Source organism: Cupressus sempervirens, chromosome 3 (genome assembly GCF_028749045.1).
Source record: "Cupressus sempervirens isolate cs-2001-9-10 chromosome 3, ASM2874904v1, whole genome shotgun sequence".
NCBI lineage: Eukaryota > Viridiplantae > Streptophyta > Pinopsida > Cupressales > Cupressaceae > Cupressus > Cupressus sempervirens.
Window position 1 is genome coordinate 1,115,373,483 of NC_143120.1, and position 72,089 is coordinate 1,115,445,571.

The 72,089-nt window shown below is 35.9% G+C and overlaps 1 long non-coding RNA gene and 1 pseudogene across 1 annotated transcript; one reads left to right on the top strand and one right to left on the bottom strand.

Annotated features, from left to right (window-relative positions):
• Window positions 1–24,222: 24,222 nt before the first annotated feature.
• On the bottom strand, window positions 24,223–49,142 carry LOC149570697 (uncharacterized). The gene is made up of 3 exons (XR_016361816.1): window positions 47,646–49,142; window positions 24,400–24,496; window positions 24,223–24,295 (listed from the first exon to the last, which is right to left on the bottom strand). It is a non-coding gene; the product is annotated as an uncharacterized LOC149570697 (long non-coding RNA).
• A 3,039-nt stretch (window positions 49,143–52,181) lies between these two features.
• On the top strand, window positions 52,182–64,148 carry LOC149570698 (serine acetyltransferase 5-like; annotated as a pseudogene).
• Window positions 64,149–72,089: the final 7,941 nt, after the last annotated feature.

The following is a 72,089-nucleotide window of genomic DNA, read 5'->3' on the forward strand; positions in this document are numbered from 1 at the left end:
AAAAGATTCCCTTCTATTGTGATCTTTCTACATAATTAAAAAAGAATTTGATAAGTTCCTAATAGCTAGTCAAAAGAAGAATCTAAGATTGAGAGTAAAATTTCAGATTTTATAGCTCATAAACTGAAGATCCTCAATTTTGAAATAATTTTTGTTCATTTAGATTATTTTTAATTGATCCATCTTGAGAGAAATAGTTGAATATTATCTCTAACATGAGTGACACTCTTGATATAATTATAAATGGCATATCCTCTAATACAAAATAATAAATAATAATAATTGAACTACGTGTCTTGAAATATTTAAGAAACTCAAAATTTCTTCCCCAATTCAAAAAATATGAAAGATAGCTCTGAAACTATTTGTGAAATTCACCTATATGAGTATGTTTCCATTGTGATCATGTATCTCGAAAGTGACATTAACATGTAAGACATGAGTTTGTAGATGAGGTGCAAGCCTTGGCATAAGTATTTATTCCTTCAAATAGCTCTTAATAATACCATTTTAAAAGATAATTCTACTATATACTTATTTAGTGTATGAGATTTTTGTGCATAAGGAATTTTTTTTTTGTTGTAATATATTTTCCTAAAATGATTATTCCTTACAATATTGAGATTCTTATAATATATCTCAATGTTATTTTTCTAGAAAATTCTATTGTATGCCTATTATAATAAAATAATTATATTTAATACCTATTTAATGTATACAATTCTTTTATACCACAAATATTTTAGTGTAATGAATTTGCATTTCTATGTGAAACATTAGGGATTTTTTTTATTAAGTATAAGTCAAGTCACATTATCATAGTATCATGCAAATTGTATCATTATACTAGAAAAGGCATAACAACTAGCTACTAAGAACAATATTGTTCAGATTTTCATGCTTAAACATCAAGCCATCAAAGTATCAAAATGTTGATTCAAAAAGTAACAAGTTAAGAAACTATTCTACCATCTATGTTGTCCATGGCAAGTACCCATATTCCCATCTGAAGGACAGTCCCTTGTCTCTAATGATTTTCCTTTTCTTTCTCCAAACATATACGTTTGGCATCTCCCTCTGCAACTCTATTTTTGAGGGATTCCACTTCAGCCGAAAAATCACTAGGATCAATAGTAGTAGCCTCTACTTTTGTAGGATCACTTATATCAATAATATTTCTCTCAATGAAACGGATCTATTTAGGCTGAGATCTACTAGGATTAGTACTCTTTGATTTCCCACGTTATGTTGGAATTAAAATAGGAAAGGTGAACTTCTGGGGGGGGGGGGGGGAGGGCGAATCACTAGTTGAAACTTGGACCCCATACAACTTTCACCATATATCCATCTCATACATTCAATAGATAAACTGAAAGAACATGTAAAGCATATGCATCTAAATCATGTAAACATGCAAGCATTCACAAACATAACTCCAGATATGATTATCTAGAAACCCTCCAAGTGAGAAGGTAAAACTGGGGTGGTGATGACACCCACAATTCTTCATTACTGTTGCAATAAAGTGTATCCAATGAAGGTTACACTGTTTTAATCATGAAACATGATCTACCTTGTTAAAGGCTTACAAAGACTGTTAGGTCTCACCTTGTTAGAGGATTTCAACACCCTGTTAGAATTGTGCCTATTTAAAGGACTTCAACTTACAACTAAGTAAGCACCCTATTAAAGGATTTCATATAGTCTATTAGGACTACTCTGTAAAGAGATTTGACTGAAATCACCTGTCAAAATGTCTCAACATAGATCTTGTGGTTGGCACTTGCTTGCCTAATAAAAGGTCACCTCTAAATAATGTCTTCTTGATCCTTCCTTTTCTCTATCCTCTATTCTTCTCTAATTGATTATGCAATTCACTCTTTCTTCATAACATCTAAGTCACTATGAATGCTCTATTTGTGCATGCAAACTATCTTCTTTGCTCCTTCAATTCCTTACACTCTCATCATGAAAGTTTAGAGTTTCTTCCTTTTAAAGAAGACTTGGTGACTTAGGGTTAGGTATGAATCTATGACTGAGATTCATCCATTTTGTTGCTTAAACCTTCTCATTTTTTGATTGGCTACATGTAGTTGCATAGGGAATCCAAATATAGATTCGTTCTTATCTCCAAAATATCGGAATATAATCTTAAGTTGGCTAAAAAAATGGTTTATATAGTTGTTTGTGCCATTACAAACAACTATGTCAAAACTGTTTCACTCAACATATGAAGTCTTTGATGCTCGACATACACTAATCTTTATATAGTGACTTAGCACCTATATTGCTCAACATCCACTGTTTACTTTGCTCCCATGTCACTCAACATGTACTATCTACATGACATTTGAGTGACTCGACACATGAGTGGCTTGGCACTCACTATGACTCAACTTGGTCTAATATTTACATGTTGTGCTTGGCATGTACTACTAGTTTGGCATGAACTAAGTAAGTAGCTTAAGTGTGTTTACACTCACTTTTCAGAACCAATTTGAGATCAACAATCTCCCCCTTTGACATGAGTGTAAAAAACACTTGAGTATACATTAATATCCTTATTCTCTTGAGCATAACATATCCATAACTCGACTTATATACAAAACTTAAAAATTTCAAAATTTTGTAATAAATTAGATACCTCAAAATTTGATAACTCCCCTTGAGTTAGTGTGTCTATTCTGTAACCAAAATTTTGTACTTCTTTTGAGTAGATGTGTTTCTTCTGATACACTTTGACTTCATGCTTTATTTTGCGGATACTCTTTCATCTAATTTTGTTTGTTTCATTCTCCCCCTTTTTCTCTTATTGTTCTCAATCTCCCCCAAAAATGTATTATCTCTCCCTTTGTATTTATCTCCCAAAAATGTATTATCTCCCCCTTTTTTGACACTTCTGTCAATGGGCTATATACTTATTATGTGTTTGTCCAAAAAAGATTTATGGACATCCAATATTATTTTGAGGGCTTCATCCCAGTTATTACATGCAACATCCAATGACTTGATTTGGATGGCAAGCTCAGTAGCAAGGTGAACTCGACCATCTAAGGTACAAATATTGAGGTCTTTCTTCATTAAGGTCTCATCATAGCCTAGTTCCTTGTGCAATATTTCCATATGGGGGGTGAGGGTAGCTTGAATGCTAGTCATTTTGGCCCTTATGTTAGCCTCATCTACTGTCAATGAAGCTAACTAATTCTCTGTCTAAAGCAGCAACCTGAAATGCTTCTCACTTTGAGTTTGATTTATTAGTAGTCTCGCACATGATGTAGAAATTTAGCTCTCCAAACTCAGAATGTGACTTTTGGTCTCTTGGGTGAAGAGTGATGGGTTACAAAATTTAGTGTACAATGAGAATATGTTCTCAAGTACCTTCTTCACATCCTCAACCTTAGTTGCCAATGCAACTTGAGTTAGTGCTATGTCACCAGATATTTTCTCATTTACCTTTTTCTGGAATTTCTTTTCTAACCATTCAAGTAATTTTGCATTAGTATCAAGGTCTTCATTGCTGACCTTCTCCACTATATTTGTCAGTTGGTCTATTAGTGGCTTGGTCTCTTCAGGAGTTGGTAGACTAAATGCATTTAAAAAAATGTTTTTGATGTCTTGTAGTGCCTACTTCTGCCTGTGTTCTCTCCTAAGAATTTCTTGATGCTTTTTCCTTTCTAAGGCCCATTGTAATATGCCTATTTGTTCTAATGTCATTGTGTCATAATAATATTTTGGTATAATAATGTCTTCATCAAGGCTTACATCTCCATAATGTATTACATTTTCCACCTTTGATGAACTTGGGCTCAACACTAAGATTTGTAGTAGAATAGCATCTATGCCCAGTTTCTGAAGACTTTGTGTAGGAGTGCCAGATGTTGGTAAGGCTACTAGAGCTTGAATGGAAACTTGTTCCTTCACCTTAGGTGTTAGTTGTGTCTCTTTAGACTTTCCCTATTTTGCTATAATAACTTGACTCACACCTTGTCCTTGTGTTGTAGGTGCAGATAAATCTATCCGACCTGTTTCCTTTTGTCCTACAATGGTGTCTTTCTCTGCTGTTGTTTTCTTCTCAATTATATCAACCTTAGTAGATGTATCCTTTGGCATTTGAATCAAAGGTTGTATATTAATGACTAGAGGGATGATAGAAGGTGGTTCTTGTGGATTCACCTTCTCCCTTGTAACATCAGTCATTGTCTTTTGTAGCTCATCTACACTCACCAAAACTGGATTACCACAAAGTTTGGCCTATAATGTAGACTAATCTAAAATTTTCTTCAAGTCATCTTTAGTAAGCGGATTGATGTTATGAGTTGATGGATCAAAAACACCCTTGACAGTTATAGTCTTAGTAGTCACACTTGTGTCATGTGGAGGACTAACACTTGGTAATTGTGTGTCTTGCACACTCTATTCTTCTTGATGCTTAGGCTCAATTGTTGCCTTGCCATCTTCTTTCATTTCTATTTCTCCTCCAACTATATTATCTTTGTCATTATCTTCCTTGTCATCATCTGCTTAGTCATCATCTTCAACCTTTGGGGGTTTAGCTTCTCCTTTCTTTACTGTGGTTAACCCATAAATGAGTTTCCATATTTGTGTTGCTTCTTGACCACATCTTCAATATTATTTTGTAAAATGATAAAGGCTCTATATTTAGGTGTGAACCTAACTAGATCTTTCTTTATAGCCTTAGCAATTTGTCCCTTAGTTAACTCGGGCATTACTTGGGCTAGTGTGATCTCCCTGATTTGTCTTTCCAGATTTAGACAATAATGCCATTTTTGCTCAACTATGTCATATAGACTCTTAGGTACAAAGTTGGCAAATTCTAGTGGTGTTGCCTTAAACTTTGACATTGTGGCATATAGGGCCTCTTCCACTTGGTTTTTCTCCATTCTACGCAAATTATCAAAATCAACATGACTAGAACCTAAGAGATCTGCATTGTTCTTAACATTTTCACATAAATTCTCAAGATCTGAGAGAGGTTTGTGACTTAGCACCTTAAATTGGCTATTATCATTTGAATTTGTCTTCTCTTCATCAGAATATGGTTGTGCTACATATTTTCTTCTAGGCCTCTTCTTCTCTTGACCTCCTTGTTTTGTTTGCTTAACATTTTCTTTGGCCTTTTGTGTTGTAGCACATGTGTTGGCTCTTGTTGTATGTGTACATGGCTTTGGCTGACTTGGTTTGGCAATTTTCTTGGTCCTTTTCATAGGCTATGCCTTGACCTTCCTTTTCTTTTGCTCAACTAGAGCAGGTGCTTCCTCGAGTTCTTCTCCCTCGGCACCTTCAGTCTCCTCTTCTTCTTTATCTTCTCCCATGCCCTATGTTAATGCTAGAGGTTCTTGTGCTTGAGTCTCTTCTTCCTCTTCATCCTCTTCTTCTTCCTCTTCCTCCTCAATACCCTCTCCAAATTTGGCTTTCAGTTTCTTTACCAACTTGTCCTTCTTGATAATTGAACTAGTTTTCAATTCCATTGTGATTTTGGACTTTTCTACTTCATAATTTCCAAAAACTTTTGCATTTTTGTCTACCTATTTTGCAAGTAATGTTGTAATATCTACTGAGGCTTCATCTACACTTATCTCATAGCCTAAGGGTCTTAACCATCTTACCCTTGGTATGTTAGCTTGTACAAATGTATAATCAGCATTCACAAGAAAACAAATGTCATCATAGTGTTTCTCAACTAAGGATATTGGTATTCCTAGTATCTTTTTCATTAACTACTTGAAATCTTCAAAGTAGCTAGTCATGATTGATTCAAAATTTTCTTCTAGCTGCTCAATGTATTCACCAATTTGTACTACAACTGATATGTTGGTCTTCCATCCCATAGTACCAAATCAGGGGAATGTGTTTTGCAAATAAAAGAATATACAAATCAAAATTGAACCAAATTTTCACTGTGCACTCTTAGTTTTCCTGATTGCTCCAAGGTTCTCCATTAATTATTGTAGTTGTAGCTTTGCTAGATCATATGTATGGTCTTTCTTTACAATCTTATAACCAACATCCATAGCTATGTAGGGTATACTATTCAATCTACTAGATTGATAGAATTTATGTGATATTACCCTTACAGTAGAGTTAATAAGAGGATCAGTGATTGTGTCTATTGTCATAGCTCTGTTGTTCTAGATAGGTCCAATATTCTTTTCAATCATTTCCTTGGAATCACTTCCGATCTAGGGTTGGGTAGCTAGTAACCTTGTAGATTATTCTCTTAGTAATTTTGATAGGTCTATTATCTAGCCATAAGGAACCATCATGGATTTGGCTAAGCACAATTCTTATCCATTCTATTTTAAATACATTCAAAAAATCTAGGGCTCCTGTTAAACCCTTTTTCTCAACAATTTTATACTCTTCTTTCAAAACACCATTTTCACATAACTTGTTGTATGCACCTATGATTTCCATGTCACCAATGCTTCCCATCTTGTAGTTATAACATTTTCTTAATCCTATACCATTATTACATTTGACAGGATCATAGACAATGCACCAGAAGGGTCTTGCTTATATGTAATGTCAGGAATGGCTTCAAACACAGGCTGCTTAACTTCATTACTCACTAACTAAATGTTTAAAACTTCCTTTCGTTCAACATTTTTTGAACTCGATGCCATTATGTCAAGCTAGGGTTTATGAAAATTTAAACTGCATAGCTTGGCTCTTGATAAATACCTTGTGAAATCTGGTGAACTGGTGTGAGACCGCTGCTAAAATCTCTTGCAACTACTTTGGATGGATTTCTAGATCACCTTTTGTTTTGCTTACTCTTCTTCAAATTTGGAGTGATGAAAAATGAGCTAAAATCAATCGAATACCCTTTTTAAAACCTTGCAATAAATGTTGAGTGCTTACACAGCTGGAAGCTCGACATCAACCAATTTTAGAATCACTCGGCATCCATTGACATTTCCATTACTCAGCAACCATTGTGAGCTCAACATAAACTACCTAGCTTGATGGCTCGACATCTTCTAACATTGCACTCAACACATATAGGAAACTTTTTATTCTCGGCAACAACATTAAAAAAAACTTGAAGATTTGTCTTGAATTTCTATCAACTTCTTGCATCTTTATTCATGCTAATGTAATCTTTTTCAATACTAGAACCTTTTTGAATTGATGTATGATATAACTTTTAGATATTAGTCCTACATACCTTTTGATTTCCTAATTTGATAAGGTGTGATCACCTGACTCCTTGGGTGAAGTGATCCCTTCTCCATTTGATGTGTTGTAATCATTTTTTTTTTCTGTGTCCTATTCATCTCTTCTCTGATGTATTCAATATTCACCTTCCCTTTTCCTTTATCAAATTCACAACTTGGTGCCTTTGACTTTGTTGGACAATACCTACTGATATGACCAGTTTTTGAATAGCTGAAACATGTGGTTTGACTTAACCACCTTTGGTAGTTACCTTGAAAATGTGTCCTAATGCAATTTTTAGGAACATGTCCATATTCTTGACAATAATGACAAGTATATTTTGTATTATAATCCCAGTTATAAGAGTTGTCATTGTTCCTTACCTTTGCTTGCCTGCTTGATGACCACATGGATTTGGATCTGCATTCAAAAGCTCTGTCCATACTTCTGATAGTTGTAGCAATATCCTTCAAATCTTTGTGTATGTATGGTCTTGGTTCTACATTCATGTACTAGATGACCTTTCTTGTTGTGCTTATGATAATGAGTCATGTTCTTGGGCTTAAGATTTTGATTTGCAGTCTTTCTCCTACACACATTAGTAGTATGTCTTTTCTTACCACAATTATGACGAGTAGGTTTTTAGTTCTTACCTTTATTGTCCCTTTCTTCAGCATTTTTGGATGATTCTCCTTCTTCAATACTTGTATATCCCAGTCTAGATGTATCAATATTGGATCTAGGGGATCTCAATAAATGTTCAAAGTATTTGATGGCTTCATTTGGCTTGTTGAAACTTTTAGCAAATTCCTCTTCTCTCTTTAGATCACTATGTAGTTGTTCATTCTACAACTTCAATGTAGTTATCTCAATGTCTTTGACATTTAACTCATAGTTGGCATTCATCATTTGGCTTAGAGTATCCATTTGCAGATTGGAGATCTTGGTTAGCTCTATTGACTTTTTTTCCAATCTATTGTTCAAGATTATTTTGTCTTCTTCAATCATGGCTTTGGCTTTCATAGCTTTCTTCTTTTGTTCAATTACCTCACATAGTTGTATGGCTTGTGATTCTTACTCTAACTTGAGATTTCTAATTTCCTCAACTAGTACTCTATTCTTTTCCATTAGATCTGCAATTGTTGCATCAAATTCATTGGAGTCGGTGTTGGCAAATAGCTTGGTAGTGTTGATCTCTTTGTATTGTGTGTCATTTTCTCCAATAGCAATTTTTCCCTTCTCTTCAAGGACTTCTTTAGTTCTTCTCTTGCTTCATCCAATTGATGTAGAACGAGTTGTATTTCAATCCCTTGATTCTCAATAATATTTCCTAATTTGTAGACTTCCATTTCAAGATCTTTCCTCAAAGCTGCAAAGCGTCTCCTTCAGAGGACTTAGCTCTAATACCAATTGTTGGAATTACAATAGGAAAGGTGAACTTCTGGGGGGGTTGATTAGTAGTTCAAATTTGGACCCATATAACCTTCACCATATATCCATCTCATACATTCAATAGATAAACTAAAATAACATGTAAAGCATATGCATCTAAATCATGTAAACATGCAAGCATTCACACACATAACACTAGATATGATTACCCAGAAACCCTCCAAGTGAGAAGGTAAAACTGGGGTGGGGATGACACCCACAATTCCTCACTATTGTAGCAATAAAATATATCCAATGGAGGTTACAATGTTTGATCATGAAACATGATCTACCCTATGAAAGGTCTACCCTGTTAAAGGCTTACAAAGATTGTTAGGTCTCACCTTGTTAGAGTATTTCAACACCCTATTAGAAGTTTGCCTAGTTAAAGGACTTCAACTTACAACTAAGCAAGCACCTTGTTAAAAGATTTCATATAGTCTATTAGGACTACTTTGTAAAGAGATTTAATTGAAATCAGTTGGTAAAATGTCTCAGCATAAATCCTGTGGTTGACACTTGCTTGCCTGGTAACAGATCACCTCTAAACAATGTCTTCTTGATCCTTCTTGATTAGATGTCTCAATATTGTATCCTTTTCTCTATCCGCTATTCTTCTCTAACTAATTCTACAATTCACTCTCTCTTCATAACTTCTAAGTCACTATGAATGCTTTGTTTGCCCGTGCAAACTATCTTCTTTGCTCCTTCAATTCCTTATACTCTCATCATGAAAGTTTAGAATTTCATCCTCTTAAAGAAGACCTGGTGACTTAGGGTTAGGTTGTTGATATTAAGTCAAGTTTGTTATTAGTGATAACACTTATTCAGATTCTGTATGGCTATCGAGCCCATTGACCAGTCTACAGTGTTTGCCATGTAATTTAGTAGCCACTAAGCTTTATAATTCCTATCGAGCATCCCGGTGGTTACCAAGTGAAATCAGGCAATGTGAAGTCCACTAGTTGAACCCGAGTAGTTCAATGGTTACCAAGCTTTGCAGTTCAAACTGAGCCAGCAGTTCATGTGAAGTGAAGATAGTGTTAACTAAGCTATTTGATGATCAATGTTTACCAAGTGCAGTCATGGTAAACATGTAATTCATTTTCTACCAAGTTATATAGTATCTACCGAGTCACCAGTGTAGACCGAGTTTGAGACTACTCTGAGATGATTAGTATGGACCGAGCTTCTACTTCTACCGAATGCATGATGATGTCGAGTAATGACAGTGGACACCGTGTATCAGAACTTCACCAAGTCAATCTTCAGAACTTGAGTGTCTTCATTCGAACTGACTTTGTATATTGGTGTTAACTTGTATATTGGCCAACTTTGTAGTTTTGTAAATTGGATTGATATGTGTGTGTGTGTGTGTGTGTGTGTGTGTGTGTGTGTGTGTGTGTGTGTGTGTGTGTGTGTGTGTAATTTATTATATCATATCCAATATGAATATGAAGTAATGAATAAATGAATGTTTGTATGCATGAATGAAGAATATGTACGAAGCATGCAAATGTGAATCAACAACAAAGTATATTGTAAGGCCATATCAACAAAGGAGCAACAGAGTCATATCTATCACATAAAGGTGATCAGTACATCAAAGAATTTCTGTCAAAAAATTAGTTGTAAGTCAGAGATCTACTATTTCATTCTAACAGGTGAACCAGTTCAAATCCTCTAACAAGGTAGACTTAACAGTCTTTTGTCAAATCTCTTTACCGAGTGCAAACTTCATTGTATGCTTGTAAATCCTCTAATAAGGTGGACCTAGCAATCTTAATTGCTCCTAACAGGGCAGATCATTAGAAGTGATCATTGTAAGCCTTAACAGGCCAACTTTATGTTGCAGAATTGAAGTTTTGTGGGTATCATCCCCACCCCAGTTTTACTTTCTATTTGGAAGGTTTCTGGGTCACCAAATTATTGTGTTCATGTGCCATGAATGTTTATGTTTTTAGTTTCTCATGCATGTAGTTAGATTTGATTTAATGAATTAAATGATTATTGGATTATTGTAATTAAGATCTGAATTTGGTAAAGTTTTTGAGGTTACTGATTCACCCCTCCCCTCTTAGTAACCTAGCATAGTCTTGAATATTTCCAACATAGGTATGAATCTACGGTTGAGATTCATACATTTTGCCACTTAAACCTTCCCATTTTCTAATTGGTTGAATGTAATTGCATAGGGAATCCAAATATAGATCTCCAAAATATTGAAATCTAATCTTAAGTCGGCTAAAAAATGGCTTACATAGTTGTTTGTGCCATTACAAACAAATATGTCAAAATTGTTTCACTCGGCATCTGAAGTCTAATGCTTGTCATACACTAATATTTATACTATGACTTGACACCTATATTTTTCAACATCCACTATTTACTCGACTCTTGTGTCACTTGACATCTACTATCTATTTGGCATTTGAGTGACTCAACACATGAGTGGCTTGACACTCACTATGACTTGGCTTGGTCGAATATTTACATGTTGTGCTTGGCATGTGCTACTAGTTCAGCATGAACTAAGTAAGTAGCTTAAGTGTATTGACACTCACTTGTCAAAACCAATCTAAGATCAACAACGCTAATCTATTACTTTATAAACAATTTGTCTAGAAAAAATATGTCAAACATGGATGAGACTGTTATATCTTGGTATGCCAATTCATCTTGGAGATGGGTTGTAAAAATTTCACCCAAAAGCCTAGTATTTTCAGATTCAAAACATAAACATGAGAACTCCCTTTCTTCTATAGGATGATACAAAGGGTTATCTTCAATACTATACCCAGGTTTCCATGTATGATTGTCTCTCCCTTTTTCTTAATTGAGCTTCTTCTACAATCTCATGGTAACTCCATGTGTAGTAAGACCTCACAATGTACTTTTGTATAAACCCTTGTAATCTTTCTATTATCATCTATTTTATAATAATACCAATGTGGCACTAGTTAATAAAACCTTGACTATGTCACCACCCACTAAGGGAAAATGACTTTTCTGATGATGCACCTTAAGAATCTATGCAGAGGATAAACAACCCATAATAGGTGTGAATATCGAATCCCAGTACAATGTGACTACCTTCACTATCCCACTTATGCAATACAATACTCCACAACTACAATGAAATACAACCCAAATATCAATCTAACCTATACCCTATATGGTAGAGGAAAACAACTCTGTCACAATGAAAAGACATTGATCTGACACACATGTATAAAAATGTGGAACAATAACCATGTAGTGTGTTTCCTAGTAGAGTGACCATTTTGTTTTGAAGTATTAGATATCATCCAAAAAGACGGGGGGCTGATCCTAAGGTACGAAAAGGTTTTGGAAACAACTAGAGTTTACCTCCTCATCATCTAACTGATGCCAACTTTAAACTTCAAAAGCCAAGACATGTTCACAATAAAATTAACAGTACTATCATTTCTTACCCTAGTATGCATAAGAGACTATAAAATAGACCAACAACACTTTAAAAAATCATTTTTTAAAGTCCCATAAGATGACATAAGTCTAACAAGTAAAACCCTGTGGGGTACCAAGTTTGTAGGAAATAACATAGACATAACAAAAATAAACACTAGACCCAGTGCTAGCTGCCCTTTTCCTACCCATGGGTGTCTTCCTTCTTCTCCTCAAGAGCATCCTATTTCACATCCTCCCCCTCCACTTTGACCAGTTTGTCCATAATGATCTTCATCAAGTCTTCCATTAGAAACCCATAGATGGATTGAGTAGTCTCGGTAGCCTTACCCAAGTCCTTCTCCTCTTTTATCCCCTATAAGAAGTAAATGGTGGTGGCCATGAAATGCATGACCTTGGTGGAGAATTCAACCAAAATTTCAAATCTCTGGCAGATACCAATTAGATTGTCAGCCAGGTCCCTCATAGGCTTCTCAAGCCTTTCAAGTCTTGCCCTACTAGGGTATGTTTGCCTTTCTTCCCAACACTAGTGGGGGTTTATTTCCTTGGGGATGTGATATCTTTCCCCCCACTTTTGGTTGGGGCATCCTCATGGGTGTCAGAGATATGGGAGGGGCTAATAGGGCTGGGGGTCAGCTTGGTGTCCTAAGGAAAATGCTTCTTTTTTGCATGTTTTATATCACTTTCAGAAGAAGTGGATACATGCTTGGGGGGATTTAAATATTTCCATCTGGGGATTTAAATTTGAATTGTTTGCATAGTTGATAACAGAACATAGAGTGCCAACCTGGCAAGGCCCAGATGGACAGATCATCAGCCGGGAGATTTGGATAGGGACTTGTCGTGTGATGCAAGAACAAGCTGGCTGCAGCAAGGGACGATGACTTGGAGATGACCAGAACTAGTGAGCAGCTCGAAAGGATGATTGAGATGGAGATCAAGGCTCGAGATGTGATTGTCAATGCTGACTTGCTCGAGGATGATGCATATCAGAAGCACATTAAACAGTACGATGATTTTATTAAAGAATCAACATAATATTCATCTCAATGAATCTATTTTCTCTTGTAAATTTGTTTTGATTAATTGGCATATGATAGTTGGTTATTAGTTAGCCGGTTAAGATGAATTTTGTAAACATGCAGAAGAATGAAGGATTTGAATTTAATCACAAAAGTGCATGTATAGGGGCATGCTTGAGAGATTAAGATGCACCCATACAAAGAAAAACTCAATATCCATTCAAAGGTGTGAGCTAGAGGTAGTTGTGTACTTCATAAACGTAGATGATGCTTGAGATATGGGAAGGTGCAAGCTTCAGATTGGCATATGTAATTTTCAAAGGAAAAAGGAATATATATATAGGTGCCTGCTTCATTAAGAACATCTACTTTCAAAAAGAGTTTCAACCTAGTGTTAAGTGTATGCTTAAGGGCAGAGATACACCTCACAAGGTAAAAACTAATGTAGTAAAAGTACACCTAACAATGTAAAATTGATGATTTGATTCTTGTGCTCCAAGAGAAATTACTTACTATTTTGGTCTTTCTAGAAATTGGCCTGTGCTCTTTTTTCCATTCCCCTAGGATTACCTGTAATAGAGATTTGTCATTCATCAAGATCTAAATTGGTATAAACCAGGAGCCACAACTTCAATTTAAAATTTATAACAGAAGAAAATAGAAGGCCAACCACAAAACACTCATTATCAATGCAATTTCATAGTCAAGTAACAAAGAAAGGTACAAAAATGAAACAATCTAGCATTGTCAGGTTGAACCATGTATGTCTTTAAGACAATCTAGGTTGTCGTCCAAGGAAACTAGCAGAAAAAGTTTCTCAAAATATATTAAAGAAAGATATCAAAGAAGGGAGCTCATATTTTAATGATGTTGTAATAAGTATTGAACAATTAGCAGAGATTCCTGAAGAAAGAACAAACATTTCAAACATGATTCATACTATTGAGATTGACGAGGAGACAACAATACCACATGTAGGTCATGTACATGATTAGAAAAGAAAAATAATAGACTTGATTCAATATTGTGTTGTCTTGTGACAGGACATACCCTTGGGCATAGTCATCAAACGGAGAGAGAGTAGGAAAGAAATATCTGACAAAACTTCACTTTCTTCATAGAGGATGACATTTCGGAGAGAAAAAAAGTTCATAGACATAAATGAAAGCTATCGGACAGAGAGCTGTGTTTACATCACAACTAAAGTGACATGCAGAGTTCTGTTATTGCCTAAACATAGCCTGATTTGTTTCTATAGGTTGTTGACACATTGAGTAAACACACAAATTATGCATACAAAAGATGTAAGTTTATGAAAAGGAATCAGAAATAAACAGAATCTAGAGACAACTTTAAGGCCATCTTGGAGGCATATCAAGATGGGAAGGATCAATATTACTAGTTACTATTTTTTTTCCCTGAAATGTCCCTTTACTGATTTCCTATGATATTTCAAGCCTCAAATCAGAACTTTAAAATCAAACATCCAATATTACAAAGATCCACCCATTTCTCAATAAAACCCAAATCGGGTATGTCCAAAATAGTGTCAAAAACTTCACAACTTCCCAAATTATTAATAAGTCTGAAAATGGACATTTTTACAGAAATTTCAGCAGCATAACAACTTACAAAATGACATTTTCAGATCTATATAGCCTTTACACAACAGTTCACAAATGTAGGACAAAAACTATGCTCATCGGGCTCCCGAAATTAACACAAAATGCCCGGAAACACCACAACAACACTAATAATTTATCTCAGAAGTTAAATCACATCCCAATACATATATTCAGCTCTATTTTAACATCTTAAAATCTGAAATACAGCAACAACCCAAACTGATATGAAATACTCAACTGTACACACCAAACTCATACAAAAAACACACCCAAAAATCCACAAATCTGCACTGTTCAGCACAAAGGCAAACTCTGTATGAGCATGCACATGGAATGACTTCAAACTCCCATCCTTAGCCTTCCTGGAAACCTGCGAACTCCCATTCTTAAGTCTTCTTCTCCACAGGTTTGGCAGCCTCTGAAGAACAACAAAGAAATGAGCAAAAATCAAGTTCTGGAATGAGCCCAAAATGCCTCCAAACCCCTTAAAAGAGGGCATGACACTACCTCACGTCCAAGAGGGGTTAATAAAATATAATTTAATAATAATTTTTATTTATTAGTCCATTGGTTTCCAAAGATTAGCCCTTTTTGCCGAAACTTCACCTTTTTGGAGCCTGCCTGCCTTAGCAAAGTTTATTATTTTTTAATTATTTGAAAAGGGGACATGACAAGTCCTCCCATCCCAAATATTGCTTGTCCTCAAGCAATGAAGGTTGGAATTCTCAAGAATATGTGCTCCTTCCCAAGTTGCATCCTCTAGTGGTAATCCTTTCCATTTGACCAAATGCTCTATGACGCTCCTGTTTCTCAATCTTTTCTCTCTTGTATCCAAAATCTCTTCTGGTATCAAAACTAATTTCCCTTTATCATCAAGAGGTGGTAATTCTGTAGATACTATGGTTTGCTAGCCTAGAACCTTCTTTAGGCAAGATACATGGAAAATATTATGTATTTTGCTGTTTGGTGGGAGCTCCAATTCATAAGCTACCTCTCCTACCTTCTTGATGATTTTATAAGGCCCATAGAACCTTGGCTTGAGTTTCTCTGCCCCACTCCTCTTCAAGGTGCTTTGCTTATATGGCTGCAACCTAACAAATACCAAATCTCCCACCTCAAAAGATCTTTCAATCCTTTTCTTGTCAGCATATATCTTTTGTTGGTTTTGTGCATGTTGTAGGTTATCCTTGAGGGACCTTATTATGTCTTGGCTTTGCTTGACGAAATCACTTGCTGCGGGTACTCTGCTATCGGAAAGTATTAGATCAACAAAGGAAAGGGCATCATAACCATAAAGAACATGAAAAGGAGGCATACCAATAGACATGTGATGAGATGTATTGTAACAATACTCCCCTAGGTGTAACCATTTCACCCAAGCATGTTGTTGATTTGAAACATAGTTCCTCAAATATCCCTCTATCCATTTATTAACTATCTCTGTTTGTCCATCTGTTTGAGGGTGATAGCTAGTACTGGGAGTGAGTTCAGTTCCCACCAAATGAAAGAGCTCCTTCCAAAAAGAGCTGAGGAATCTACTGTCCCGGTCACTAACAATGTTTCTAGGTAAACCATGTAATCTAAAAATTTGTTTGAAGAACAATTCGGCCACTTGTGATGCCTTGAAATCAGATGTGATAGGAAAGAAATGTGCATACTTAGTCTATCTACCACCACATGTATGCAATCCTTACCTTGAACCTTGGGCAACCCAGTGATGAAGTCCATGGAAATACTTTCCCATTTTTGTTCGGGAATAGGAAGTGGCTGCAACAACCCTGCAGGAAAATTTTGCTCACTCTTGCTTTGTTGGCATACCATACATTCCTTAATGTGTTTAAGGACATCCTCCTTCATACCCTTCCATGAAAACCGCTCTCGAATTTGCCTGTATGTCTTGAAGTATCCCTGATGACCAGCCAAAGGTGTGTCATGAAAGACCCTCAATATCCTCTCCTTAGTTTTTGACCCTGGCACTAAGAAGATCCTGTTCTTGTAATAAATCAATTCATCAACAACCTTGTACCTGTTATCATCCACTAACTTATCCAAAATCTTGGTGGCAAAGGAATCTTTAGCATACTCTAAAATTATGGAGACTTTCCAATCAACAAAGATAGATGATAAGGAACACAAAGTGGGCTTTCTTGAGAGAGCATCAACAACCACATTATTCTTTTCTTTCATGTATTCAATATCAAAATCATAAGCTTGCAATTTGCTTACCCATTTTTGTTGACGCTCATTCAAATCCCTTTGGTTCAAGAAGAACTTGAGGCTATTATGGTCTGTCTTTACAATGAATCTCCCACATACCAAATATTGTCTAAACTTATGAAGTGCATGCATGATTGCCAACATTTCCTTATCATAGATGGAGTAACCTTTCTCTGATTGATTTAATTTTCTACTCTCAAATGCTATTGGATGTCCCCTTTGAGTTAGGACAGCCCCTATACTTTCTCCAGAAGCATCACATTCAACAACAAAAGGTAAAGAGAAATCTGGAATTGCAAGCACAGGGCACGAACTCATTACCTCCTTAAGCTTATCAAATTTTTTTGTGCCTCTTCTGTCCAAACAAAAGCTCCTTTCTTTGTCAAATCAGTCAAGGGGGCAGCAAGTTGAGAAAATCCCTTGGCAAATCTCCTATAGTAGCTACACAACCCGAAGAAACCTCTCAACTGTGTAAGATTAGTGGGTGGAGGCCAATCCAAAATTGCCTGGATTTTTTGTTGATCAACCTGTACTCCTTTAGAACTTATAATATGTCCCAAATATAAGATCTCTGTCAAACCAAACTCACATTTAGATAGCTTAGCATAGAAGGATTGCTGCTCCAAGATTCCCAAAACAATGTCTATGTGCTTTAGATGCTCTTCCCATGTTTTACTATATATTAAGATATCATCAAAAAATACCAAAACAAATTTTCGAAGATGCTGGCTGAATACCTTATTCATACAAGATTGGAACGTTGCAGGTGCATTAGTGAGTCCAAATGGCATAACAAGAAATTCAAAGTGCCCATAGTGACATCTGAAAGCAGTCTTTTCCACATCTTCACTCCTCATTCGGATTTGATGGTACCCTGATCTTAAGTCAATTTTTGAGAAGTATATAGCACCATGTAACTCATCAATGAGTTCATCTATGCGTGGTATAGGATACCTATTTTTTATGGTCTTCTTGTTTAGAGCCCTGTAGTCTATACACATTCTCATTGTACCATCCTTTTTCTTGACAAGTACCACAGATGATGCAAATGGACTAGAGCTAGGCCTTATGAATCCCATGTTCAGGAGTTCTTTAATAGTTTTTTCAATTTCTTCTTTATAACCTCTTGGATGGCGGTATGGGATTGTTATAACTGGTTTGGCACCCTGTTCTAACTCTATAACATGCTCAAAACCTCTATCTGGTGGTAATCCTGGAGGCAAATCATTGAAAACTATACTATGCTTATCAAAAATATTTTGAATTTCAAAATGGAAATTACCTTGATTCTTTGGAGAACTTGTTGGTTGGATTATGACTCCTGCTGCCCATGTTACTTGTCCTCTTCGAAAAGTCCTCTCCATCCTCTTTGCAGAGACCGCCTTAGGTGCTCCATTCAATAAACCTCTCAATATGACTTTTTTTCCATTGGAATGAAATTTAAACTCCATAGTTTGATGGTTCATGTAATAGCCTCCGATAGAGTGCAACCATTGAACACCCAATACAAGATCTGTCTCCATAATACCAACCACATAGAAGTCATCACATAACTCATGATCTCCTAAGGTCATCTTGAGTTGTTTCACCACCCGTGTGCAAGGCATAGTGAATCCATCAGCTACCGTAACATTGAATCCCTCAAAATCTTCTGCTTTAAGCCCTCTTTTCATGACAAATCCCTCATCGATAAAATTGTGAGTTGCCTCACTATCAAGAAGAACTGTCAACCTTTTCCCTGCTAGTACCCCTCGAATTCGAAAGGGATGGTATCTTGGGACTCCCAATAATGCTGCTAAAGTGCCATCCTTGCTGATTTCTTTTTCTTTCTCTTCTTCTACCTCCTCCTTAGTATCATGAAATTCCTCATGCCCATCTGAATCAGATTCTGAAGCAACTTCAATATAGTGCACTTGACCTTTCACCAAACATCCGTGTCTTGGAGCCCATGGTTCTCTACAAGTAAAACAAAGCTTTTTCCTTCGTAATTCACTCCTAGTCTCTTCATCTACCTTCTTTTTTGCCACATTTATCACATCTTTTGGTGGTAGTGTTGGGAAATATTTTTTTTGAAAATTTCCCTTATGTTGCCAAAGATTTAGGGGTTTTTGATTAGTGATTAATTTCATAGGCACGCAAGTTTCAAGTTGCAAGCTTCTTTTGATAGCTTCCTGTAAGTTTGAGGGTGAGAAAGCCTTAACCAAACCCTTAACAGAATGTTCTAAACCATCAAGAAAAAGATAAACAATCCTCTTTTCACTCATATCAGGTACCATAACGGCCACTTTTTGAAACTCTTCTATATACTCATTAACTGATTTGGTTTGCTTCAACTTTGACAATTCTTTAAAGTACTCTTCATCATCCTTGAGTTCAAATCTATCTATCACTCTTTGACTGAAATCATCAAATGTAGTTACCTGATCATGACCTTGAGTAGTCATTCCATGATACCACCAATCATAGGCTGCATCTTCCAAGTGTAGACTTGCAAATTGAACAGCATCACTCTCCTTCATGGGGTTAAGTGTGAAGAAAGTTTGTAATTTTTGTAGCCATGCTCTAGCTGAAATTTTATTTGTTCCATCAAAAGTAGGTGCTGTAAACTTGCTTATTTTATTTTTGAGCTCTCTTCCACTTATGTCATGCTCCCTCCTGTTCTCTTTCTTGGGCATCAAAGTGTTCATCATATCCACATATTCTCTAAAAGGAACCGAACTACGAAAGTCATCATCTAAGCCATTATAAGTAGCTCTTAATGCAATCAAGTTACCTGTAACCTCTTCCACGGGATTAATGGCTGGATTTGGTACTGGTGGCTCATCTGCAGGCAAGAAAATAGTTTTGGTTGATTTAGATGGTGTGGATTTCAGATTTCTTGGCTCCTTTGAAGTGCTCCCTTTCTCATTAATAGATGCAACTCCTTGTAGTTTTTCTGTCAATATTCGCAAAGCCTCTCTAGTTTCTGCAAAACTATCCACTGTTTACTTCTGAGTATTTTGGATCTCTTGGAAAAATTTCTTTGCCATCTCATCTGGATCAGCCATACTTTTCCCTTCCTTGGATTTTGTACTTTTACTTTCAACTAGAGGTTTGATCAAAATTTATTTATTCTTTTCTCGCTGCAAATATCTTTTTTCTCTTTCACTTAGTTGCATGTGACCATAAATTTTGACATGCAACTGATTAGAAGCAACATGCAACCATAAAATATGACATGCAAGATCTGGGTAGTTGTCAAAACTGACATGCAAGATCTCGGTAGTTGTCAAAATTGACATGCAAGATCTGGGTATTTGTTAAAACTGACATGCAAACTTCTACAAACCCTTAGGCTGGCAAGATCATGGCTCTGATACCACTGAAATGTCCCTTTACTGATTTTGTATGATATTTCAAGCCTCAAATTAGAACTTTAAAATCAAACATCCAATATTACAAAGATCCACCCATTTCTCAATAAAACCCAAATCGGATATGTCCAAAATAGTGCCAAAAACTTCACAACTTCACAAATTATTAATAAGTCTGAAAATGGACATTTTTATAGAAATTTCAGCAGCATAACAGCCTACAAAATGACATTTCCAGATCTGTATAGTCTTTACACAACAGTTCACAAATGTAGGACAAAAACTATGCTCATCGGGCTCCCGAAATTAACACAAAAATGCCCGGAAACACCACAAAAACACTAATAATTTATCTCAGAAGTTAAATCACATCCCAATACATATATTCAGCTCTATTTTAACATCTTAAAGTCTGAAATACAGCAGCAACCCAAACTGATATGAAATACTCAACTGTACACACCAAACTCAAACAAAAAACACACTCAAAAACTCACAAATCTGCACTGTTCAGCACAAAGGCAAACTCTGTATGAGCATGCACATGGAATGGCTTCAAACTCCCATCCTTAGCCTTCCTGGAAACCTGCAAACTCTCGTTCTTGGGTCTCCTTCTCCACAAGTTTGGCAACCTCTGAAGAACAACAAAGAAATGAGCAAAAATCAAGTTCTGGAATGAGCCCAAAATGCCTCCAAACCCCTTAAAAGAGGGAATAACCCTAACTCATGTCCAAGAGGGGTTAATAAAATATAATTTAATAATAATTTTTATTTATTAGTCCATTGGTTTCCAAAGATTAGCCCCTTTTGTCGAAACTTCACCTTTTTGGAGCCTGCCTGCCTTAGCAAAGTTTATTATTTTTTAATTATTTGAAAAGGGGACATGACATTTCCACTTAAATTCTGTATTTCAAAATGCTAGTTATTATCTCTATGAGTTAGCTAAACTAATTTTAAAGTTTTCAAGACAACACATTTTCTCCATTTATCCTCTAGGTACTTGTACTGAATGCTCTCCTTAGGTGGGAAAGAGAGGTACTATTCTAGTACCAAATTGATGGCCAATAAGTCATTGGAAGTGTAAGACCATACTTTTAATCCTAATTGGGCACCTATTGTTTTTTCCTTCTTTGAATGACAATTGGATAAGGGTGTTTGCTCGTGGTGAAGCTAAAATTCTAATTTCAATGTCATGTGTGCAAACACTAGAAGACTCTATCAAATAGCCTTAAGTTCTATCATGACAGAAAATGACCATAGCCACCAAGATGTGGCGGTAATTGGAGACGCTAGAGACTGGTAACGGTACTGGCACAGTAAAGATTCATAAAAAAAAAGGGGATTCTTAGAGACACTAGTAAAATTAAATATTTCTAGAAAATATCATGAGATAGAATTTTGAAAACAAGAATGGTAAATCAGTCAGATAAGAACAATGAATAATGAACGCAATTTTCCTCTAGACCATAACGACAAGAAGAAATCAAACATAGAGGATTTTTTTTGTCCCTCTCAAAAAGTCAAGACTTTCAGTAGTTCCAATCATTATAACTTTGGATGACTTTTCATATCATCTAATATATAGGTATGAAACATTATGAGGGCTTATTTTATTTTTTTGCCTCATTTTTTTTCCCTTTTTCCTTTTAAAGCAGTGTGGCCTAAATTTTCTGGTGGGAGACATCAATGTCTAGTTGGGAGACTTCAGTGATAGCAGGACACAACAGCCAGAAGAGCCTTATGCATCGAGAAGTTTCTAGACATCTCCAGTACTGGTGATGCATCCCAGGGGATGGAAGACATGTCTACGAGTAACCATGAAAATTACAAAGTATTTCTGAGTATTAGATATCCAAGGTAAAGGACATATTTTTCAGAGAGTTCTTAACAGGGGAGTGCCCATCCACTACAAAAACACTTGCAAATAAGAAATAAGCTTCAACCATTTGTCACAAGCATTTCATGAAATGAAGGTTGGTTTTTATCAGGAACAAGTATTAAAAACCAACTATTCTGATTGTGTTCATGTGCATTAAAGAAGAAATCATCTCAACAACTTTTACAAAATTTAGAGCTAGGGAGATGAAGATCTCCATGACTATGGACTTGTTGAGAATCATTTTATTGGGTGACACTTTACTTCTATTAATCATATATGCATCTATGCAAGATGAGTAGGGGCTCATATTATTCATGCAACAAAAGGGAATAACAAACTAGACAACATTCACTTCTCCCTCTGCATCTGATTTCCTACTGAAGTTTTCTATTTAGAATCTGAGGTAGCCAGAATTTAGATCGTGAAAGCCATATGTGTTGATTCTGTCATAGAAGAAAATACAAGTGGTGAATTCAGTGCAGTGCATCAACCACAACAGACAGATTGTTGTGAGCAGCAGAAAACACGGCTATGAGAGCATCTCCACCACATTCACCCTAATATGTGAAAAAGTGGGAGGCCCTCAATTGATAGATTAATGACTTGCGGCAGTGGAGATGATGTCTCTTTTGGAATTAAAGACTGAAGCCCTTCCAAAAATTTATAGAATTAGACAAACAGATGGTAACAAGACAAACCAGCCAGTATTAAATCAAATTAAAGATTTATCTTTATTGTATTTAGTAATTAGAACAAAGAACAACCAACAGATATTTTCCATACGTCACAATCATTTTCATGTTGCAAAGTGATAGGATTGTAGTTCACAATCATGTATTCATATCAACAGTCCTAATCTCCACCATCACTCTATTTACTTATTTCAGCTAGTGATCCTCAATAAAGGAACACGTATCAGCCTAACTTAAAATATAATGAAACAATTCAAACACAATAATAATCAGGCCAATATTGTTCACTACAAGGATGAAGGTTAAAAGCTACGCGGTCTTGTAGTTAGTAAGCATTCATATATATGAATAGTTACACATTTATACTTTGACTCTAAATCCAGTAAATGCGAAAGGAATGGGAGATTAGATTGTGAGGCTGGTAGAAGATATTGCAAGATTAGTATCTTCGATTCTCAGTGATGGAATCATACATCATAGAATACCTTCCAGATGTGCAAATTGATCTTGCCAAGAGAAAAAACAGATATTTTAGAACATAGTTGAAAAAATGGAACTTGGCAACAACTCAGCATACCCAATTTTAAGGATTTGGGCAAACACATTAAAATACATAAAAATTTAAAATCTGTAAAATTATTCTTCAAATTCACATATATTAGTAAACTTGTAAAGCATATTAATACCATAGAGGTCCAAAAAATGAGTTCATAATGTCAATGTTGCCTCATCTAAAGAGATTTTGGAAAATTATAATGCCTAAGTTAGCACAGTCAAAATTTATATCCCAATCAAGTTCATTATTTGATAAGTGATCCCAATAACTAATGGCAATTTGGTAGTGGAGACCTTGATGGAATTGAAGGGCAGTGCCCCTCAGAGGGTTTTAGGGGTAAAGTCCTTGGCAAGGTCAAGGGGCAACACTTCTCATTTTCATCCGTGGGATCAAGGGCCAAGTACCCTTGTCATGATACCAGGTGGGGTCGAGGGGTAAAAACCCCACGACAAAGCCCAAATTCAGGCCTTTCAAACAACAAAAATTTTCATCACCAATTGCCATGTCACTATTGAGGAATTTAAACATTTTTTAAGTTTGTTGAGCCAATCAAGACTTTCAAATCTAACTATAGGTCCGAATTTAGTTTCAATAAATTTAACAATTTCTGCATGTTAGAAATCCACTGACAGCTATCAGCATTGCATGCATCAACATAAAAACTTTCTGGAGATTATTAACTATATTACAGAAATGAGAAAATAACTTTCATGATCAACCATGTTCAAGAAATGAGGAAACAGTATCTCTAGTAAAATGAAATATGTAGTGCCATATATCAACAATTCAAAGAACTGAGAAAATGAGAAATGCCACCTTACCTTGTAGGACTCTTAAGTAGAACATGCTTGAGAAAATGAAGGAAATGTTGGTAAATAAGATGGTGAATTAGGGCTGTCAAAAAGAACTTTAAAGATCAATAAAGATAAAATAAATCATGTACAAATCACATTGTCATGACAGAGCAGCACACATCAGCATTGTATTGCCAATTTTACCTGTAATTTGGTGATGCTGGACTGTATGGACTTGATGGGGAATATCTTGGACTGCTTTGAGAATATGCTGGTGAAGTCGGATTGTACTTTTTAGAGGCTGGATTATAACTTCAAAATATGAGAAAAATAGATGTACACCTACCATTTCAAATAAAATGAAATTGCCATCAATAAGGTCAATGATAGAAGAATCTCAAACAAGAGAATTGTATTTTGCTTGAAGGTTTACATTTCAAATATTCTCCAATAATTTTGTATTGCAGTAGATAAAACTATGAGCCAGGACAAAAGGTATTTCTAATATACTAATTTTGTGAGAACCTCATTGCAAGAATAAAATAGGCACCAATATCAACCTTACAATTCCTCTGCGCCAAAATAATTGGTAACATCAATTTCACCTGGTGTCAAAGTCAAATATTTCTGCCAGAAAGTATTACGCTATTTAACTTTAAATATGGTTGTAATTACCAACTAAAGTGTAAAATAGAAAGGTCTAATTGAGGTTGGACACTGCAAAAAGAATATGTTCAGAATTTTATGAATGCTTAGGAAGCTTAATTTATTATAATGCATACGTTCAAATGAATCTAAAGGTGAAGAAAATAATCAAACTGAATTACACCTAATGAAAATCATTGAACTAAAGTTTACCTAATTGAAAAATAAGAATACAGATCTAGGTTTCTATATATAATGTGCATTTCTCCCATATATGAATACTATCATGAGCCATTCCAATTACTGATATTGAAGGATAGTAAACCAATTAACATTTATTCATGTTGAAGGATAGGAAAAAGTAAATTATACAAAGAAAGAAACTCTTTTGACCCTTCTCTCCTCCATTTATTACAGTTGCACCATCCTTCCTCATTCAAAAGATATTCCATTTATCCAGTGAGAACGTTGAAAAAATCTGTAAATTTTATCAACTTTAAGAGAGCTAAACGTAGTCATACAACATGAAACACAGAACCAAAGATTGCATGTGTAGAAACATTGGGAATTTACTGTAGGATTGCAAACAACTATGGTCAAACAAATTTAATGATAACAACAAAATTTAGGAACAAAACTAAGAACTCTATTTTCAAACAGAGGCTCTGTTTTGGAGCAGAAAGCCTGCCTTTTTATTGCAGCATCTTTGTATATTGTTTTTATGATTAAATTTTGTTTGGATTTTGTTGTTTGCAATTCCACATATGGTATCAGAGCTGTGGCTGTGTAACAAATATATGTTTTCTTGTGCTAAATTTGTTTCCTTGGATCAAGCGGAATAAGGGTTTCTTATATAAAATTAAATAAGTCTAGCTCAAGAAGAAAACTAGAAGTATTTCCAGAGATTTTAAAATATTGAAATTAGCTAAATCAGAGGAGAAACTCAAACAAGAGATTCATATTTTGTTTGTAGATTTAGAAATAAAACAGTACCCAAGAATACTAGGAATTTTTCTGCTATAAGGGATACAATAAAGGATAATATTAAAATAACAGATTATAATTGATAAGATCCTGCATAAGAAAACGCTAGACTCTGCAAACAACTAAATATATTAGTAAAAAACTATTAAACCAAGGAGAAATAGCTGATTTACCTACTACACGCTGTTGGGTCTGTGTTTGAGTAGGAAAATTGTAAGGAACCATGGTATTCACACCCCAACTCAAATATAGAACTTTTGTCTTCAATCTCTTCAACCCAACTCTTCTTCCATTTAAGGCTGTCTGGGCGTGATTTGCTGTCCAGGTGTGATTTGCATCCTCCACATCAAAGAAAGTTATGAATCTGATGCTATCATGGTTGAGATTTTTCTCTGCCTAATCTATTGCCCCTACTTTTTTTTGCCATATCAATAAGAAAAATGACCACCATTATATCTATTTGATATTATCTATCTCATCAGAATTGTTGGTTTGAATTTTCACATGATGGAAGTTCTCTGTCCAGGAATAGAAATTTTAAGATTGTGCCCATTAATAGATAATAGGGTTTCTAGATAAGTTGTCCATTTGCAAGCCTTTGAAAGTTTTATGAAAACCCTATGTCTCTTTCCATTCATAATTGTTTGGGTGCAAAATGTTTGAATTAGGCGAATATTCCTTTTCCCTTTATATCTTCCGCGCCCCAAGCTACTTTTCCTCTCAGATTCCCCAGCCGTCCGATCTAAGTAGATCCACCATTGTCGTTGCCTCGCTATGAAAACATGAGGACTCTTTATGTATAGCAAGGTAGCGAGAGTTAGGAAGTTACAAGACGGGACCACAAGATGAAGACACGGCAGTCGAAAAATTGTCTTCTAACTGATCATTCAGTTGTGGACACCTGGCAAATTCTGTCAAAACGGGAAAAGGGACCCAGTTGGAGACAATCAGAAATCAGCGCCAGAATGATGTTTTTCCGATGTCTCGCTATCTCGCTATCGGAAAAGTTTGCCATATCGCCGTTAGCGAAGTAGCGAGGCTCCATGAAATGAACATCCAGTGGGACCTCAAGTGACGTAGATGGTGACTAAGACTAAAGTAAAGGATTTGTTGATCGCCAGCAGTGCAGAACTTCCTACGTCATCAATGCCTCGGACCCACGCCTCACTCATAAAGCACTCAAGAGACCCCAATCGTCCGATCAAGTTTCAATCTACAATCCTCGCCATCTCGCTATAAAGAGTTGCGCGATGTTTTGTCTTTGCGACATAGCGAGTGTAGGACCCACTATTCCTCAGGGTACTTGGTGCAGTTTCTCCACCTTTGATGTAACCTCAAATCACCGGCCATCGCTGTCTCGCCATAAAAAGTTGCTCGAACAATATGTATAGCGAGATAGCGAATGGGGGCCCACCGCTGTCTTCTAAACAATACAAGAAACATATCATCCGCAAGATCGAGAGTGAATCAATGGCTATCGCTGCTTCGCTATGGAAATGTGCTCGTTCTTTATGTATGGCGAAGTAGCGAGCTATTGACACGTGTCCTCAGTCGCTAATGGATCCAAGCAGATATGCCATCAATGAAAGAGCTGTGTATGTGGGAAATTTTCATTGCATTAGAGGCCCAACTTATCGAGTGCAACACCTAGTTGTCTTTCTCTATACCCCACGATCATATGATTTTTAAGATTGACAGCAAAGTTTTAAATATTGAAGGTGGTGGCACTCTGCACATTAATAAGATGTGAAAAGTTTCGCATGTGAAGTTAATAACAGAGAATAACAGGCAAGATTTTCCCAGTTTCACCTTGCACGAATAAAGATTTTGAAATCTTTTTTGAACGAAGATAATTACTGCAAGGATTGAGATAAATCTAGCACGAGTGTGAAGCGATTGGTTCAAAGATAAATTGCAGAGTTACGAAGAGCAAAAAACTCCAAGTAAGTTCTCATGCCATAGTTTCCGAAAAATTATCAGTCTTGTATGGTTTAATCAAAGGATGGTTCTGAAGAGTTCATTAGATCCTGGGTTGTGGATAGCAGAGGGATTACTAGATAAAAATACTTGGGCCTGGGATTGTAATATCCTGCATACTAGTTTAAATTGGTTTGCAGAAAAGGAGTGTTTTGTCCCGTGTGGAAGTATATGGATTTTTGATAGAGGAAAACTAGTAATCCTGAGTGTTTTCTTAAAGTTTCATCTCTTTGAAACTATGGTAAGATGTCGTAGTCAAGTAACCAAGGTTTTGAGAAGGATAATGAATGAACCTGGTAAGATAACAACCCTCTCAGCGGTAACATCATCCTTTAAAAAAAATTTCAAGATATCATAGCCTAATGCTAGGGTAACAGAAATGTGTGGGATCCTGTGCATAATTTTTGAGGAACGTGAAGAGGATTTCATACTCACAGGTATGGTCATTCTCACCTTTTGTTAGCATGCACCTTTCTTTTGTTTGTGGACGGCAAATTTTGGTCAAAAGGTGGTTAAGAAATTAGATGTGGGTGGGAATCAGAAGTTACCCATTTTGTTATATTTGACAGCCACATTGTCTCTCTGCTCAAGGGTTGCACACTAAGTAATTTTTCCATTATTTCTGAAGCCTGGCATGATCAGTGAAGAGTGGGAAGTAAAGATGATTTTCACAAAGCAGTTATCTTGACAAAACCCACGAGTTGAAGATAGAATGCAATCATTAGAATAGATTTTGTCAAGGACAAGCTTAGCAGTTACATGTACAACAGAATCACCGTTGGAGCAAAAATCAACGAAAGGAGGTGATAGACAGAAGCCTGCAAGAGAATGTGTGATTGGCATAACTTCCTGTTAGTCATTTTCTTTTTGACAGATGTATGCATTTTCCTCTTGTAAGGACATCTGTCAATCACATTTGTCCTTTGCTTGTTGCAACTCACACCTATATAAGTGAGTTTTCAAGGCAATGTGAGGGTCCGAATTCTATTTTTCTAAGTGATACTTAGTCTGTCTTTGGTCTATTTTTTTGAGAAAATTCGTGGTGTATTTTCTCTATCAGATCTTGAGAATACATGAATATAGAACGATCTGTGTTTCTTCTGAAGGTCATTCTGAGTCTACTTGAAAATTATATACAATTTTCAAGGAAAATGAATACAAATTATGAACTGTCCCTATATCAGTTCTTTCTGAATCTTGTCTCCTTTTAATTACTTGGTTATCTTGATATTGTATAAGTAAAGGCTTGTGCAATTGAATGCAATCCAGTTAGGTTGTTTATCTATTTATCACTGCTGTTAATTCAATGGATTAAGTAAAAGCTTTGGTGAATGTGATAAGGTTGTTGTAAGGTGAATGATAAATTCTGATAAGAATTGCTGATAAAATTTGTTGTAAGGCAACAAATTAGATCTAAGAATTTTCTATAGACTCTGAACCCCAATGGATTAGGCACTGATCAAATTCGATCCAGCTGAAAGAGAAAAGTATCACAAATGGTTGTCAAAATGCAGAATTAAATCAATTTTTCTTTATTTCTTGTAGATCTTAAAAGTTGGCGAGTACTTGTCTGCATGGAATATTTTAGCTTCAGTTAGCCACTTTTGCTAAGAACACCTGCAGATCTATAGAAGATTTTTTGGCCATATCTATTATATGGGATGTGTTTATCAAGTTATCAAGAACTGTGTATGTATTTGAGGATTTGAGATGAGAATCAGAATGAAACTAATAATAATCCTCATACAGTTTTCACAATCTTGAATCATCCCTGGGTATATCCACCCTGGTTTTGCAGAGCCAAAAGAGTAGAAAACCACCCTTGGTTTTGTTGAAGTTGGGCCCAAATGGTTTTGCACATACAATTGCTAATAAGAATTGGCTAATCTTTAGATTGTGTGAGTATTATCATCTTGGTATTAAGCATTTTGTTGCTTGGTAGTTTTAAAACACCAACAAAATGGCGACTCTGCCATATCACTGTTAGCGAAGTAGTGAGACTCCATGAAATGAACTTCCAGTGGGACCTCAAGTGACGTAGATGGTGACTAAGACTAAAGTAAAGGATTTGTTGATCGCCAGTAGTGCAGAACTTCCTATGTCATCAATGCCTCGGACCCACGCCTCACTCATAAAGCATTTAAGAGACCCCAATCGTCCAATCAAGTTTCAATCTACGATCCTCGCCATCTCGCTATAAAGAGTTGCACGATGTTTTGTCTTTGCGACATAGCGAGTGTAGGACCCACTATTCCTCAGGGTACTTGGTGCAGTTTCTCCACCTTTGATGTAACCTCAGATCACCGGTCGTCGTTGTCTCACCATAAAAAGTTGCTCGAACAATATGTATAGCGAGATAGCGAACGGGGGCCCACCATTGTCTTCTAAGAAATACAAGCAACATATCATCCACAAGATCGAGAGTGAATCAATGGCTATTGCTGCTTCGCTATGGACATGTGCTCGTTCTTTATGTATGGCGAAGTAGCGAGCTGTTGACACGTGTCCTCAGTCACTAATGGATCCAAGCGGATATGCCATCAATGAAAGAGCTGTGTACGTGGGAAATTTTCATTTGATTAGAGCGCCAACTTGTCGAGTGCAACACCTAGTTGTCTTTCTCTGTACCCCACGATCGTATGATTTTTAAGATTGACAGCAAAGTTTTAAATACTGAAGGTGGTGGCACTCTGCACATTAATAAGATGTGAAAAGTTTCGCATGTGAAGTTAATAACAGAGTATAACAGGCAAGATTTTCCCAGTTTCACCTTGCACGAATAAAGATTTTGAAATCTTTTCTGAATGAAGATAATTACTGCAAGTATTGAGATAAATCTGGCACGAATGTGAAGCCATTGGTTCAAAGATAAATTGCAGAGTTACGAAGAGCAAAAAACTCCAAGTAAGTTCTCATGCCATAGTTTCCGAAAAATTATCAGTCTTGTATGGTTTAATCAAAGGATGGTTCTAAAGAGTTCATTAGATCCTGGGTTGTGGATAGCAGAGGGATTACTAGGTAAAAATACTTGGGCCTGGGATTGTAATATCCCGCATACTAGTTTAAACTGGTTTGCAGAAAAGGAGTTTTTTGTCCCGTGTGGAAGTATATGGATTTTTGATAGAGGAAAACTAGTAATTCTGAGTGTTTTCTTAAAGTTTCATCTCTTTGAAACTATGGTAAGATGTCGTAGTCAAGTAACCAAGGTTTTGAGAAGGATAATGAATGAACCTGGTAAGTTAACAGCCCTCTCAGCGGTAACTTTATCCTTTAAACAAATTTTCAAGATATCATAGCCTGATGCTAGGGTAACAAAAATGTGTGGGATCCTATGTATAATTTTTGAGGAAGGTGAAGAGGATTTCATACTCACGGATATGGTCATTCTTGCCTTTTGTTAGCATGCACCTTTTTTGTGTCTGTGGATGGCAAATTTTGGTCAAAAGGTGGTTAAGAAATCAGACATGGGTGGGAATCAGAAGTTACTCATTTTGTTATATTTGACAGCCACATTGTCTCCCTGCTCAAGGGTTGCACACTAAGTAATTCTTCCATTATTTCTAAAGCCTGGCATGATCAGTGAAGAGTGGGAAGTAAAGATGATTTTCACAAAGCAGTTATCTTGACAAAACCCATGGGTCAAGGATAGAATGCAATCATCATAATAGATTTTGTCAGGGACAAGCTTAGCAGTTACATATATGACAGAATCACCGTTGGAGCAAAAATCAACGAAAGCCCGCATGAGAATGTGTGATTGGCATAACTTCCTGCTAGTCATTTTCTTTTTGAAAGATGTATGGGTTTTCCTCTTATAAGGACATCTGTCAGTCACATTTGCCCTTTGCTTGTTGCAACTCACACCTATATAAGTGAGTTTTCAAGGCAATGTGAGGGTCCGAATTCTATTTGTCTAAGTGATACTTAGTCTATCTTTGGTCCATTTTTTTGAGCAAATTCGTGGTGTATTTTCTCTATCAGATCTTGAGAATACATGAATATAGAACGATCTGTGTTTCTTCTGAAGGTCATTTTGAGTCTACTTGAAAATTGTATACAATTTTCAAGGAAAATGAATACAAATTATGAACTGTCCCCATATCAGTTCTTTCTGAATCTTGTCTCCCTTTAATTACTTGGTTATCTTGATATTGTATAAGTAAAGGCTTGTGCAATTGAATGCAGTCCAGTTAGGTTGTATATCTGTTTATCACTACTGTTAATTCAATGAATTAAGTAAAAGCTTTGGTGAATGTGATAAGGTTGTTGTAGTAGTGGAAAGGGTTTTGAATGATAAATTCTTATAAGAATTGCTGATAAAATTTGTTGTAAGGCAACAAATTAGATCTAAGAATTTGCTATAGACTCTGAACCCCAATGTATTAGGCATTGATCAAATTTGATCCAGTTGAAAGAGAAAAGTATCACAAATGGTCGTCAAAATGCAGAATTAAATCAATTTTTCTTTATTTCTTGTAGATCTTAAAAGTTGTCCAGTACTTGTCTGCATGGAATATTTTAGCTTCAGTTAGCCACTTTTGCTGAGAACACCTGTAGATCTATAGAAGAATTTTTGGCCATATCTGTTATATGGGATGTGTTTATCAAGTTATCAAGAATTGTGTATGTATTTGAGGATTTGAGATTAGAACCAAAATGAAACTAAAAATAATCCTCATACAGTTTTCACAGTCTTGAATCATTCCTGGGTATACCCACCCTGGTTTTGCAGAGCCAGTAGAGTAGAAAACCACCCTTGGTTTTGTTGAAGTTGGGTTCAAATGGTTTTGCACATACAATTGCTAATAAGAATTGGCTAATCTTTAGATTGTGTGAGTATTATCATCTTGGTATTAAGCATTTTGTTGCTTGGTAGTTTTAAAACACCAAAAAAATGGCAACTCTGCTGGGGCCTTGTCTAACATATCAGTGAGAAGTACTGCAGCTTCTTTGGTCCTGCTGTGTACGTGTGTGTCAGGTTATCTAAGTGTTGCCCGTGGTTATAAGGGAATATCTTAGTGACAAACCTTGAGAATTTGAAAAGGAGATTTAATACAGTAGGAAAAGGGCATGAAAAATTTACAACAGTAAGTTCTCTGATGTGTTTTTCTAGATTTCTTACTTCAGCTTCATGCACCCCAGTATGTTTTATCCAGTTGCAGTAGTATTCTTCAAGATTGAATGCCGATTGTGTTGTCACTAAGTGTTATTTTCAATCAATTCAGTCGATTGTGGTTTTCAGAATACTGCTGTAAGATCAAAGTCAGAATTGTTGAATAAAGGTTTCTCTCTTCTAAGTGTTTTAAAGATTTGCAAAATTTTACAAAATTGACAATTCAGTTCAGATCTGTAGTGTTATGAATTATGTTTCAAATCTTTCTCACATAAGTGAGTGGTGACTCTATCTAAAGGATCTCTGAACCAGTGTAGATCGGATTTATAAATTGTTTTCAAAGAGTTTTCAGTTGAAATAAGCAGATTTGAAAGTGTGTGAATTTTCAAGCAAGAAGAGAGATCTATATAAGTTTCCGACCAAGTAAGTTTGAAAGTGTTGTTTGATTTGCTGTTAAAAGTTTTTTGAAATGATAAATGTGAATCACTGCTATGATTTCATTTCTCTCCTCAAGGAGATGGCGACTCTGTAAGGTTATGAACAGTGGTATGAGGAATTCATGTTAGCACCAGGCCAATTAGTAGATCAGTGGTTTCATGCAACAACACTAAAGGTATTCTCATTTTCATGTATTTTCTTTTCATGAAAATTGATTGTTATACAGTGTTCTCCGTCAAGTGAAGTTTCAGCACTGAGAAGAGGAGAATGATTTGATAAGTTTTATACATTCATTAGATCAGTTTCAGTTGGCTGTTTTTAAAGTGGTGAAGTGTTTTTTCAGAAGTTGAAATGGGTAGAAGGGTATAAATCTGCTACAAAATATAAATCAGAAGTTGTTATAGGTGAATGAGGTTCAAATTTGTTAAGAATGTCAAGATTCATTTCATCTAGTATGTAGCCAGTTAATGAAATTCCTAGATCCATTTCTACCAAGCGGTATATGCCATTATGTTTTAATGGTATTCATGGTTTCCCAAATGTCATTCCCAATAATGTTAGAAAAAGTTTGCCTAAGTTCAGTGGAAACCATCTTGTTACAGCCAGTCACCATATTGAGTTGTTTGCTGATTTGATGGGTGACTACGAAATTGCTCATGAGGACTTGCATATGAAGTTATTTGTTCAAACCTTAGAAGGTGATGCTAGAGACTGATTTTCTTTTCTGCCAGCATGTTCTATTTCATCTCGGAGTAAATTGCATTCTGCCTTCATGGAGCAATTTGGAGAAAGGCTAAGCGTATCTGACTCTTATGATAAATTCTTGAAGATTCATATTCAGAGTGATGAACTTGTCTCTCATTTTAACATCAGATTTGCAAGAGTTTTGAATGAAATCCCTGAGAATTAGAGACTTGATGATCAAATGTGTTTAGCAGTGTATTTTGATGCATTTGACAAGAAAATGAATTATCTACTAAGGGATAAAGAACCACAGACATTATATTAGGCTTTTGTGACCGCTAGGGATATTGAAAATAACTTGAGATATGGATTGACTAAAGGTCATTTTTCTATGTATGACTGCCGGTATAATGTATTTGAAAGAAAGAATGAATGTGGTGTTCATGCTTCAGTTTCAAATAAGCATATCCGTACCCCTGCTGTAGGCTTTAATCAAATGGAAAATTTTGATCAGAATATGTGTATAGGTAAGGTTAGCTTGGTTACAATGACAACACACATGTTCATGATGCTACAGCAATAGGGTGTATCTCAGACTTTGATAGGGTTCAGCAATGTGTTGATATTGAAGATCAAGAATTAGTTACATTAGCAAGTTCTTGTGATGTTGATTGTATATATGATTCTGTTGCTAATGAAGTTGCTGCACCTAGATCTCAGTTTTGTGCAAATGAGAAAACTGAGAGTTATCTTTCTGATCATGGACCTGATGTTGCTGATCCAACAGACCATGAAGAGATAACACGAGATGATAAGATTGATCAGCAAAATGTGCAGGAAATGAACTATCTTATTGAGGGATGGCATTATGTTGAGAATGTTTTAAAAATTGAAATGGAAAAATATGCATCTCAACATTAGGATGAAGAAGTTGGAAGTCAGTTTTTAAATGATGATAATGAAATTGTTGACCCAGTGTGTTATCAAGACGAATTATATGAAGGAGATGATGAGAGTGGTAACTTGAATCATAGTGAGAAAAATGACACAATATGTTCAACTTCATATGAGTCTAATGCTGAATGGGAGGAAGAAAGTAATGATGATAGTGAACACTCATTTGAAGATAAGGGTATGAATTCCTCTTTTGAATCTGAAAAAGAAAGTGCATCTCAGTTTTTGTGTTATACAAATTAGTTAGCAAATGAAAAATATGAAAGTGATTTATCTACAAAGTCTGAAGATAAAGAGATGGTGAAGTCAGTTGATGCTAATGAGTTTGAATATGAAGATTTCAGGGAAGAATTGTTGGGTATTTTCATATTAGACGATAAAGATTCAGCATAGAGTGAGATGTTTAAGAATGAATCAGGATTTATTTGTAATATTTATCCTAAACAAGCTGGTGAAGAGGATGTAATTATGGACACTATATATTTGGTAGAAGAAATAGACAGGGAGTCTTCATATAGTTCTGACTTTTCTTCATACGATGAAATTTTCCATGAGGATAAAATGGGTAGTGAATTTAAAGTATATGACAAGATTCTATATGATGATGCTTGTGAGGATGAGCAACTCATGTTGTGTCATAATGTTCAAAAGGGATCAATGCATGGAGTCATTAACCCATTGTTTGAAGAAGACCTGGAAAGTCCAGATTTACTTGAGAATGAGCTTAATGATGATAAATTATCTTACTGTTGTGAGAGATCAGATTGTTCTACTTTTGGATATGATGGTGAAAGTATTGATGAGATGGCATCTTATGAAATTGCTGACAAGGTTTCTGATGAAGATGTTGAAAATCAGCATGCACCTTGTAATGAATTTTATGATGAATATTCTAATGAGATGACTAACCCACTTGCTGATCTCAGAGAATCACTTAAAGATCTCGGATTAGCTTCAGATTCTGACGTTGATGATATATGTGAGTACAAGTCCGAGTGTTCATTTGAATATCATCCGGTTATGCTTAAGGATACACAATTTGAAGGTATGAGTGAACCTCTCCCTCAAGTTGAATATGAACCTTTCATATTTGAGATTGATAGCATGCATAAGTCATTAAATGAAGAGGATTTTCAGTTTGGCATGTCTGAGAATGCTGATCAGAACCTTTATAATGAGCAAATGGTTGCAAGTGAATTTAGTTTTTATATGCATTATGGAGGTGAAGTTGTAGTTTCATTTTTATCAAGAAAGTTGATTCATAATACCAACCTGATTGGTGAAATTGATGAAAGAGATATTTTCAGTTTACCTCATGAATGTTCAGATGAGAATCAGATTTATGACAGAGGTAAAACTTTTGTTGAATTTCGATGGCCTGGGGCCATCGTTTATGCATAATCCTAGTGATAGCTTCTTGCTTTTGGTAAAGCTATTTGAGAGGAAAACTTTGGGAGTCTGTGTGTGGTCTGCTTCTCCCAGAAATTTTGTGCCCTCATTTGAATCCAGAGAATTCAATGTCCCCAGACAGAGCCACTGTTGGTTTGAATTTTCACATGATGGAAGTCCTCTGTCCAGGAATAGAAATTTTCAGATTGTGCCCATTAATAGATAATAGGGTTTCTAGATAAGTTGTCCGTTTGCAAGCCTTTGAAAGTTTTATGAAAACCTTATGTCTCTTTCCATTCATAATTGTTTGGGCGCGAAATGTTTGAATTAGCCGAATATTCCTTTTCCCTTTATATCTTCTGCGCCCCGAGCTACTTTTCCTCTTAGATTCCCTAGCCGTCTGATCTAAGTAGATCCACCATTGTTGTTGCCTCGCTATGAAAACATGGGGACTCTTTATGTGTAGTGAGGTAGCGAGAGTCAGGAAGTTACAAGACGAGACCACAAGATGAAGACACAGCAGTCGAAAAATTGTCTTCTAACTGATCATTCAGTCGCAGACACCTGGCAAATGCTATCAGAATAGGAAAAGGGACCAGTTGGAGACAATCAGAAATCGGCGCCGGAATAATGTTTTTCCAATGTCTTGCTATCTCGCTATCGAAAAAGTTTGCCATATCGCCGTTAGCGAAGTAGCAAGGCTCCATGAAATGAACATCCAATGGGATCTCAAGTGACGTAGATGGTGACTAAGACTAAAGTAAAGGATTTGTTGATCGCCAGCAGTGCAGAACTTCCTACGTCATCAATGCCTCGGACCTGTGCCTCACTCATAAAGCGTTCAAGAGACCCCAATCATCCGATCAAGTTTCAATCTACGATCCTCACCATCTCGCTATAAAGAGTTGCACGATGTTTTGACTTTGCGACATAGCAAGTGTAGGACCCACTATTCCTCAGGGTACTTGGTGCAGTTTCTCCACCTTTGTTGTAACCTCAGATCACCAGCCGTCGCTGTCTCGCCATAAAAAGTTGTTCGAACAATATGTATAGCGAGATAGCGAACGGGGGCCCACCGCTGTCTTCTAAGCAATACAAGCAACATATCATCCGCAAGATCGAGAGTCAATCAATGGCTATCGCTGCTTCGCTATGGAAATGTGCTCATTCTTTATGTATGGCGAAGTAGCGAGCTGTTGACACGTGTCCTCAGTCGCTAATGGATCCAAGCGGATATGCCATCAATGAAAGAGCTGTGTACGTGGGAAATTTTCATTTGATTAGAGGGCCAACTTGTCGATTGCAACACCTAGTTGTCTTTCTCTGTACCCCACGATCGTATGATTTTTAAGATTGACAGCAAAGTTTTAAATACTGAAGGTGGTGGCATTCTGCACATTAATAAGATGTGAAAAGTTTCGCATGTGAAGTTAATAACAGAGTATAACACGCAAGATTTTCCCAGTTTCACCTTGCACGAATAAAGATTTTGAAATCTTTTCCGAACGAAGATAATTACTGCAAGGATTGAGATAAATCTGGCACGACTGTGAAGCGATTGGTTCAAAGATAAATTGCAGAGTTACGAAGAGCAAAAAACTCCAAGTAAGTTCTCATGCCATAGTTTCCGAAAAATTATCAGTCTTGTATGGTTTAATCAAAGGATGGTTCTGAAGAGTTCATTAGATCCTGGGTTGTGGATAGCAGAGGGATTACTAGGTAAAAATACTTGGGCCTGGGATTGTAATATCCCACATACTAGTTTAAACTGGTTTGCAGAAAAGGAGTGTTTTGTCCCGTGTAGAAGTATATGGATTTTTGATAGAGGAAAACTAGTAATCCTGAGTGTTTTCTTAAAGTTTCATCTCTTTGAAACTATGGTAAGATGTCGTAGTCAAGTAACCAAGGTTTTGAGAAGGATAATGAATGAACCTGGTAAGTTAACAGCCCTCTCAACACTAACATCATCCTTTAAACAAATTTTCAAGATATCATAGCTTGATGCCAGGGTAACAGAAATGTGTGGGATCCTGTGCATAATTTTTGAGGAAGGTGAAGAGGATTTCATACTCACGGGTATGGTCATTCTCGCCTCTTTTTAGCATGCACCTTTTTTGTGTCTGTGGATGGCAAATTTTGGACAAAAGGTGGTTAAGAAATCAGACGTGGCTGGGAATCAGAAGTTACTCATTTTGTTATATTTGACAGCCACATTGTCTCCCTGCTCAAGGGTTGCACACTAAGTAATTTTTCCATTATTTCTAAAGCCTGGCATGATCAGTGAAGAGTGGGAAGTAAAGATGATTTTCACAAAGCAGTTATCTTGACAAAACCCACGGGTCAAGGATAGAATGCAATCATCAGAATAGATTTTTCAGGGACAAGCTTAGCAGTTACTTATACAACAGAATCACCGTTGGAGCAAAAATCAACGAAAGGAGGTGATAGACAAAAGCCCGCAAGAGAATGTGTGATTGGCATAACTTCCTGTTAGTCATTTTCTTTTTGACAGATGTATGCGTTTTCCTCTTATAAGGACATATGTCAGTCACATTTGCCCTTTGCTTGTTGCAACTCACACCTATATAAGTGAGTTTTCAAGGCAATGTGAGGGTCCGAATTCTATTTGTCTAAGTGATACTTAGTCTGTCTTTGGTCCATTTTTTTGAGCAAATTCGTGGTGTATTTTCTCTATCAGATCTTGAGAATACATGAATATAGAACGATCTGTGTTTCTTATGAAGGTCATTCTGAGTCTACTTGAAAATTGTATACAATTTTCAAGGAAAATGAATACAAATTATGAACTGTCCCCATATCAATTCTTTTTGAATCTTGTCTCCTTTTAATTACTTGGTTATCTTGATATTGTATAAGTAAAGGCTTGTGCAATTGAATGCAATCCAGCTAGGTTGTATATCTATTTATCACTGTTGTTAATTCAATGGATTAAGTAAAAGCTTTGGTGAATGTGATAAGGTTGCTGTAGTAGTGGAAAGGGTTTTGAATGATAAATTCTTATAAGAATTGCTGATAAAATTTGTTGTAAGGCAACAAATTAGATCTAAGAATTTTCTATAGACTCTGAACCTCAATGGATTAAGCACTGATCAAATTTGATCCAGCTAAAAGAGAAAAGTATCACAAATGGTTGTCAAAATGCAGAATTAAATCAATTTTTCTTTATTTCCTGTAGATCTTAAAAGTTGGCCAGTACTTGTCTGCATGGAATATTTTAGCTTCAGTTAGCAACTTTTGCTGAGAACATCTGCAGATCTATAGAAAATTTTCTGGTCATATCTGTTTTATGGGATGTGTTTATCAAGTTATCAAGAATTGTGTATGTATTTGAGGATTTGAGATGAGAATCAGAATGAAACTAAAAATAATCCTCATACAGTTTTCACAGTCTTGAATCATCCTTGGGTATACGCACCCTGGTTTTGCAGAGCCAAAAGAGTAGAAAACCACCCTTGGTTTTGTTGAAGTTGGGCCCAAATGGTTTTGCACATACAATTGCTAATAAGAATTGGCTAATCTTTAGATTGTGTGAGTATTATCATCTTGGTATTAAGCATTTTGTTGCTTGGCAGTTTTAAAACACCAACAAGAATAATGAAAACTGAAAAAATAAATCTACATACGATATTATAGGAATTTTTCATCCAAAAGGTATTTTGATAAGGTTGTATTTCTATCGAATGGTCTATCTGTTGATGATCTCTCTTCTATTGACAAGGACCTAGAATGACAAACGATGAATATTTTGAATACTACATGGTTGAAGTGTAAAAGGGTTGTATTTGCAACAGCTATGGATTGTCATGACAGTATCAAGGACCATTCAGAGTTTAAGAATAATGGAGCACACACCACTTTGAAAGGAAATATTCACTCAAGTTGTATATACAACAACTATGGATTGTCATGACAGTATCAAGGACCATTCAGAGTTTAAGCATGATGGATCATACACCATTTTAAAAGGAAATATTCACTCAAGTTATAGGTTTTTTGTTTGACTGTCTTAAATGCTCATTCTTTGTTTCCATAAATAAAAACCACTGTTCTATGATCAGTCTCATGGTTTTGTTGGTTACAGTAAATACCATGCCAGTGGTAAGAATTGTTGATCAAAGATCTTACACCTAGCAAGCAAGGTATGAGAAAAAAACAACACCATCATAAGCGGAGCAGAGGATCAAGTACTGTTATGGAAGAGCAGTTAGACACTGTCATGAACAGACATTCACAACTAACATCAAGAATAAGGGGCAGATATACAATGGTCACTGAGATCAAGGGAGATCAAGGGAGTAAAGAAAAAGATCTACAATCAAAGTAAATTCGAGGAGACGACAACCAAAATCACAGTCTAAAGAAGCCATAATAACCAAATCCTATGGAGATGTCAGATCTAGCCTTGTTTGCTCCATTACACTTAATGTGACATACATTTATGAGAATGACTAATTGAGAGCTAATCATTCATTGGTTAACATGTTGAGCAGGTGTGTACTTATAAGAAAATAGACATAGTGATGAAAGTCCATTTCAGTGGGGAATATTTTTAAAGAAGTTTTTTTATTGTTATTGATATAAATAAAAACTCTATTGCAGTTAAGGTTTCAAAACATTGTCCCAATAATATGAGTCAACTAGACATGGGACATTACATCTGTGCTATGATGGAATGTATGCTTTGGTTCTGCCATATAGAGGCACAAAAAATAACAAAGCCATATAGAGGCTGCACTTTTCTATCTCTGATGTCAGTGATGATGTGAGAAGAACTGCAATGATGGCATGTGGATTTTTTTGTACTCTAAACCTGAGAAGACTCCAAGAATAGTATGGAAAAACTTAAAGTAAGGTTATTTCTCTACTGTAGCCTTTAACATCAGATTTTGTAGATTTTGTTCGTCAAGGTGCTCTTACAGCCGTGTCTATGGTTCTAATGCAAATAAATGAGGGATGAGAACCTCATGTTGGTAGCTAAGCCCTCAATATTATAATATCCTCATCCCAAAACACCTCCAACAACATATTCAGCTATAAAATTGCCTATTGTCATCCTTTCTACATCAGCAAAGGCTAAATCCAAAGCAAAGAAAGATGTTGATTAGAAAACTGTTATGGATGAGGGTAATACACCTGGAAATATGACGGGTTCAAAGTTGAGTGATAAGGATGGAGAAGCAATGCAGGTTGATAGTGCATCTAAAGAGAAAACGGAAGCAGAGTCCTCTTCTCAGCTTCTAACATATCCTGCTCCATTTATTCTAGGATAGGAAAAGTACATCAAGTTTTCTGAATCAAGTCACTATATGCTCATAAAAAAACACCAGCAGGATTTGTGTTACTAAGGGACATAAGGCCATCTGAGTGTGAAGTTTTATAACCTGGATGTGGCTCAATTCCTCAACCTTATGCATATGCTATGTCTGTTGAGGAAGGAGAACCTCAACCACCACAACTATTTGAATATGGTACATGATATCAGCAGCAAGTGGACAATTTATTAATACAAATATTGAAGAACTTACTTCCAAATGTGCACATTTTCTGTTTCTCAATCCTAAATTAAATCAATCGAAACTTTTAAATCCTTGTGATTTGGCCATCATTTTGAAAATAATAAAGGCTATGCAGCTCTTGTTATCCACTAGTGGAAACAATATATCTATATAAAACAATAATATATAAATTATTATTTTAGTAACAATATATCGCTTGGATTCATGTGTATTTTAGATGTGCTAGTTGATGTGTAGCGTTGAGACCATCTTAAAGAATCATTGTTTGAAGTAGAGGGATACAATATTATTGTTACAGCCAGGCACACTTACAAGTGGCTTGACAACACTTATAATCTGCCTTTGCTTGGAGAGAAAGATGTGCGGTCTCTATTTTTGCTATGAAGCATTTGGGCAAAAAGGTATTCCAGATAAAGGATAGAACAAGGACAATATTATTGAGGTAAGATCTAGGTCTACTCGTGTAACTTGTTTATTTATTTTAATGAGCCCTAAAGTCTCTCAAATTTTCCATTTTAAGGACAATATTATAGTATAATCTGTGGATATCAAAGGGTCATTCTTTGCTTTCTGTTATAAGATAGAAAGATATTGTCTAGTTAAATCTCTGAAGATGTAAATAGTAATACCATCCTCAAGGTTCAATGGTTACAATGTATGGTCATAGTATCACATCGAAAGGAGATGCAGATGAAGGAGATGTCATGTAGACAGTTCATGTATAACTAGCACTTGCACCATTAAAAGACGTAACGGTTGCACCGGTAGGAATAAAGTTATTACTGACAAAGTCACGTCATGCAGAGAGTAACGTAACATTCTAATGATTTTTTTTTTTACTTAGAGATGAGTTCTAAAAGAGTGATAATTTTGATGCATGGAATTAATATATAGGAGTAACTGTGAAAGAGGATGCAATAATGATGCTTGGCATATGTATATATAATGGTGCAAATAAGGGTAAAACTGGTGTAATTCAGAATTAGGTCATAAGCCAAGATTAACACAAAAATGTCACTTGTCCATTAGTTACTAAAACATTTGCATCAAGGTGTGGCACAAAACTAATAGGAAATATTATCGGGTTCAAAAAAAACAAACAATTGAGTACGAACCTATGGGATAAGCCATTAAGTTCTTGTTTTGATAAAGCAACATTGCATTTGGGCTTTGTCAACTTAGTTGGAGTATGAAGGTGGTTTGAAACTTTGAAGCCATATGATGAATGTGGAGAGATGATTGTGAAGACTTGGAAAGTTGGAAAGATCGGATCCACCAAGTAGATGAGTTGATGCAAAGGAGTTGCATACCAGAGTCATCTGTTGTGACTGAGTATGGTAACTGGTAAGTTGTGTTTGGTCGATTTCATAGAAGGTTGTGACTAAGTCTTTGGTAGAGGAATAAGGAAGAACAAATCCTTGAGTACATTGTGATTGATGCCAGGTAGGTTGTACACCAATCTGATTGTTAAGTTGAAACTGGTTAATGTGTAAGAACAGAGTGTGTTGGTAACTATAAAGGAATTATCAGTTGTCACAAGAGGATACAACAGGGATAAGAGTTTGGGTTCAGTCAACAAGTTTGGTGTTGTGTCATGTTGGTAGACATGGAAGAGTGAAAGATCTGGTCTTAGATCCCTAGTATGAAGTATGTAGAGGAGTGTTGGAATGAGAACCAACAAAAGTTATAGGATGTTGCTATAGAATGGTGATATGCAAATGATTGCATAGGATGTTGATGAATTGCAGAGTATAGATGCTGAAACAGTGAGAGGATTGTTTAATATGTGGAACCAGGTGAGTATTAGGTGTTGAGTGGGATACTGGGGATATGGAGAGCTTGCAGATATTTACGATTCTCTCTGTAGAGATTGTCAAACATCAAATAGACAAAAGGTAGCCATTTCAAAGTGCCTCTTCAAGATATACCGCTACTTCACCATTACCTGCTCACTTAGGATCAGTAGTATTTGTGGAAAAATTCCCCAATTGTGGTGCACAAACATCTCAAACGGAGCTTTTGGGAACTACAAATAAAATTAAGAAACTAAAAATGACACCCTCATGATTAGTTTCTAACAAAATTTTGATTCCTTTAATTCATAGGATATCTACAAAACCGAGGAGCTAAAAGCGTGTGTTTAATGGCATTAATACCCTTGTAAGATGAAGAAAAGGTATGTGCATTAGTACATAATCTTGTGATTGTGTCTCCAAAACTGACAGAATATTGAGAGCTGAAGAGACAAGGTTAATTCCTTGTACCATTCCTCCATGGGCCACCTTACTTTTGCAGAAAAGAAGTAAATTTGCATACTAGAAAATTATTGTATTTCTCCAAATATATTGCAAAAACTGGGGGACTCTGCTTTCCTAATGATATACAAGCACTAGGACACACAGTGGAAAGAATGACACCATATTTTTATGGGAAGCATTCCTTGGAAGAAAATTCTAAATTTTCCAATAGATAGGGGATTGTTACTGGACTGTGTACTAGGATAAGCCGCAGGATCAGTGTGCAACATCCATTGAGGATGCTCAAGTAGTGTACAAAAAAGATTATGTGGAAGATATGAATCTGTAGGCAGCTCCGGAGTCCACTGATTGTGAACTTTGTCATAGACTTCCCCACCTCCAACAAACTTGTACTTCTTCACACATGTTCCATGGTGCAGGAGCACCAAGAGGTCAAGGTACACCAAAAGGAGCCTAGAAGATGGAAAATTTGAACAAAGACCATTTATGGTCATCATGCATTGTAATAAGACCATGAAAGTCATTTTATAACGTATCCATGGCCATAAGAGCCATATTTATGTAATTAGGACAATGAGGTGTCAAACTTGTCAAAAGGCCTATTGGGATAAATGTAAGGGTTGATAGTTTAAGGTCTGATGTTAGAAGAGTCTTGATATGGGCATTTAAATGTACTAGGTAAATTATGTAATGACAAGTGCCAGGATAACTATAAAGGTTGTTGAGTTGACAACTTTGTTGTCAACTAGACAACCCAAAAATCAGTAAGTTTTAGACTGTTAAGGAATAGTTGCAATTGGTTCAATGACAGTTATAACTAGTTGTTGGTTCCCCCCAAGAGGAAGTGAGTCTACATAACTAGTGAAACCCGATACAGATATATGAATCGATGTATAAGGAGATTTTGAAAACAATAAATTGAAGTTCTCAACAAATTATGTTATTCTAATTTCCTGTTACTGTGCCTTGAAACCATGGTCATGATCTCTAATATGGTGATGTTTTTAATTTACTTGGATTGCATTTGTTCTTCCAATTGAGTGCAACATCTTTCAAACTTTAAATAATTCCTCTTCATTGTTTTAAAATATCAAAATCTTGAATTGAAATTGATTCACTAACCATGGGGTAGGGCATTAGGAATCATTAAAATGTAGTTTTGTAATCTACTTAATGTGGAATAAGGCCAGATAGCTGGCCATACAAACATAAGGATAATCTGCTGAAGCCACTTCAAGATGCTAGAGTAACATGCAATAAATAAACATGGAAACATGTTCGGAAAAGAAAATTCAGGTTTATGAGGTGGAGAAGTTGCATGCACAGATTCAACCTAGTGGCAGAGAGTAAGAATAGATAATTCAAGCTTCAAAAAATGAGTCCCATGGAGCAGCAAATTCTGATTTCAATGTCAGGTTAGATGATGCATTAAATGGGTAAATGCAATGAGATTAAATGGGGAAATGCAATGAGAACATACAAAATGCTGGTCAACTACAGGAGACAATGATTATTCAGGAAGGACAACACCTACAATTGAAAGAGCTGGAGAGTTTAAAGGCTGAGCTTGAAGAAACATAAAAAAATCAAAAGCATGCTCTAAAGCTGCCTGACTTGGTCATTGGTCTAAAGCGAGTTGGAGTATCATTAGATGTGGAGAACTACCAACTTGCAAAGGATGAATTAAAGGAAATCCTCCAAGAAAGTCTCTTCTCAAAACACGAAAATGAGATGCTTAAGGATTATACCTTGCACATGTCACGTGAGATTGAAAACTTTGAGGCTACTTTAGGTTTGAAGTACAAAAAAGGAATCAATGATGACTACTCACAATCATATAGTCATAGAAGAAAATTGAACCATAAGATCAAGCATATTGAAGATGGAGTTGTACACTTGATGGTGTAATATAGTGGGAGCTAAATAGTGAGAGATCAGTTTTTGACATTAGAGAGAGGATGTAATATTGAATGTCAAAATGAAGTGTCCTTCAAGAAAGATAAAATGTTTCATGAAGAATAGGACATAAAGGTTGCAGATTCTTGTACATGCAGAGACAAGGAATTTCTCGCCCAATGCATGAGAATGTTCTTGATTTGGATTCCACAACTGGAAAAAATAAGTCTGTTTTGGAAGATTTTCAGCTTTTCTAATAGAACCGTGCCACACTATAGAATCAAGTTAAGGAACTAAGTTAAAAAGACAAGTATTGATGTCAAGTCTAAGAAGTCAATATAGATGCAACCCTCAATAGTAGGCATAGAGAAACTGAAAGACAAGATATAAGGGTTGTGTGCTTTAGTGAAAACCCTATAGCAGGAGAATAGTCAACTTCAAGGAGAGAGTACTAATAGCAGAAATGTGGATTTTCAAGAGCCTTTCCATAGTAGGAAGGAAATTTTGTTTTAAGTGCAACCATTTGAGTTGAAATAGGACAAAAAATGTGGTATTGATGTTCACTAAAAAACTCGATGCAGACCAATGATATTGGAGAACTTGATATCTTGCAAGAAGAGAATAGAACATATTGGACCTAACCTGATTTTGTTGATAAAAAACTTCAAATCCTTCAAAATGTCATTCAAGAGTTGTAGCAAATGTTAAACAGTGTGAAGAAGAAGAATAAAAAACTGAAGGACAACATATGGTATAAGGGGTTGGATTATAAGTCTCTTAGAAAATCGTTAAAAGAGCACCAAGGATAACTCAAGCAATTGTTAGAACACAACAAATAGTAATGCACCCTTTCCCCTGCCATATACCTCAAATACCATTTACTCTCTTTTAAGAGAGTCTATTTTGAATCCTAAAATTAGAGTTATCCACCTTCCTAACAGTAACAAGTTGTTAAACATACATTTAGGGAATGATACATTCTTATTTGTAGAACTTGAGGCAATCAATGTTGATAAACAAATGCAAAGGTTATGCCAATTCTGTTTTTCCTGTAGTGCCTCCAAATCCATAATGCTCTGATGGAAAGTGTCCCACCAAGTTGGTTGTCCAAATATGACTTTCAATGGGTAGGGGGCAGAAACAAGCAAGTTAGATACTTGGGAATCCCATTTGCATTAAATCCTATGTTTAAAGAATAAATTAGATATATTAATATCTGGTAATTGACAATGTTGGTCAAGGACACCAGAAAGTACCATAGGTTGCCACACAAAGTAGGCTTAGAGAAAATCTGGAAGAGGAAGATAGATAATAAATCAAGCTGAAGATAAGCCCTTCAATTTAGATTAAAAAAATAATGTCAAGTAAGACCATTATTTAGAGGAGTCAATGCAAAGCATCTAAGACTAATAGTAAATCTGAGGCACATATGTAATCCAAATCCATATATCAGTAGATGATAACTAAATTGCTTTACGATGGCCCAATTCATAGTTACTATGAAAGAATCAAAATGCATTGCTTGCTTTAAAAAAAAAATAGTAAGATGTAAATTACTGGTGAATCTTTGCTTACCAGAAATGAAAAGATCCCAACAATTATGTATTCAACAATATTCTTCCCAGAAAAGGGCACAAAAATTGTAGAGAAATAAAATGTCAATGCCACGAACACTGCAACTGCTGCTACCTGCACAAAAGTACATATATTAAACTTGTTGTACTTAAATTTTTGCTTTTAGTGTAACAATATATAGTGGAAAAAGGAACTACAAATTGTGTAAGCCAAAGTAGTACATATGGAGAACTTTCACTATCTAGAATTTTTTCAGTCCCCAAGAGTCATGTTGCTTGCTATAACAAAGTCATGTTAATTTCTAAAATAGACCATAACTAAAAAGATAAGAGCTGCATGCAGCTGGCAGCAGGAATCCCTGCCATTTGAAGCAAGTTGATAGCAAAGCATGATGGTGAATATTGAGCAGTTCAATCCCTGCCATTTGAAGCAAGTTGATAACAAACCATGATGGTGAATATTGAGCAGTTTAAATAGTCTATAATGAATCTCCATACGATGATGGTGATCTAGAGCTCTCAGGACATGACGGGAGGGTACTTGTCAATGTTGTGGTATTGGGACGGTACTGGCCAAAAGAAAAGATTTAAGATCGAGATAATAGATTTTTTATTGTAATGAGTTGATTTGTTTTTATACAGATGTCTGATATAATCTGCATAAGAGACTATCAAAAGGAGGGACAAAGAAGAATAGAAAATGTAGATACAAACTCAGCGAAGATCAAGGGAGATTAAAGTGACAGGCCACCAAAGAGAAGAAAAACAAGAGATTAAAATGAGAGGCCACCAAAGAGAAGAAAAGAAAAAATTATGTTACTAGATTCAGATTAAGGACATTTTTTGGATGTGCTCAGTAATTGAAAAGATGAAGATACTTTTTATACATTAATCTTTCATGAATCAATACTATAGGAATCATTTATATAACAATTACTTCCGAAGAGAAGAACACAAACTAAAACATGGTAGGCCCTCAAGAATTCATTTGATTGCAAGTTATGGTGAAAAAACAAAATAATTATATTAGCAATCGTCATGGTTCAAAATCTAGAAATGACAAATTATCTACTAGTCTCCAAGGGAACTGTAATTATTTGTTTGGTAAGATTATCTTTACTTAAAATAAGAATAGAGAGGATGATGATTTACGGATATTGTATTCTTCTACATATGCTTATCTATTTTTTGTACTCTGCACTAGTTATATTAGTGTTATCTTTTTATATGTCCACGAGAGAAAACATGTCTCTAGCCTGTTGTATAATTTATTGAATTATTATCTACTTTTCTATATTCAGTTGAATCTGTTTTGCTATATTCCTTTAGCAAGACAATATTTTAATGAGAAGATCACCAATGGACAAATTTTATTATTTAAAATGAAATAGCCACCACATTGTACCATTTATAAACCAATATTCTCATTTTAATGCCAATAAATTTTTTGATCGGTCAGTAAAATGCTAAATAATTATTCTCAATATATTGCTAATATTAGATTATAATCATTTTTCATAAAACCAACTTAGATAGCTGCCCTAAATTCTTAAATCGTACCAATCACAGCCAATTTACCACATACATTCATTTTTTTTTCAAACTGTATGCATAGGGACAAATATATAGAGCTGTATGAATAAGTACAAATGTACTTGTCACAAGTAGATCATGTTGTCCTACATTTTTTCACCACAAAATGTTGGTAACAGCCCGAAACTTTTCCAAGCTAGTTTCACATTTCTCTAAGCTTGAATTTGATATTGATTTGTTTAATGTTGATCGATTGATCCATTTCAATTCAAATATCAAATTGTTTTACTGAAGGTCTTCATCAAGTCTTTTTCGTTTTGCTTTCTGTCGAGCCTTTGCTTGATTTTTGAAGCCTTCACAGTCCGTTCTTTGCTTTTGAGTTCGCTTTTTCTTATTTTTTGTCCTTTGGTTTTGCTCATGTCATGCCTTTCGATTTCCCCTTTGATTCGGTCTAACCTAGAGGTCAATCGGAGTTGTTAGTCAAGAGTTATGCCCATTTTAGTGCCTCAAAAGTGGACATTTTAGGTGCAACAGCACGAATTAAAAATATTATGTTATATTTTCTATTTGACATTCACTTTTTGAAAAAGACAAAAAAATTGTCATTTTCACTTCCCGTATACTTTGACTTCTTCTTTCCCCAAAAGTGACTATAAAACTCATTATCTCACCTCCATTTTTCATTTCCATCTCTTCATATTCATTTGTGCTTACATGAGTAAATATAGGTCTTCACATCTTTCCATCTTTTACATCTTAACCTTCATTCGTATATACACGTAAAGTGTATCCTTCACTCGCTTTGCATCTCATTTCACCCTCCACCTTCCGTTACATGTTGCATTTACATGTATTTGTTTTTTTATACAATAAAGCCTTGAAATTGCTAAGTCACTTTTAAAATCAGCAACTTTCACTTTGCATGCATTCCCATGCGTTTCACCTTCACACATTTTCATTCCATTCCATTTCTTTTCATCTTCCATTTTCACTTTTTCATATCATTTCACTTTCCGTTGCATTGCATATGCCTTCTCTTTGAAAGTCACTCCTTTTTCAAATCTTCACTGCTAATTCGGAATTCACTTGCATGGAGATTCCTTCTGATGATGTATTTATATTTTGGGATTTTGTGTTGCAACACAAGCACAAGATATGTCCTCGCCATCCAAATCCAAAAGCAAAATGAAATATCAATATGATAAAGAATTGGCTCATGCAGCTCCTTCTTCAGTTACATCTATTTTGGATAACGTGTTGGACACCAAGATTGGTCATATAGACATGGCTGATTTTCTACAAAGAGTTGAAGCCCTTGCTAGTCATGAAATGAACCACATTAAGAGAAGCAACATTCACTTGGTGTCTACGTTTCCTATGGTGGCTATAGAACCTGACTTTGTTTATGGATGTGCATGGTGGTTTACTTCTAAGACAAGGACTATCAAAGATACTGACGGCAAGGTTATCATTAGCCTTGATCTTGAGTTTATAGAACAAATCTTCAAAATTCCGCATAAATCAGAATGTGTTGATTTGACTAAAAAATCATCATTGGCTTATTGGAATGAGCAAAAGGGAAATTATCAGAAGTATGTCAACCTTTATTGGTTAGACAATAAAATAAGCAATTTTTTCAAATGGCCAAAGACTCTTCATCGGTCAAATTTCAAACAAGAGTACAAGGATCTCATCATCCTTCTAAGTAGGATTTGTTGTCTTAAAGATTCTTTTGATTTTGAACCATGGATGTACAAGTTTATGTTTCAAATTATGGAGAATAAAGAACATATATTTTGGGGAGAACTTATTAGTACTGCACTCTGCCAGCAGATATGCAATGTGGGAACATCAGTGCCTTTTCTATATGAATTCTTATCTAGTTTACATTGCTACTGCCATGGGGTCTTTTTTCGGTCTTTCTACCAAAGGAGATCGTCTTCAAGTTCCTATTTGGGATTACTATGACCAACTCACTTTAGCAAATAGTAAATTCCACTACAAAAGAGTCCAAGATGCCTTTTTTGGACATTATAGGTGTTTGTTTGACAAGCAATTGTCTATTAAAAGAGTGTTTGATGCAGCATGGGAGAAGGTAAACCAGTATGGCTTTATTTTTCTTTAGTTTCCTATTTTCACATACGTGAGAGTTGGATATTTCAAGGGAGAGCCGTATACCTTACCTAGGTATGCTAAAGATCGAATCATTCTGATGGAGTTAGCTAGACAGCTCATGGATGTGCAGAGTGATCAACATACTTCACATAGGCCCGAAAATAGCATTACCTCAGCTAAGCCTTTGTCTATTGGCAATTATTCAATTGTTTCTGTGCCTAAGGCAAATAATATGGAAGTAGAATTGCAGTTAATTATATTGAAAAAGTTCAAGGCTAGGTTTGATTTTGACTATTGAGAAATGAATTCTGAGATAAAAAGAGCCTACACTCATGTTCATCGCATTGAGGACATTTGGATTGATATAAGAACAGAACTTGACATCATGAAGATGGCTTATTGCAGATTAACCTTGCAGCAAACATTTGATCTTAACATGTTGGAAATCCCTTCAGATTTTCAAGTTGAAGATGATGGTGACATCCTTGATCCGTAATTTCATCAAGCCGGCTTTGATAAGAAGTGCCCTTTCCCTATTTAATGGCAACAAAAGGAAAGTACATCTATCATGGACAAGTTTCAATCCATCTTAGTAAACATTAACAAATGGTTGAAAAGTAAAGGCCTTAAAAGAGTAAATCCTAAGTTGGGCCTGGATTGTGGAAGTTTTGATCCTCCTGGCAGGAAATCACAATTGGAGATTACAGTGAAAGATAGTGTCTCATCTTCAAGTGTCAAGAGTTCTCTAAAATTCAAATTGATGGGAGAAAAAGGAACTAAATCATCTCAAGTTCCTAAGCCAATTCAAGAATCAGCAACAAAATCAAAAGAAGAATTGGAAACAGAATCTGATAAAGAAGATTTTGATGAAGAAGGGGAAATCGTGATCATGTCTCCTCCAAAGCCTACACAAGCCTGCACGTCTTCTCTACATGAACCCTTTTTGCATGAGGTTGTTGATGATGTAGATTCATTTTCTACTGTTTTCACTCATTCTGTTCCAGTCTCGAAGGTTAACACCATGGCTCTTCCTATTTCATCTGCTGCTCCTCGTGTTCCTACACATGAACAATATGATCACTTAGAAAATGTGGTTGAAGATTTTCCGACTCTTACCAGTGGTCAAGTTTCCCAACTTGATACATCTTTGACAGGATTTGAACTTTTCATGACGGAGTGCAAATTGAATCCTGCTCAGTCACTACGGACATACAACCAGGATCAATGCGAATGGTTTCCACTGTGCCTGCTTCTGTAGATGAAAGTTTCAACCTTCCTGCATAGTTGAGTAGAATAACAACAAAGAGAAGGAAAGTGGTTGTTCCTCCTAACAATCTCCTTGTGAAAAAGATTAAATCCAAATCTTTGAAAGATAAGTTTGTTTTCAAAATTTTGGTTGATTATGATAAAATGAAATATGGTGAGGTTGTTGGGCCCTTGGTAGATAAATCTGTTGAGGAACTTACTCATTTTGACTATAAGTTTACTAAGGTTGAAGTTGGAAAGCAATCACACTTGAGTTGTTTGCAAGATGCTCAAGATGCATTGACAAATGTATCAAAAAGAAATCATGAGCTTTGGGAAAAGAAGAATCAATTGAAACAGGAGACCTCTCGTTTGAATGAGGTTATCTAGAAACAATCTTCTCAAAATATTATTGTTACATCACAAACATCTAAAGAGAGAAGGTCGATTGAAGCTGCTAAGTCTTGGTTATAGGAAATCATTTCTGAAGGAGTTCGAGCTATCATAGAGACACTTGCAGTTCTTAGGCGTGTCAAAGAGATGAACGAAATGGAACAAAACTTAATTTCTTCTTTGACTCAAAAAGCATATAACCTAAAAGAAATCCTTGATGATTGGGATGAAATGATAAAATTTGATCTAGATGCTATGGTCTCATGTGACGTTCTTCCGTCATGTGAAATGTTCTTCAAATTTCAAGGAGGAGGAGACATTAAGAAAGCTGATCACAAAATTGCAAGTGGCCCTTGAAGATTGTCAAGTAGTTGAAACAAGTCTTACTTGTGATTTGGAACAAATGGGATGCCGTGTTATTGATGATTTCGGTAATCTTTTGGCAGCAAATAGAGTGAATTTAGAATATACAATCAAGATCAATACTGATGTAGATTCTGAAGATATTGGTTCGCACACAATGAACAAGTTTGTTTTGTACAAATCCTTGACAAAACACTTATTAGATACTACAGCAGCAAATTCCAAAGTTGTCCAATCAGCATATGAGAATGCAGTGAGGATTGAAGCAATATCAAAGACTATGGAGATTGCTGATCTTCCCACAGTGCGTGATATCATTGTCAAATTCAAGGCACTGAGAAACAATCTCTAAGATTGTTGTTAGTTTTTATTTCATGTTAGTAGTTGTTTAGAATGCATTACATGAAAAAGTGTAATTATAAGTAATGCGAGTTACATGTATGTAAAAGGATTAATGTGAGTTGCATGTAACTCTTTATTTTCTGTAGTTAGACTAGGTCAAAGTTGGTTGAGTTGCTCCCACTTTTTCCTCCACTTTTTTCTCAACTACTTTGCGTATATAAAAGAGTGCCCCCTCATTGTAAAATTATCATTATCTTTATGCAAGAGAGCTGTGGAGAAATTGTGCCAGCAAAACTTTGTTTGTGTAAGCACTGTTTTGAGAGAAAGTGAATACAAAGGAGCATTTGATACTTAACTTTGATTAAGTGAAATTGTTCGTTGTGTAAATTGTAAGCTTTGTCTATAATTCATCCAAGTTGCCTTTGATTCATATTATCTTGTGATATTGGTAATTCTTCTCGTGAATTGAATAGAAAAGAGTTAAGAAGTAATTGAAGCCAGAGCTCTGACCAAGAGCAATTGTGAAAGTGTATAGCTACAAGCTTTGTCTGTAGCTTATGTTTCTTCTCAATTCGCAAAATAGTTAAGTATTTTTACTTTTACGAGTTTTTGAGCCCTAATCGTAAAGTTTATTCCATATAGAAGTACGACCGGACTTTGAGCCAAACCGGTATATTTTAGCTAACATTTGAGTTAGTAAAAGTTTATCAGTATCACAGTTCCTAGCTCTTGGTATAAGTGTAACTAGAGATTCACCTTGCCCATTATTCGCTCTACGAGTAAGTGGATCCTTTCTTGAAAGTTAAGAAGGAAGGATATTTGTAACACCCTATTTATAATATCTCTCAATTTCTTGCTTACCTTGAGTTGATCCAAGGAACAGTGAGAAGGGGGAGCCTTCCCTTTAAGGTAGGAGAGACTCTATCTCACACGCTATGGCTGGTCATTCTATTTTGCGACTGAATTTTTACCCAAAACTGTCGGTTGCAAAATATCCACCCAACAGATCACATGATAGCATACAGAGAAATTATGTAAACATCTGATGACATGGTCAGGTCAATGGGATAAAATCTAGAATATAACAAATGATAATTGCTACCTGGATCCTTAATAGCTATGTCATTTGCAGGTTAAGGGTCTTTTGGAAACCCTATTCAATATCAAAGAAAGTCATTAACTATTGGATATCATTGAAAGAGAAAAGTGAAAAAGGTAACAAAGATCATTGAAAAGCTACTTACAAGTCCTTGTCCCTACCCATGTTTAGTAAATTCACTTCCACAATTGTATATCCACACCATGTCAATAGAGAGATGTTTGAATGTAAGGAAATTCGTCTTGAGCTTATGCTACACTATGTTTGGTCCTAAAGAAAATGCTTTAACATAATTATCTGAAGTGTCTAAAGCACTAAGCTATATTTATTAAGCTCTTATAATAGATAATATGCAACAAAGTTTTCAGTCAAATGTTATTGATAAATTGGTTGATGTCAAGCTTTTAATTCTTTGAATTATCGGTGAAATTTAATCTACAGTGAACATTGATGTTAAACTTCCTATGTAACTAGAATTAGCCATTAAAATAACAAAAAACTAATTGATCATTACTGCGCATCAAAGGCTTCTTGCAATATTTTACACAGCACAAACCCCATAGGTTATTCATTTTTCTACATCATTTGTGATGTTTGTTAGAATCAGACATATTGTTCAATAGTACGGATCCAACAAATATGAAATTGCTCTTTAATAATTTGCAAGAAAGAGTGAGGAATAATCTTCTGAGCATGTTATATTAGTCCCTAGTTTAGTAACCTTTAGGGAAAAATATACTTCAAAATAATATAGAATGACAAATCATCCTTCAACAAAAACTTTTTAGTGCTAGCTTTTTTCCATACATCTAATAAATTCAAAAGCCTAGTTATTAGTTGCTTGATAGCTACCTAAAAATGAAGGGGCACGCTAGCACAAGAAATTTTGATTGCTGCACTTTCTTTGGCCAGCACAAAAACTTCCCACTGAATATGCCAATCGTCAGAATATTGGGTTGAGAAAGCCTCCTCAACCCTTAATACGCTTTCACTCACAGGGTTGGGACTTTGGCATGGGTTATCGATTCTTTAGACTTTGAATCTGGGTAATCCTGAGCAGAGCTGGTGGTTTGGAAGACCCAATCTCAGCTTGGTCCGATCCTTGGTGGTAAATTGGGCAAGACTATTGAAGTTTTGAATATGCAATTCACATATATAAAGAATTTTGAAAGCCCTTCTCTAATCATGTTGCAATGCACAAAGAATACATAAAACATGCACAACAAAAATAAAATTAATGGAATATTGGTATATAGCCAAGCATTTCCTTCTGAATTATTTCAGTAAGTAGTCAACTTTAGGAGACATTCAAATTATGTTAAAAATCAGTTAGCAAGTTTTAGTAACTTTTTCTTTCATAAATTTAAGAACTAAAGAGAATTTATGTGCATACATAAATGCATATAAAGCAATTAAAAAATGAAATGTGAAATGCATAAACGCATATAAAGCACTAGTAAGATCACGTAGTTAGAAAATGAAATGTGAAATATTGATTCCAAATACCCTGAATCAAAAAAATGATAACTGTGACGCACATGCAAAGAAGGTATATTCTTTTGCAGAAGTCTTATTTACTTTCTTCCGCAGAATCATGGTGGTATTGCATATACTACAAAGGTTGGAAAAGAAAATTGAGGCAAGAAGACTACGCAAATAAAAGGGTAATTAGGGTAAATATCATTAACATGTAAAAGTACAGACAAACATGCATTTCTTTTTGACAATGCCATATGCCCTTTCTATTTCCATGCATACTCGTACCTATATCTAATGGTCTCATGCATGCAAACTGTGGAACCAAAATCGTCAAACATATGTGAAATGAAACCCTCGTCACGAGATACTGGTAGACTCATGCCTGCAAACTCTAGTAACTTCTTCGCAAAAAGAGGGGTAAAAATTTATTAAGACAGAAAGGAATACAACAAGGAGAGCTCAACAAGGAGCTCGATCCTGAGCAACAAGATCATCAAATTCTTGCACCATCTCAAAGGACAGTTGCCCCCTATCCCTAATATTCCAACCCGGATCATGACTAGAAGCCCATTTGGCTAAACAATCAGCAAGTCTATTCCATTCTCGTGGAATATACTTGAACCTAATGAACTGAAAAGAGGAAGAGAAGAAAAGAATCTGCTTAACAACAGTGGCCAGCTGCCAACTAACATCCTCAAGCTCTTGCGAAGAAAGCATGTTCACCACCACTTGGGAATCAGACTCACAAATAATCTTACTCCATCCCCACAAGCAACACTGTTCCACAGCATATAAAATAGCCTGAGCTTCCATGAGATTGTTAGTATAATCACCCTTATGAATTGAGAAGAAAAATTTAACATTCCCAGAACTACAACGAGCCACTCCGCCAATACCAGCCGGACCAGGATTCCCACGAGAAGAACCATCAGTGTTAATTTTCAGAACTCCACAGGGAGGAGGAGTCCAGTGCCCATCCCGGTTAACCCGACCCTTCCTCTGATGGTGAAGCTGCCTGGACATAGAAGGAAACCTATGAGCCGCAACCCCATCCTGCAGATGAAAATTGAGGCGATTACAGATAGCAAGATCAACCGGATCCATACCCCCATCAAGCTCACACTTCACAAGAATAGTTTCCTGGAGAGAATGTGATATTTTCCACCAAAGATGCAAAACACCAAGCCGAACATCTTGGAATATGCAATGATTCCTCTCCAACTAGATATGCCAAAGCATGAAAGATGGGCCAGCAATCCAAGCAGCATGGAGAGAAGAAGACTTGGAGGGAGCACTACCCAAGCGAGCCCAGAACTCAGGCAAACAGGAAGCATGCCGACAAGAGCAACCCCAAGCGCTCCACCAAAGGTGCCATATCTGAGTAGAATAGGAGCAATGGAAGAACAGATGGGAGACAGACTCCTCTCCATTACCACACAAAACACAATAAGAGGGGCCCTGAAATCCATGTTTACAAAGATTATCCCAGGTAAGACAACGGTTGTGAGCCACTAGCCACATGAAAAAATTGCACTTGGACCAAGAAACTTTATTCCAGACTTGCTTCCACCAAGGGACCTCAGCATCCCCAAATAATTGTCTAGTTATCTCCTGATACCCAGCAGAGACATGATATTTACCAGACAAGGTACCGCCCCAAGCCAATACATCTGGACCAAGCAAAGAGGAACACTCTCTAGAGGCCAGAATTTGAGAAAGCTCCTGACGATCCATGTCTGTACCTCCAGGAGGCCAATCAGAGGAATGCTTCCATCTATAACCAACAACAGGTCCCAATTGATAAGGAGTCTTGTAATGAGCCACTTTATCCCATCCAGCGGCAAGAAAAGAGTCACAAAGATGCTGAAGATGAGGGTATATGGATAAAATGGAAGGGAATCCATCCCAAGCATCAGACCAAAACAAAGCCTGAGAATCTCCTTTACATATCTAGAACAGACCCCTCTTCACCAACATCGCACCTGTCTTCAAAGTATGCCAAACCATTGAGCCACGACCTTCAAGAGGAAGTGCAGAAACAGAGCAAGGATCAGCACCATGAAAATATTTATGAGTGATAATACGAGCCCAAAGTTGATGCTGTCCAGAGCACCATCGCCAATAAAGTTTAGTAGCCAAAGCTTGTCTACTCAATAGAGCAGAACGAAGACCAAGACCACCCTCCTTTTTAAGCCTACAAACAGTTGCCCAATTAACCAAGCTCCATTTAGTACTACGCAAATTACCACTCCAAAGAAATTGTCGAGAAAGAGCATCAAACTCCTTGAGAAAGTAAATAGGTGCAGCATGAACCATGCTTCTATAAGTAGGAAGAGCTTGGATAACAGCTTGAAGAAGAGTAACCTGGGCAGCAGTAGAAAGCCATCTATGAGTCCAATGATTTACCTTATCCTGAAGCTTGGTAATCAAATTTTGCCAGAAGAGACGTGGCTGCCTGGAAACAGCAATAGGAATGCCAAGATAAGTCAAAGGAAGTGAACCTATCTGAAACCGTAGGATACCAACAATCCTGTGCTGAATAGAATCAGGAGTGTTAAAAAAGTAAATGAAAGATTTGTGCTCATTAACTTTCTGGCCTGAAGCTGCCAAATAAACGTCCAAAGCATGTCGAAAGGCTTCAGCTTCCTTGATCCTAGCAAGACCGGCAAGAGCAGAATCATCAACAAATTGAAGATGGGAAAGAGAAGGTAAGCCATTACCCCACCGCCAGCCTTGAATAGAATTCTGGGACACCTGATGCTTAATGAATCTGCCCAAGCCTTCAGCCATGATGATGAATAGATATGGGGAGAGAGGGTCACCCTGGCGGAGGCCTCTAGAAGCACCAAATAGTTGTGAAGGTTGACCATTAATAAGAATAGAAAAAGAGGCAGAAGTAACGCAACTCATAATCCAACTCACCCAGTCAGAGCTAAATCGAAAAGAAAGAAGAATACTCCTTAGGAAGCTCCATTTAACTCTATCATAGGCCTTAGCCATATCCAGCTTAACAAACATGGCTCTCTCCCTTGAAGTAGCCATAGAGTGAATAGCCTCAATAGCAATAACCACCCCATCCAAAATTTGTCTTCCAGCAACAAAACCACCTTGTTCTTCTGAGATAATAATGGGAAGCCACCTTTTCAGTCTCTCAGCAATCAGCTTAGTAATAACTTTGTAGACCACATTACATAAGGCAATTGGTCTAAAAAACTCCAATTGATTAGCACCCTCTCTCTTAGGAATAAGAGTCAAGAATGTAGAGTTTAAAGCTCGAAGCATCTGCTTGCTAGCATAGGATTCTTTAACCACCTCCAACAAATCATGATTAATGATGTCCCAAAATTCCTGAAAGAATTCAACTGGAAAACCATCAGGACCAGGAGCCCTCCCTTTAGGCATGCCAAAGACCACCGCCTCCAGCTCTTCCAAAGAGATAGGACGCATGAGATAATCATTCATTTCCTAAGTGATAAGGGAAGGAATACAGAACAAAATAATATTTTCTTCATTATCAGCAGGAGGAGAGTCCTCAGAGAAGAGGGTAGAGAAGTACGAAATAGCCTCCTGGAACAAAGCTGGCAAGGAATTCAGTTGGATACCTTGAGAATTAACCAAAGAAGAGATATTCCTATGATTCCGGCGAGATTGCACTGTTTTATGGAAAAAGGCAGTGTTTCGATCACCTTCCTGGAGCCAATCAACTCTAGCCTTTTGCTTCCAAAAAATTTCCTCTCGAAGTTCCCATTCTTCTAGAGCTCTAGAAGCAAGGGATTCAGCCTGGCCAAGATCCTCCGAGAAACCTCGATCTCTAATCTCCCTTGTGATGACATCAAGATTTTCTTGAGCAAGCCTCTTCATAAAGTGAAGATTCCCAAAGCATTCCCTATTCCATATCTTGAGCTGCCTTTTAACATATTGAAGCCTTTTAGAAAATGAGAACATTGCAGTACCATATGCAGGGGCACCATCTTTCCACCAACATAAAACAAAATCATGAAGAGAGGAGTCACGAAGCCACATCAACTGGAACTTAAAAGGAGGATGCTTTGGAACATAAGCCCCTATAGCGGAAAATTTGATTGGCCAATGATCTGAACCCCTCCAATCAAGGATTTCTGAAGAGATAGTAAGGGTGCCACTAAGCCAGAAGCAAGAAACAAGAAATCTATCCAGGCGTTCTGAGATAGCAGCAACGCCAGTCCTGCGATTATTCTAGGTGTAGAGGCCATTAGAAGGCTTAACATCAAAGAGATGCAAAAGAGATATGTGTTGCCGAAGAAGAGCAGAAGAAGGCCCCAATCTAGCCAAACCACCATGCTTCTCTTCCAAACTTAAAACTGAATTGAAGTCCCCTGCTAACACCCAAGGATGATAAGGATGACAATTTCTAACATATTGAATATGTTCCCAAAGTTCCTCCTTTCCCACAAGATCAACAGGTGCATACACATTAGTAACCATGATTACCTCTCCTGAGTCTAGAGCAGAAGCTACCATAGAGAGAGCTGAGCGAGAAGACATCCAGCCAAGAGGAGAAATTTTTTGAGGATCCCAAAATATAGCTAAACCACCAGCACTGCCTGTTGCCCCAACACACTGGCATTGGCCACGAGACCAAATACTAGAGGCATGTTGGACCATAGACTCCACAGAGAGCTTAGTCTCTTGGATACAAAAAACATCAGAACTATGATCAACCACCAAGTTATGAATAGCCTTTTGTCTAGGGATGCTATTCAACCCCCTTACATTCCATGAGAGAATAATCATCATTGGGTAGATTTGGGAAAATGAGAATCCAAAGGTTTCACTGAACCAGACTCAATCAATATATCTCCTGTGAGTTTAATCTTCTCTTGGTCTGTTTTGCGCCCACTCCTTAGAGGGGGAGAAGAAGAAGCCCACTTAAAGGGTCAAGGCAGCAACCCCAAGGGGAGAGGAGATCCCTTGCCCTTACCTGATGGTAGCACATCCTTAACCAAGTCAGCCAAAACAACATCATCATCTTCCAACACTGCAGGAGTCACCAGAGCCGCTGTCACAGGAGCTACAGGAGCCTCACAATTCTGATATACTACAACTTGAGATGCCCCACAAGCATCATTAGGAACAGATCTCTCAGTTGGGCAAGCTGGATCAGAAGAGATAGGAGGAGGAATACCTTCCTCTAGAACCATACTATCCAGCACCTCAAAACGGTTAAAACCTGAATCAGATAATCTTTCTTTCAAAGGCCTCTTTTGACCACGTCCCTTAGCTCGAGGATGAACAAAGGTAAATCCATTCTTATCCTGCATTGGAGCCTTACCCTTACCTGTAGCATCTTGTGGATTCATCCCCTTGGTAGTATTAACCATTTGAGATTGTCCTTTCCCTGTAGTATCTGCCAAACCACCAGCATTTCTAGCTGTAGACCGATCCACTCCTTTGAAACTCGAGTTACGGGGGCACTGCCGCAGTAAATGACCATACTCATGACAAATCCGGCAACAGAAAGGGAGGGATTCATAATCTAACTTCTTACAGCTTTATTTTTATCTAATTTTTTCAAGGAGAAAATAAAATTGCTACCAGGAAAATGTGAGAGATCCAATAGAATATTAGGTATTAAAATTCAGAAATTACTTTTAATAGAAAATATTGCTTCAACTATAATATAAATGAGATTGTTTGTAAATATGCACAAATTCCAAAATAACTACTAATACTGAATAGCAAGTTGAAAACAATAATCCCACCCATTACATGGCAGGGATTAGTAATTGCAAATAGCCAGTAATATAATAAATTCTAAAAAATAAGCAACTTTTCCAACCACTGAGATTACCAGAGAAATTTATTTAGGACAAAGACCTGACATGCCATGTAATAGATTATGTAATTGGTGAGCTAACTTCAGGTACACACTTTGTTGATTCTCTTACTTCAAATTGTTTATCGAAGTATATCAGTAGTTATATTGCTCAATGCACCCCATAAGATTCATTGTCCTTTATTGGGCATTTTTCATAAAGATTTCAAGAACAGAACGCAATATCACTATTGTTTATAATGGATGCTAAGTAAAGATGAGGATGGAATATAACAACACAGGCACATGTCCGCACTTATGAATTTTGTCCTTAAACTCAGCCTTTCCTAAAAATTGGCAAATACAATTGATAGAATCTTATTGCTGCAGTATGTTGTTCACATAGAGAGGGACAGAGAAGAATTCAAACACATATATAAGGAGTCCCAAACATCTTTATTCTGCTCCAATTTAATTTGTTCAAAGATTGACATAAAAAAAGGCCAATTGAGAAATATTTTGTGAAGGTGCTGCCGAGTATGTGAGAGTATGGCAAGATGCAGTGAAGCATGAATGAGGTTGTGACCGTATAACTGTCATGAAGACAGCAATGAATATCAAAAGAAAGTAAAAGTATTTAGTTAAAGGAGGCAAGGAGGGTTCGATATAGAAATCCAGTGCCAAATTTCAAGATAATGAGCAAAATAAAGATACATGGAAATGATTTGAGAAGGTATGAATATCTTAACAACTATTTATAATAAGGAAGGTTCAGTGCTTTACATTTAGATCATTATTATGGAGGCACAAAGTATTGATGAGGTTACTACCTTCAGAATGTCAAAATGAGAAATGACTCTAGCTGAATCAATGAACACAGTCTGATACTAAAGCAATGACAAACTTATCAAGAGCAGCGTGACAACAGAGGAATATATTTGACACTAAGACTTTTGAACCAGATCATAGCTTTCTCTTTTCTGATATGCAGCAAAGTGTGTGCACCTTCTCAAGTGTAAAGTGGATGGACGAACGTGATCTTTCAAACCTGTGCATTGTCCACATTAGGCACTAATACTTATTAAACAAAGGAACCTCTTCTATTTAAAAATAACAGGTATACTCGATCAGCTAGCTACAGAATGGGATATGCAATTCGATCTACTTGCTCAATAGCATACATATTTGGGTCTGGCCCTCAATCCAGAATTGTTGTTTTGATAGTTTAGCTCCATTGTCATTCAAGGTCGCATCCCTTCTCTGTAGGACAGGTATTGAAACACCCTTAAACCCAAGGATGGTACATGCAGGGAAATTACATTCTCTCACATAAAACAATTGAGAGTGTGCTGGCGTTGCACCTGGCGAGCAAACTTTCAATCACCTCCATGCTGCCTACCACAGAGCTCTACAACCTATTTCTCGACGTCTTTACACAAAACCTTCAAGTACACCATGCCATTCTAGCCGACATTTGCACTTCCAAAGAGAGAGACCCCGCCTGCATTTCCTACTGTCATTGTATGCTCAACTTCAAGGGTTTCCTCACATGCCAAGCTCACCGCATGGCACATTGCCTCTGGTTTCGGGGTCGATTCTCCAGAGCAGGCTTTCTCAAGTGTTTGCAATGGAGCTACATCCTGCTGCTGGGATTGGCGAGGGCATGGTCTTCCACCATGGGATGAGAGTTTTTACTAGCTAGACTGTCATTATTGGTGATGCTTGGCGATACTAGCAACGACGACATCAACAGGCATCCCAAAATTGGGAAGGGGGTTTTGATCGAGGCAGTGGTTTGTGTTCTGAAAAATGTAAGAATTGAGGAAGGGGCTAAGATTGGAGCCGGGGCTGTCGTGTTCATTGACGTCCCATGCAAGACTACTATTGTTCGGAACCCATCCAGATTAATTGGGGAAAAGCATATTCCTACCCTATTGACTCAGAATTCATGTAAGATGATGGAGCATATATGTCTTTCGTCATGGAATGATCGGACTATGTCATTTGATATTATTTTCAGAAGCTCCATCTATGGTCTGTGTCTTCTTCAAAACCTTAATCGTTCTTTGCATTTCAAGTATGTAGATGAAGTAAGGTGTAAAACCATTCAAATAGCTTTGAGTGCATACAGTGTAATGTAAATCCAAAGAAATAATTGATGTAGTCAAAGCATTTGTTATAGTTATACCATATGAAAGAGTCTATTCTGATGGATGCATTGGCATCATCTAATCAAATTCTAGAGCCAAAAATAAAAATTGGGTATTCGTCTCGATTCTGTTTATTATAAAACATGGATGCTATAAAGGATAGTAAATTAAAATTTGTCTAGAATAGAAGAAATCTAAGAAGAGTTCTAAAACTAGACAACTCTATGGCAGACTCAAAATATAAATTTACCAATGTATAATCAAAGGGAAAAGGATTCTATGCCAGATAACTTTACCAGAAAGTCCCAACACTGAATCAAGTTGAAAATCAAGGGATTTTTTATTACAGACAATGTAAGGACCAAACCCCACAAAAGTATAATATATATAAAGTTTACATAATGAATTCCTTGCTCGCTATCATTATGGGTCTGTCATGAAGTTTATCTGATGTAATGGGAATTGTTATACTACAATTGTTTTGTATCTGGTCAACTTCAACACTGCATTTTTTCTAACACAAGATTTACAGCTTTATCCAAAGCTTCAACTCAAATGAGTGAAACAGATGAACTAAACTGAAAAACCTATAGACAGTGTTAGCCTTTAAGAATTTGATATTTAAATATCTGATGATTCTATAAGTAGAAGGCAGTACAGAGCAAGAGAATAGAGTGCTCATGGCCAGACTAGATAGGAAACCACTTATTGTCAACATTAGAGAAACTGATTATGATTAAAGGAAATAAGACAACATCATCAACCACAAATGTACATTCACTAATAGAATTGAATAGTTCAATATAACCCACTTAAAAAAATCAAAAGCTAAGGAACACCCACCTATAGAAATCAATGGCTCAAGCACCCCAAATTTAACTTTCTAATATTGAAGTACGCCCATTTATAGAAATTAATCTCTCAAGAATTCCCTCTTGTAGAAATATAATTGCACAACCACTTGTAGCATTCTAATGATAAACTTCAAATATGCTACCTCATAAAATTTATAGGACTATACATGCCCACTGATACAACAAAATTGAAATGTGCAGGGACAGAAAAATGATAGAAATCGATGGCTGATGCACACTCACTTACAGAATTAAAATGCTCACCCACACCCACTTGTTGAATTCAAAGCTTAAAGGATGATGTCATCTGGCGAACCCACTTATTGAGTTCAAAGATCTAGATGAGCTCATTTATCTTACAAGAAGGATAGGAATCATTAAGCCAAAGAAAATTTTACGTTATACTGGTCTATGCTACAAAAATCCATCCAAAACAAAAATAAATGTAGTGGTTATAACAGCTACTCTCTTCTTCCTTATGATGTCTACACTCATTTAAGGCCTATTTATTTTGAGAGTCCAAAAGACAAAAGGAAAAATATCAGTGAGGGGCAGCCTATTGATGATAAAAAGATCTATTATTTCATCTGATTGGGTACCTATTGCTGGTCCAATTAACAGACCTGGACCTATTGAGTCCCCTATGGACTATGTCAATATTGTTGCCTTCTGGCATTGCTGATGAACTGCACCGTGCTGGAGATCAGTTGGCCACAATATCAGAGCCTTGGGATTCTCCATCATCCTCATTTGATCATACCAATTATTCTTCAGAGCAAGGGAAAAGGCAGATGTGGAGACACCACAACTAGGTCAGTTTGGAATTAGCTCTCTTCAATCTTTGGAGTGGGAAAAATATTTGATGAGGCCTATCCCAGAAAAGGATATCCAATCTCCATTTAAATCAAAATACCACATTGCTTTTGTTTCCTCTCAACAACTGACCCTTGGAATCCCTAACTAAGGGGTAGATCTAGTATCAAGTAGTAGTAACTTGTGGTTGAACGTACCGACATTTGGATCGGTTGTGAATAGCTTGGAAGGTCACAACCGACATCAATAACCTACCATCCATGCAAATAGCATTACTCAAAGGCCAACAGGATTGACATTTGAGTCTTCAATTCTTAAAAATGGTCACTCCTATCAGCGATTTTCCAACAATTGTTGGTCTTAGTAAGATTCATTTGTGCATTTTTATTATTATTGAGTGCAACTTGAATAGATATTTTTTCAAATAAAGAGATAGTATATCACAGTTGAAGTAATTAGTAAAATACTAATCTGTTGGATTTCAAATACCCTAGATTTTTCACCGATACAAACTTCTACCCCATATTACTGACTACTACTTTAGAGGCCCCCTTAAACGATCCTGACTAATGTACAAAAAAGGTATATCAGCTTAGTCTAAACATGCACAGTAGGTGTAGAAAGGTTTCTAACAATACTAATATTTTATGATATCATGTGTTCTATCAGTTTTAACTGGTAACTATAAACATATAACAGAAATAATTGTCAATCTCCATTAATTACTAGAGTATAAGTATATATTTTTGATTCCTCAAAGCCTCTAGTGTCCAGAGCCAACAAACGTGCCAGCTGAATGTTTGTAATTCTCCGTACCCTTCATCTTCTCTACCATTGAATCGCAGCTAGCAATACTTATCTGGCGCTGTGGATTTTTGTCATTGAAACCTGCTGTAAAAATAAAGCTTATGATGAACAGAAGTGAGACCTATTGATTTGGAGAGTTCAAAAGACTGAAGGAAAAGGTTTGGAAGTAATGCAAAGAGTCTGAAGCAGGCAATGTATAAATCTATACACATAAACGTGTGCTTAAGTCTTTCATAGAAGATGGACCAACTAAACGTAACATTGGGCCACCACAAATGACTTTTCAAGATTCTTTTCAAATCTAGGTGACCCTTATTTGATTTCACTGTTTATTTTGATTGAACAAACATTGTTTATTTCGTGCTCCAATGGGCAACCATCGGCTGTATTTCCCCAATTACCCAGGCCTAAAAATCTATGAGACTTTGAGCTCAATTGCATGGCACTATCAACCTAAGAATGAAACAATCTAATTATGTTAAGCACTAGGTTCAAAATGCCAGTCAAACTTTAGATGTTTCATTGTAAGGACAAACACCCCCAAAATGAAAATTAAACAAAGCCGTGAGATGTGCAAACCAGATGGAGTGTGGTGGATCTTGGATTCCCCAAGATTAATTAGGCCACAGCAACCACTAAATCCCCAGCCTGAAATACCTAAATTGATAAAATGATGGGATACAACATCCACCAAGCTCAACTCCTGAGATTGAAAAAGGTTTGAGAAAACCCAATCCCTAGAGAGGTGAGAAGATCATGAAATAATAAGCAGATCTTGGCTAAATTTGAATCTATAACCTAACAACTTAAATGTAAGAAACTACTTATAAAGACGTAGATTTATTTATTTATTTTTCACTTGTCTTCTGTATACACTGAAACTTTGTATCCTTTATATTTATACATGAAACAGATCTACTGTAACTAACTGTTTAGTACAATGACCAAGATCTCAACACAAACGTTTCGGTAAAAATATAAAGCTTACATAAACCTGGTAAGGAAAATGAGCATCAAAACTTGGTTGCAGGAGGGTAGAAGCGACAGGGATTGCATGAGCATCGATATTTAAATATTTAAGACAAAATATTAATTTTGTTATTAAAAAATGTCTTTAATTACTCTTTTATATATCGCTATTAGATATAGCGATCAAGTTCATCGCTATACGGAGAAGACATGTTTCGGATATGGCGATGGATGAAAGATGTATCGCGTCCAGTGATGAGAAATGCTTTTATCGCTATAGGTTTCCGCTGTGAAGGATTCGAGAGATGAGAAAAACTCGTAGAAAGGATTTATGTGTTATAGCGAATAGCGATAAGATCAAATGTTCGCTATTTGTTGCAGCGATAAAAGAGCAGCGTGGTGTTCAAAAGAGTATCGCTATAAGTATATAGCGATGGACCGGTTATTTGGATTATAAGGCTTGTTGAAGATTAATCATTACTAGCTTACACTCGTTTATTTGTAAAATTATATTGAATTCAAATTTCTTAGGATTCTATTCAATAAAATTAGATTTGAATGAGAAAGGAAACTCTTGATCTTCTTCTACATAAGCTGATAAAAGAAAGTAAAAATGCATCAATTTTGAAAATGCAAAGGATAGGAAATTATATGTTTACTTTTTAATATATGTTATATTTTGTTTTACTCTCTTTCCTCTTCTTATAGTTTTCCATCATAAGAAATAATATATTTCTATTGAATGCTTAGTGAATTAAAAGAAAAAATCATATCACTTAAGATACAATCTTTTTGAGTTTTTTGTGCTTGCTTTGAACAATTAATATATAATTATATTATATATACATTTCATAAAAGGGTTGAAAGTTGTGATTTTTATTGACACTTTAAATATTATATTTTATATTTCTTATCATAGTTAATTATTGTATATTCTTACTTTCATAGTTATTTGAATAGTCACACCTAGTTGTATACTATCATTTTGTTGATTGTATCAATAAAAGTCAAGCAAATAGTGGTACGTATTGGATTCATCCATGATCATAAAATAAGATGAAGATAGGATATATATGCCCATTCTATGCTTTCTCTTTTATTTCTATAAAGACATTAAAAATAGGATAAGACTATAAGCATTTTAGCATGTAATTTAGGATTCAATTATTTTTTGTAATTCAAATTATTAACTCAAGTTGTGTTGCAAGTGCTTGGGTTGAGATGGTGTGTACCTTGCAATCTTATATGTTTTTTGTGTCTCTAACTCTATTGGAAAAATAGGCTTCGGTGCTTAAGGAATAATTAAAAATAAATAAATGTACTTAATATTCCATAATAATCTTAATGTAATATTTATTATATTCATTCGTAAAGGATGTAGAGTTGGTAGTATTAATAGTGGAGCATTGCATGTTCTTTTTATGGGTTATATATATGAGTGCAGGGACATTTTTTATGCCTACCTTGATATGTCCATTATGGTGGAGGTACAAGTCAAATATGTTAATAATTATTTATACAGAGGTTAGTTCTTCTATTCATGAAATAGTTTTTTGCCACTTAAGAATTGATTTTTTTAAAAGTCAAATTGCTTATTTATTTAGATGAAAAATAAATTGTGACTATTTTTGTTGACGTTTCTCAGATCGTTGCAAATGTACTTGCATTGCTTGTTGAGGTATATGCTTTTCAAATGCAACAATCTCCTTATTTATATTAAAAATGAGACATGGAGAGACATGTCTATCCATTATAATTAATAAAATAAAAAATTATATAATAGCTCATTTATTGAATATATATAATTAGTACACAAACATATATACACATATATATCATACTTTTATATATATATATATAGACTTATAGGTTTAACCGACTAAAGCTACCAAACATTAACACTCCCTCTTGGCTAGGGAGGATAAAGACATGACCAATATTACCTCAATGTAATATAAGAATATATTGTCTTTGAAGATATTCAAATTTAGATATCACCTCATGATATCAATAAAAATGACGTTCATCAAATACTTAAAATATTCATAAGGTATGTACACATGTATTCTCAATAATGCTTACCAAATGAATAGCCATGGTCTATTTAAGGAACTTAATCCACCATGCAAGTAATCTTCTATTTTGATTGTCTTAGACATCATAAGATGTCCATCATAATAGAAGGCCATGGTCTGTTTAAGGAACTTAATCCACCATGCAAATAATCTTCTATTGTGATCTTCATAGACATCATAAGATGTCCATCACAATAGAAGGTCATGGTCTATTTAAGGAACTTAATCCACCATGCAAGATCTATCATAATATGTTTCAGACATCATAAGATGTCTATCATAATAGATTGAATTATTGAAAGATCGTCACTTTTCAATAACTCCTACAAATACAAGTGACAGTCATTTGGAAGTCGTCACTTCCTCATGATGTACACAGGGTATAGGCCCATATAAAAGTCACGTGGTCATAGTCCTCCTGACCATGACAACTTATAGATCATTATAGAAACCATCTCAGCATGGTTTACTCCCTCTTAATCAATAAAATTTGGTTCACTAAACTTTAACCAAATAGCATCCTAAGTCCCTCTTAATCTTAATCTCCCTCTTTTTCCTGCAAGAACATTCTCGGAGGAAAAGATCAAGGCAAATAGCTTATATAGAGGTATAAAATAAGAATGATAACATTAGTTTGATGTTTAGTAATTTAACTCATGCATATTACTAACAACAACATAAATGATTATAACATAACTCTTTATTTTATATTTTCAAAAATAGAAATAGGATAACATAATGATTATATTCATCAGTATTATCTTTAACTCCATTGTTATTTAATTCCATAAGTAATTATGATCCAAAACAATATATTAATTATTTATATATATCTTATTGAAAACCATACATTACCTTAATTTGTGTGAGACCTAGGTTATTATCTTTGGGATCTTCCAATAAATTCCAATTGTGCCCAATCACCTAATAAATCACCAAGGTGGGCATATGAGTAGGCCTAAGCTTGTGGGGTTTGTCCAAACTGTACCTGTGTGGTTAATATTAACAAAGGTGATGTGGCAGTGAATACATTCTGCAACCAATTCCTTTCGTTATTTTCATGCCATGTTTCCAATAATTCTGCTCCTCTCTCTATTTTTCATTTGACGATAGCACTATTCTTTGAAGTTTATAAACTTTACATTTCCCAACATAGCACTCGAGGCATTTCCCATGTAGCTAGGTTTTAAATCAGATTGGCTGTCTTGATTTTTATGCATAACCTTTGGAATTTTGGGTCAGTTTATAATTTGTTCTTCTTTCCACATCAATCTTTTAGAATATTTTCTCAGCATATACATTTCACACAATTCCATGTATATCCTATTCAAATTTGCATATTTTCCTCTACTAATTTATATTTCACAATTTGCGCAAACAAGTCTATGTAATCAACCATTCTTAATGACTTCAAAATCTAGATGTCTACTCTTCATACATCCAACCAAACAAAATTTCTCTCACCATCTTTACATGTTTTGTTTCTTATCTAAATGTTTGAAAGGTCAACAACAAGCAATGATAAATCATTGCATCATATTTCTATTTGTGTTCATTCGTAGCCTCGCTCTGATACCATGTTGATGTTTCTTGGATCACTGCAAATGTACTTGCATTTCTTGTTGAGTTATATGCTTTTCAAATGCAACAATCTCCTTATTTATATTAAAAATGAGACATGGAGAGACATGGAGAGACATGTCTCCTCATTAGGCATGTCTATCCATTATAATTAATAAAATAACAAATTATATAATTTAGCTCATTTATTGAATATATAAAATTAATATACATACAAGTGTGTGTGTGTGTGTGTGTGTGTGTGTGTGTGTGTGTGTGTGTGTGTGTGTGTGTGTGTGTGTGTGTGTGTGTGTGTATACACACACACATTGTAGAATTATAGATTTAACCAACTAAAGCTACCAAACATTAACAATACACACACACACACACACACACACACACACACACACACACACACACACACACACACACACACACACACACACACACACACACACACACACACAAACACACACTATAGAATTATAGCTTTAACCAACTAAAACTATGAAACATTAACAATTTTATCACAAAATTCTATGCAAATGTAGGTAGGTGATAGTAGATAAAATGGTAAGGAAGTTGACAAATTATAAAGAAATTAAAAAGAATTTTGGATATGGGTAAAAGCACTAATTTGTGCCACCTTTTAGGACACCAAAACCTAGTTTGGTCAAATGTCAATTCTATATCAAAACTCTTTTTCTTTCAAAAAATAAAATACTCTTTTATAGATCTCAAATTCAATATCATCATTATATAAATTTTAGAGTGTTTTGATTAGTTTTTTTTATCAGTAAAAGAAAAATGCCCATATATTGTATTATCAAAAAAAATTACAAATAGTTCTG